Source organism: Pelophylax lessonae (assembly GCF_965119305.1).
Source record: "Pelophylax lessonae genome assembly, chromosome: 12".
Taxonomy (NCBI): Eukaryota; Metazoa; Chordata; class Amphibia; order Anura; family Ranidae; genus Pelophylax; species Pelophylax lessonae.
Window position 1 is genome coordinate 211,438,072 of NC_138779.1, and position 72,089 is coordinate 211,510,160.

At 43.1% G+C, this 72,089-nt stretch overlaps 3 protein-coding genes across 3 annotated transcripts in view; 2 read left to right on the forward strand and 1 right to left on the reverse strand.

The window, feature by feature from the left end:
* Window positions 1-1,653: 1,653 nt before the first annotated feature.
* Window positions 1,654-21,365, forward strand: CTU1 (cytosolic thiouridylase subunit 1). Its single transcript, XM_082274095.1, has 3 exons — window positions 1,654-1,714; window positions 15,669-16,175; window positions 20,634-21,365. The coding sequence occupies exons 1-3, from the start codon at window positions 1,669-1,671 to the stop codon at window positions 21,161-21,163; spliced, it is 1,083 nt and encodes a 360-aa protein (XP_082130221.1). The 5' UTR covers window positions 1,654-1,668; the 3' UTR covers window positions 21,164-21,365.
* An 18,361-nt stretch (window positions 21,366-39,726) lies between these two features.
* Window positions 39,727-59,925, forward strand: LOC309568347 (alpha-tectorin-like; the record flags this gene model as incomplete). The annotated part of the gene is made up of 7 exons (XM_082274010.1): window positions 39,727-39,763; window positions 44,064-44,102; window positions 46,854-46,984; window positions 49,056-49,343; window positions 50,277-50,417; window positions 53,971-54,124; window positions 59,308-59,925. The coding sequence occupies 7 exons, from the start codon at window positions 39,727-39,729 to the stop codon at window positions 59,478-59,480; spliced, it is 963 nt and encodes a 320-aa protein (XP_082130136.1). The 3' UTR covers window positions 59,481-59,925.
* A 9,601-nt stretch (window positions 59,926-69,526) lies between these two features.
* The window catches only part of LOC309568348 (alpha-tectorin-like), a gene marked incomplete at its 5' end in the record, with an annotated part of 24,690 nt that continues 22,127 nt past the window's right edge, over window positions 69,527-72,089 (reverse strand). The window contains 2 exons of the mRNA XM_082274011.1: window positions 69,527-70,157; window positions 71,528-71,687. Of these exons, the coding sequence (XP_082130137.1) occupies window positions 69,949-70,157; window positions 71,528-71,687 (369 nt within the window). The 3' untranslated portion in view covers window positions 69,527-69,948. The remainder of the gene's footprint in view (window positions 70,158-71,527; window positions 71,688-72,089) is intronic.

Here is a 72,089-nt window from a genome sequence, read left to right on the forward strand (position 1 = left end):
AGGAGCATCAAAACAAGGCCTCATTGAGTTCTGTAGGTGCAGGCACTTTGGAGCAGTTCATCCTCAAAGTTCACTGCACAAGCATTTAAGTCTTTCCCAGCAGCTCTGCTCACCCATCTGCCCCTCCCATTAGTGAATGTGCTCAGCTACCCCTTTTCCACTTGTTCTAGCATTAAAGGAGCTTCAAAACAAGCCCTCAATGACTTCTCTAGCTGCAGGCACTTTGGTGCAATTCATCCTCAAAGCTCACAGCACAAGCACTTACGTCATTCTCAGCAACTATGCTCGCCCAACTGTCTCCTCCCAGTAGTGATTGCGCTTAGCTATCCCCCCCCACCTTCTAGCATTAAAAGAGCTTTAAAACAAGTCCTCATTGACCCCTGTAGTTGCTGGTGCTGTAGAATAATTCATCCTCAAAATTCACAGCACAAGCATCAAAGTCGTTCCCAGCAGCTCTGCTCACCCATCTGCTCCCTCCCAGTAGTGGCTTAGCTCAACTACCCTTTTTTCCCCTCTTCTAGCAGTGTCTTAGCTATTTGGTGGACCCTCTGTCCTCTTGTATAGCTTCTGTTTCTGCTCTATAGTGGGAGGTGAGCTGCTGAATCACTGCTAAGAGGGGGAGCTTAGCTTCTCTCCCCCCCCCTTTTCAGCAGTGACCTAACAATTTAGTTGACCCGTTCTTGCTGTATCTTTACACAAAGTTTAAAAGGCCTTAAAAGCTGCTGGGGGAGGCTAAGCTGCTGAATTACGACTCGGAGATGGGGGCAGGGTGAGCTGAACTAACAAGTCACTTCTAGGAATGGGGAATAGGGTGCACTGAGCTGCTGAATTGAGGTAGGGAGGAAGGAGCAGGGAGAGCTGAGCTGCTAAATCACTGCTGGGAGGGGAAAGCAAGGTGAGCAGAGCTAATGAATCACTCATGGAATGGGGTTTAGCATGAGCCGAGCAGGGAGGAAGGAGCAGGGAGAGGGAGAGCTGCTATATCACTGCTGGGAATGGGGAACAGGGTGAGCTGAGCTGCTGAATCATGTTTGGCAGGACAGCAAATTATAGCAGGGAAGGGGAAATGGAAATAAGAGCTACTGAATCACAGCTGGGAGCAGGGAGCGGAGTTGCTGAATCATGCTGGTGGGAAGTGAGGTGTAGAGTCCTAATAGGGAATGGATGACTGAGCTGCTGAATCACAGCTGGGAGGGGGGACCAGGGTGAACTGAGCTAATGAGTCACTCCTGGAATGGAGAGGAGGGTGAGCTGAGCTGCTGAATCACAGCTGGGATGAGGGAGCAAATGGAGCTGAGTGGCTAAATGGCTGCTGGAAATGGAGTGCAAGGTCAGCTGGGCTGCTGAATCACAGTGTGAGGGAAGGGGGGGGGGAAGCGAGAGTGAGGTACTGAGTCATAGTAGGGAAAGGGAAACTGGGGGCTGAGCTGCTGAATTACAGCCTGGAGGGAGGAGCAGGGTGAGCTGAGCTAATGAGTCACTCCCGGCAATGGATAGTAGAGTGAGCTGAGCTGCTAAATCATGGCTGGGAGGATGGCGCTGAGCTTCTAATTAGCTGCTGATAATGGGGAACAAAGTGAGCTGAGCGGCTGAATCATGACCGGGAAGGGGAATGAGGGTGAGCTGAGCTGCTGAGACAATTACTTGTATACCTTTAGGGCTTCTGCTATGATGTTTGAGGATGAATTGTTGTACAGTATCTTTAGCTACAGAGGTCAGTAATGAAGGTGAGCTGAGCTGCTGAGACAATTGCTTTATAACATTAGGGCTTCTGCTATAATTTTTGAGGATGAGTTGCTCTACATTGCCTTCAACTACAGAGGTCAGGAATGAGGGTGAGCTGAGCCACTGAGACAATTACCTATATAACTTTAGGGCTGCTGATTTCTCTTTCATTCATTGACGGACACAGCTCCTGATCTTCTTGACCATTGGTTATACTGCCCCCCTACAGGAGTAGGACACTAGGTCGGCCGCGACATAGCCCCACCGAAAGGAGGCTGGCCTGCGAGTTAAATGCCTCACGAAATCGCATTCGTGGCTTCGCTCTCCAGCTCTTCACCAGGGCAAATCTTTTCTCCCCCTGTATTGGACAGTGGTCACCATGGATGCCAGTCTGTCCGGGTGGGGAGGTTTCCTGGGTTGGCACTGCGCTCAGGGAGTTTGGACACTGGAAGTGTCCAGACTCCCGATCAAGGTCCTGGAACTCCGAGCGATCAAGCCGTGCCTGAATCACTGGACGGATTGCCTTCAGGGGTGTCCAGGGCGAATCCAATCGGACAATGCCACGGCTGTGGCTTATGTCTTACCAGGGTGGAACAAAAAGTGTATTGGCAGCTCTGGAGGTAACCAGCATTCTTCGGGGGGCAGAAGGTTTTGTTCCGGCCCCCTCCTTCGTACACATTCCGGGGGTGGAAAATTGGCAGGCGGGATTATCTCAGTTGGCAGGCGTTGGACCAAGGGGAGTGTTCTCTTCATCCGGAGGTGTTTTCATCAGCTGTTTCTCCGGTGGGGCACCCCCTGAGGTGGATCTTTTGCCATCTCGGCTCATCATGAAGGTGCACAGGTCACGGGATCCGCTAGCAGATGCCACAGATGCGCTGGTGGTCCCCTGGGGCCAGTATCGTCTGCTTTACTCTTTCCCTCCTCTCAAGCTTCTGCCGAGACTTTTGCACAGGATTGAGGATGAAGGAATTCAGTGGCCCTGGATTGGCCTCGCCGGTCTTGGTACGGCGACCTGGTGTGGCTGTTAGCCGACGCCTCTTGGAGACTTCTTAGGGAGGATCTGCTGTCCCAAGGGCCAATTTTCCATCTTGCTTTAGAGTCTCTGGCTTTGATGGCTTGGCTGTTGAAAGCCAGGTGCTAAAGAATAGAGGTTTGTCTGGGTCGGTGATTGCCACATTACTGAAGGCTAGGAAGTCTACTTCTAGGAAGATCTACCATCGTATGTGGAAAGTGTATATTTCGTGGTGTGAGTCGCTTGCTGTTCACCCTTGCTCTTTTTCGGTGGCTCGAGTCTTGACCTTTCTTCAATGGGGGGTTGAGCAGAAATTGGCTTTGAGTACCATTAGGGGTCAGGTGTCGGCCTTGGCAGTCTTCTTTCAGTGACCCTTGGGCACGCACTCCCTGGTGCATACTTTTATTCATGGGGTTGGACATTTGACTCCACCAGTGCAGCCTTGGGAATTCAACTTGGTGCTTTCAGCTCTACAGAAGCTTTCCCTTTGAAAATATTTGGGAGATTCAGAAGGTGGCCTTTTTGGTGGATATCACCTCTGTGCGCAGGGTGTCGGAATTGGCGACGTTGTCTTGTCGTCCCCCTTATTTTGTGGTCAACAAAGATAAGGTGGTTCTTCGCCCCTGTCCGTCGTTCCTTCCAAAGGTGATCTCTGATTTCCACCTGAATGAGGACATTGTGTTGCCTTCCCTGTGTCCCAGGCCTAAACATCCTTAGAAAATTGCATTGCATTCCCTGGATGTGGTTTGGGCTATTCTGGTGTACCTGGCAGCTACGGAGTCTTTTAGGAAGTCAGACTCACTATTTTTGCTTTCGAATGGGCCTCGAAAAGGACTATCTGCTTCTTCTGCGACCATTTCTAGATGGATCAGACAGACGATGACTCGGGACTATTAGATTAAGGGTCAGGTTCCTCCTTTCCCTGTGAAGGCCCACTCTACGCGGGCGCTCAGTTCTTCTTGGGCCTTTCGTCCTCAGGCGTCAGTAAAGCAGGTGTGCAAGACGGCTACTTGGTCGTCGGTGCACACTTTCACAAAATCTTATCAAGTGGATGTGTTGGCATCTGCGAATGCCTCTTTTGGCCACAAGGCTTTTCAGGCTGCTGGTTAGGGGGCTTGTTCCCTCTTTGGGGGTGTAATGTTTTTCAGGGTGGCTCCAGTTGTTTTGGTTGAGCTCCTGTTACCTGGTTGGCTACGATTTAGCCTTTGGGAATTTTTCTTGCTGTTCCCACCCCTTATGTTTTACACTGCTTTGGGACATCCCAATGGTCAAGAAGATCAGCAGCTGTGTCCTTCAATGAGCGAAAGAGAAAACTGGATTTTTGACTTACCGTAAACCTATATAGTACCTATAGCAGAGAGGGGTGGAGTATACCTCCTGGGACTACCCATAGGTATAATAAAGTTATTTTTCTGCCTAGTGTCCTACTCCTGTAGGGGGCAGTATAACCAATGGTCAAGAAGTTCAGAAGCCGCGTCTGTCAATGAACATCAGATAAATGGAGAAATGGATTTTACGGTAAGTCAAAAACCCCAATTTTTTGAGGATGAATTGCTCTGCAGAGGTCAGGAATGGCTTGCTTTAAAGATATTTGAAGCTCCTTTTATTGGTTAATAGGAATATGTAAAATACTTGAATGTCCATAGCCTGGCCCACAGGTTTACTTTTTACCTAGTCAAAAATGGCAACTCCCTGTGTGCTCTTCTCAAGGGTTCCTTTTAGTGATGTTATTGTATATATTGTTATTGTTATATCCATATAAAGACTTTATATTGGTCCTTTTCTGTGGAAAAGACTGACCGTTTCCTCTCCAAAGTTATCGGTTCTGTAAAAAGTTTGTAATTCCAATGGATCCTTCTAGGAATCTTGAAAGTATGACATGTTCAGTTTTTTTTTTTTATGACCAGGTTAATTTAAATCAAATTACAGAAGGGACTAACCCAAAGAGAAGGGCATACTGGGCTCAAAAGGCTATGAGCCCCTAGAGCCAAAAAAGAGGAGCAGGGACATGGAAAGGCTCCATAGAGCCTTCTGGCTCTATGGGGCCTTTCCGTGTCCCTGCTCTTCTATATGGCTCTAGGGCAGGGGTATTGAATTAAAATTTACAAAGGTCCAGTCAGTAAAATATTCTTCCAGCAGAGGTCCGAATTGCATGTTTGTGCAATGACCGCCCTGTATCCTCGCAACCAATCACCTGCTTGTTAACTTGGATAGCCCCCACCCTCTCTCTATAGCTTTCCTGCCTCCAGCTGTTGGCTCTGTGAGACTGGCAGTGGTGATGCCTGTGGGCAGAATGACTCTAAAGGGTGGGACCGCAGGGGTCCGGATGAGACATTAACTGGGTCCGGATCCAGACCGCGGTCCGCCATTTAGTGATGCCTGCTCTAGGGGCTCATAGCCTTTTGAGCCCAGTATGCCCTTCTATTTGGGTTAGTCCTTTCTGTAATTTGATGACAATTAGGGATGTCGGTACCTTGATCTAATCTGTACCACAAACACCATTGACTCTTTATCTGAGGTTAATTTAAAGCTTTAAAGAGCAGCAAACCTTCTTGGTGGCATGGGAGATAAGTGCCGGGTTTATACTGCTGTATGTAACAGACTGATACCTCCGACCGTGTGCGAGATAGACCAACATGGCTTTTAGGACGAGCTACAGTTGTCAGTGACTCCTCACATGTGCCTAATATACCTGATGAAGTCTTGTATGGCGAAACGCACCAGCTAGTTCTTGGGGACATTCATTACTCAGGTTCACGAACGTTGCTGAAGCTGCGGTTGATTGCTCTTTTATGAGAGTGATCTTTATACATAGATGGTAATACACTATATGAACTCCTTTTCTTTCTGGGTGATTATTCTGCTTGCCCAGGGATGTTCACTTAAAGGCTTTGTCATATTGCGTAACTGATGTAAGGGAATGTGTAGTTTTTTTTATTTTTTTTCTGTAAATATCTACTTTTATTATGTTCAGGGTTAAATAAAAAGTAAAAATTATATTTTCACTTGTAATTAAGGACTGTTGTATTTGAATACGTTGTATATAAAATTCCTGCCAGCAGCTGGGGCTATAGGCTTATTTCAGGTGCTTATCAGGCTTTTCTTAGCTGCTCTGCTGAAAAAGTTTGTCGTTCAATAAGGTCGTATGGAAATTTTAATGAGCCTGTGCTCTCCCTAGAAAACAGCTGTTTTTTTTTTATTTATAAAGCCACTCTCAGAAGATTAAGACTCGATTCACACTAGCGCGACTTGTCAGGCTTCATCTTTTCCCTTTAATACGGGTGTAACATGACACACAGTCCAAAGCCTGGACTAAGAGCCCATTCAGACTAGCGTGACTTGTCAGGCGACTTGTCAGCCTGACAAGTCGCGCTCCCTCGCAGTCCATTGACTGCTACAGGACCCGTTCTAATAGGAGCGACACAAGTCGCTCCGACTTAGAAAAAGGGTCCTGTACTACTTCGGGGCGACCTCGGAGCCACTTGCATAGACTGCCATTATGTGAAGTCCATGCAAGTTGCTCCGAAGTCGTGGTGCATGGGAATGCACAAGTCGCCCCCCAAAGTAGTACAGAGTCGTGCCGCCCCAGTGTGAACCGACTCTTAGATCAGTTTCTCTGTTATTAGGGGTCAATCGGATGGTTCCTGAGTCCTGTCCTCTGTGCAGAGCCACGGTCTGCTGTGTCTGCATCCACCTTGAAGCTGTGTGCAGGGCTGGAGGCAGTCCATAGAAGTGGATGCAGACCTAGCGGCTGCACGGACACAGTCACATGTCAAAGTTTTGACATGCAACTGTGTCCATGCAGCTGCTGCGTTTGCATCCACTTCTATGGGCTGCCAGCACGCAGCTTCAAGGTGGATGCAGACACAGCAGACCGTGGCTCTGCACAGAGGACAGGACTCAGGAACCATCTAAATGAGTCCATAATAACAGAGAACAGCTCTGTTGCCTGCACACAGCTCCGAGGTGGAAGCAGCAAAAAGTACATCTGGACGGAGGATGGAACTCCGCTCCCGTGTGAATTAGGGATGCACCAAATTCTGGGCCGAAACCGAAAATTCAGGATGCCCTTGGCCGAAAACCGAAAATGACTGTTTTCCCCCAAATGATTTTAAAATTGGTATAACAGGGGCATACACCAGAAACAGGCAGCGATGTACACCTGTAGCTGCCACCCTGTCGCAGTATATGTAGTGTGACGGGTTGGTAAGTGGTTAATTTAATTGCCAATGGTATTTGTATTATGCAGCATGAGGGGGTTAATGTATTGCCACTGGTCACTGATGCATTAGTGACTGACCAGTGGCAGTTAATTAACCCCTTTGTGCTGCATTAGTGTCACCAGTGTCGGTGTTAATTAACACTGGTTGCACTGACACTGATACTGGTTGCACTAATGCAGCACAAAGGGGTTAATTAACTGCCACTGGTCAGTCACTAATGCATCAGTGACCAGTGGCAATACATTAACCCCCTCATGATGCACAATACAAATACCATTGGTAATTAACCTCGCCTCAGCACCCCTCCCCCCCCGAACCCTCCTCAGCGCCCCCTCCCATGATGATGGCAATCTGCTTACTTGTGGGGGGAATAACATGCTTGGTTCTTCCCGCACGGCCACACCTCCATGTCACAGGCAGGCAAACTCTCTGATCCTCCTGTGTCCTTCCTTTCAAAAATCCCGCCTCTGGCCGTCGGCCCGCCTCTCAGTGATGTCACTACTATGACTATGTGTATGAACTAACACACCGGGCAGGCGAGCGGCCGCTAATAGCTATAACTAAGTGAGCCCTTCACTTCCCTGTCAGCAGAGATACCCGCCTGACAAGGAAGTGAAGGGTTCACTTAGTTATAGTTATTAGCGGCCGCTCGCCCCCCCGGTGTGCTAGTTCATACACATAGTTGTAGTAGTGACATCAATGAGAGGCAGGCCGCCGGCCAGAGGCAGGACTTTTGAAACCTGCGCTGCGATCCCCTTCCTCGCGGCGGCCATTCATTTCGGCACCTTTAAACCATTTTTGGCCAAAATGGGATAGGCTGGTTTTCGGCCGAAAATTTCAGGTGCCAAAATTTCGATGCACCACTAGTGTGAATGAGCCCTAACTGTTGGCAGTGAAAACTTGACTGAAGATTGAACTTCACCTCCCCCCCAAGAAGTCACTAATTGCATATTAGAGCAGCCAAGGCGAAGCTCAGCAGTGTATAACTTCACCAGAAGGAGGTAGGCTTTGCTGTCAGAGGAAATGACTAGTAGAGAAATGAAAAGGGACATGAAAAGTGAAGGTAGCACAGATCCACATGCTGAATGAAGAAGCAGCAGGGAGATCCTTGCACTGCAGGTCCTCAGGTACAGCTTCCTCTCCAGCAAGGAGAACAGTGAGCAGCACAGTAGAATCCCATTCTGTTTCTGGTAAGACTATCCCCCCAGGCAACCTTAAATGATCTCACACTACAGATGTACAGGTATGAGGATACAGATCAAGTGCCACTGCCGAGTCACAGGGAGGGCTCTGTTATTTTTCAGGAGGATATCGGGACAAAGCGTAACATTTGCACAAGGTAAAGCTTAGGCAAAACTAACACTTCTGTATTTTCCTATAAGATAGCAAATTTTCACTTTTGAAGTGATTAATGGGCATGACTGGGTTCCTGCTTGCTGTCTCCAATCTCCTTTTGAGCTAAAATTCCAAAAATGTAGGCCTTCCTGGTTTTGGCCCACCCTACCTGCCTGGTATATTTACTATTAGCCTATTACAGGTGGCATTGATAATGTAAGAGGCATGAAGCAGAAAGGGGCAAACAAGTCAGCAACCCAGAAGTTGGTTGGTTTTGCTTCTCCTGGAGGGTTCCAAAAAGGGTCCCAATACTTGTGGTAATATAGTGTACCTGTAAACGCCTCCCTTGTGTAGACATCCAAAAAGAAACCAGAGTGCTGCTGGGTACCGCCATCTTGAATATGTCAGCAGCCCCAACAGACTCAGAGTTGTTAGTCAAGTGACATTCTACAGCAGCTTTTCTCAATCATTTTATGCCAGTGGAAACCCTAAAATATTTTTTAGGTCTGGGAACTCCTGCTTAAATAAATTCATTAGCGGTCAGTGAGCAATATGCCCTTTACATTTTTTGGTCAGTGGGAAGAATGCCCCTTACTTTGGTCAGTGGGAAGAATGCCCCTTACATTGGTGGTTAGTTGGAGGAATGTCCCCTTACATTGGTGGTTAGTTGGAGGAATGTCCCCTTACATTGGTGGTTAGTTGGAGGAATGTCCCCTTACATTGGAGGTCAGTGGGAAGAATGCTCCTCACATTGGAGGTCAGTGGGAAGAATGCTCCTCACATTGGAGGTCAACGTGAAGAATGCTCCTCACATTGGAGGTCAACGGGAAGAATGCTCCTCACATTGGAGGTCAACGGGAAGAATGCTCCTCACATTGGAGGTCAACGGGAAGAATGCCCCTTGCATTGGAGGTCAACGGGAAGAATGCCCCTTGCATTGGAGGTCAACGGGGGAAGAATGCCCCTTGCATTGGAGGTCAACGGGGGAAGAATGCCCCTTACATTGGATGTCAGTGGGAAGAATGCCCCTTACATTGGAGGTCAACGGGAAGAATGCCCCTTACATTGGAGGTCAACGGGGGAAGAATGCCCCTTGCATTGGAGGTCAACGGGGGAAGAATGCCCCTTACATTGGTGGTCAGTAGGAAGAATGCCCCTTACATTGGAGGTCAGTGGGAAGAATGCCCCTTACATTGGAGGTCAACGGGAAGAATGCCCCTTACGTTGGAGGTCAACGGGAAGAATGCCCCTTACGTTGGAGGTCAACGGGAAGAATGCCCCTTACGTTGGAGGTCAACGGGAAGAATGCCCCTTACATTGGAGGTCAACGGGAAGAATGCCCCTTACATTGGAGGTCAACGGGAAGAATGCCCCTTACATTGGAGGTCAACGGGAAGAATGCCCCTTACATTGGAGGTCAACGGGAAGAATGCCCCTTACATTGGAGGTCAACGGGAAGAATGCCCCTTAAATTGGAGGTCAACGGGAAGAATGCCCCTTAAATTGGAGGTCAACGGGAAGAATGCCCCTTAAATTGGAGGTCAACGGGAAGAATGCCCCTTACATTGGTGGTCAGTGGGAAGAATGCCCCTTACATTGGAGGTCAACGGGAAGAATGCCCCTTACATTGGAGGTCAACGGGGGAAGAATGCCCCTTGCATTGGAGGTCAACGGGGGAAGAATGCCCCTTACATTGGTGGTCAGTAGGAAGAATGCCCCTTACATTGGAGGTCAGTGGGAAGAATGCCCCTTACATTGGAGGTCAACGGGAAGAATGCCCCTTACATTGGAGGTCAACGGGAAGAATGCCCCTTACATTGGAGGTCAACGGGAAGAATGCCCCTTACATTGGAGGTCAACGGGAAGAATGCCCCTTACATTGGAGGTCAACGGGAAGAATGCCCCTTACATTGGAGGTCAACGGGAAGAATGCCCCTTACATTGGAGGTCAACGGGAAGAATGCCCCTTACATTGGAGGTCAACGGGAAGAATGCCCCTTACATTGGAGGTCAACGGGAAGAATGCCCCTTACATTGGAGGTCACCGGGAAGAATGCCCCTTACAGGCAGCTAAAACGTTCATTGTATTCCTCTTGCTGGCTTTGCCAGATGGTGTTGGATTTGGAACCAAACAGGCACCATCTGATGGGCGATGCATCAGCCATAGCTCCAGGAAACCCTGTTTGAAAATGGCTACACTATAGTATGCCCCTTTGCTCTGCCACTAACTGCTCCATTATAAAGGAGGAGGAGCTGACCGTAACAGGGCGCTCTCAGAACAGGAGGGACCTTTTGATATGCAAGGGGCGGGCACTGTGCTAGGAAATGCACTCTTGATTTGTCAGTCCAATTTTTTATCAAGTTTAAATGCACATTGCAAGTGACTGAAAACAAATTTATATTAAAAGGAACAATGCTGCGAGTAAGCATTTAAATTACTTAATTTAATTTAATTTTTCCTGCCATTTATTTTTTTTTGTTTTGTTTTTTTCCTGCTATTTTTTTTATTGTTTGGTTCACAATAGGGGCTCATTACACTTGCATTTTTTTTTTTTAAAGGAAATATCCCCTTCATTTTTATGTGGTTAGTTCACATCTATGGGTGTCAGTTTAGTGTGAGTCATAAATGAGAGAACGTATAGCAGGTCTGTGCGGAAAAACAACCAGACGCTAGGAGCGCCCTCCCTACCTCCAGACACAAAATAGAGACCCAAAAGGATCTAATAATAAAATGGAGGCCAGAACCGATATCAGAAACATTCATGCAAATTGAGTAAAATGTCCCGTCATTTTTCTAATAGCTTAAAGCAGTGCCGGGACAAGGTCATCCCAGCGCCCAGGGCAAAGCTGCCAAACTGCGCCCCCCCCTCCCTTTGGGTTAGGGTCAAGGCACCCCTATCCCTGCAATAAAGCATTGAGCCCAGGGCAGCCGCCCCCTCCTGCCCATCCCTTGTCCCGGCCCTGGCTTAAAGCAGGGATCCTCAAACTACGGCCCTCCAGCTGTTGCGGAACTACACATCCCATGAGGCATTGTAAAACTCTGACATTCACAGACATGGCTAGGCATGATGGGAATTGTAGTTCCTGAACAGCTGGAGGGCCATAGTTTGAAGACCCCCTGGCTTAACCACTTGCCGACCGCCGCACGACTATATACTGCGGCAGTCAGCCTCCTACAGGCAAAGTGACGTATGGGTACATCGCTCGCCCGCGCAATTGTCAGTTAAATTCACGCAGTGCCGAATCGCAAAATAATCCTCCGGGGCTTAAGTGGTTAAAGGGTAACTCCACTTTAGTGGGGAAATAAAATCAGCAAATGAAGAAAAACAATATAGCGTATACAATTGCAACACAAATCGTATTGTAGTTGAATGTTCTTAAAAATGACCTTTCCTTTTCAATCTGCAGCTGTTGTAATTTTCTGGAAATGCAATGCAATATGGCCACCTGGAGCTGTTCTGTACACAGAATGTATACTGACCACACCCCCAGCAACATCATTTCCTGCTTGTGTGATTGGCTCACCAATTTTCCCAGAAGTCTGCCTAAGATACAAGTCATATTTTTGGCATCCCCTGCAACAAAAATATAATTTTTAGTGAGATACTCCCAATAAGAACACGTCTAAAGGGACGCAGGCCCAGCAGATTTCCTCATTAGTGCTCTGCAGCTGCCACAGCTGATAGATAATTATGAAACCACTCCCATTAGACCCACTCAGCACAGAGGAACAAACAATGATTTCTTCAGAATAACAAAAGGTAGAAATCTGCAACAAAGTTTGTTACAATCCTTGCAATGTACAGAGATCACCCAGAGGGGAATGCTTTAGGTAACGCAGTCAGCGTTCTTTTCATGCAGGTCTTCTCTAATGACAATTTAAGATTTCATATTTTTATTGCGGATAATACTCATTTTTATTTTAAGTTCTGTTTTGTTTCTTTTGTCTGCGTTGTTTTGTGTTTTGTCTTCAATAAAAATAGCATATGTTACCTGGGTTTGTGCCAACTTTATAATCCCTGAACACTCCTTCTATTATATTGGCATGTATTGTCGGTAAAACCCAGGATTATATAGTGAACCACCCTTTTAATCCAATGATGTATTTATTAAAATGCCATTAAATTTATTTTTTAATAGAACTAGTCTAAGGACCTAAAACTGTCTTTGTATCGGCCTCCTGTGACCCCCTGCACAGCAGCATTCAGTGTGTTTAAGAACTTTTTTTAATAGGGAATTCATATGGAGTTTAATAGGGAATTTTATTATAACTAGAAGTACCCAGGGGAGGACAGGGCCAGGGGGGCAATCGCCCCCTGGGCCACTCTGATGCCCTGTAAAAAGGCTGCCTAAAGGATTCCTGGTGAGGAGAAGTAAAAAGGCTCCACCACTGACCTACTGAGTGCAGGATGAAGACAAGGACACAGGGCATGCCTCCCCCCCCCCCCCCCCCAGCATGGGTGGTGTAAACTGTGTCTGAGCAGTTCCATGCCCCACTGGAGACTCTCCTCCCCCAGCCAGCCCAGATTGAGCTGTCCCAGCTCCCCCCAACCACCCTCTGCTGGCCAGGTCAGGAACCCGGATTTGGCTGGTGAGTAGAGAGTACCTTGGGTGGAGCTTCAGCCTGGAATGGGGGGCAGGAGGAGGCCGGGGAGAGGGAGAGTGGGAGTGGGGCCATTTCCCTGCACCATGGGCTTCTGGTTTGTACTTGCCCCGTGGGCCGAAGGTTGCCAGTCAGCCCCTGAAAGTGCCTAAATCGGTCTTTGTATTGTCCTCCTTTTGACCCCTGCACAGCAACACTCTCTGGGCGAGGGGATGTGAACCAATGGGGGATCTGTTGCTTTACACTGTTTCTGTAAACATGCTTACATTGGGATAAAGAAACCTGATGATCTCATTGGTTTGCCGATGTCAAGGTGGGGTTGGATCCTGGACCCGCTGGAATGGTTTACTGCAGTCAGTGGTGTATTTTGGTTTTGTGCTGCCCTAGGCAAGACTAAAATTGGGCGCCCCCTCTCCTATGTAAATTTGCCCCACTCCTTCCTTTTTAACAGATGTGACTCCCTCCAAAGTTTAAGGACTACAAGTCCCAGCATGAACCCCTGAGATCTCACAAGAGGGGGGGTGGGTGAGGGAGGGAGGGAGGTGTGTGAGAGAGAGGGGGGATGAGAGAGAGAGAGAGGGGGGATGAGAGAGAGAGAGAGGGGGGATGAGAGAGAGAGGGGGGATGAGAGAGAGAGAGGGAGAGAGAGGGGGGATGAGAGAGAGAGGGAGAGAGAGGGGGGATGAGAGAGAGAGAGAGAGAGGGGGGATGAGAGAGAGAGAGAGGGGGGATGAGAGAGAGAGAGAGAGAGAGGGGGGGATGAGAGAGAGAGGGGGGGATGAGAGAGAGAGGGGGGGATGAGAGAGAGAGGGGAGGATGAGAGAGAGGGGAGGATGAGAGAGAGGGGAGGATGAGAGAGAGGGGAGGATGAGAGAGAGGGGAGGATGAGAGAGAGGGGAGGATGAGAGAGAGGGGGGGGATGAGAGTGAGAGAGGGGGGGTGAGAGTGAGAGAGGGGGGGATGAGAGCGAGGGGGAATGAGAGAGAGGGGGAATGAGAGAGAGGGAGGAGGGGGGTGCGAGAGGCAACTCTAGCAACCACTGGCCAAAAAGATTCTTAGGTGGGGGGGACTTTTTCGCTGCCCCCCCGCAAAGTGCTGCCCTAGGCCTGGGCCTTGTTGGCCTAGGCCAAAATACAGTACTGAATGCAGTGCAAGTTGCAGGTTCAGGACCTCATTTTTAATTAAGAATTGTTGCATTGGAATATATTGTAGATACCATTCCCTGCCAGCAGGTGGGGCTGTGTAGGCTTATTTCAGGTGCTTACCAGGCTGTTTTTAACTGCTCTGCTGTCCTTTACACAGCCAGTGAACATGCTTACATTGGGATAGAGAAAATAAATGATCTCATTGGTTTGTAGGTGGGGATAATTACGGCTGGGGGGGCAGATCCTGGACCTGCTAGAATTGCTTACTGCAGTGTAAGCTGCAGAGCGGTCCAGGACCTCATTTATAATTAAGAATTGTTGCATTTAAGATAATCTCTATATATATTATTTTCCTGCCAGCAGGTGGGGCTGTAGGTTTTTGTCAGGTGCTTACCCAGGCTATTCTTAGCTGGTCTGCTGAAAATGTTTGTTGTTAGATGGGGGTCTTATGGAAATTCAATTAAAGTCTGCATTCTGTTTTCCCGCTTTAGAAATCCACGGTGTTTTTTTTTTTTTTTTTTTAAAGCTGTGAACGTGCTTACAGGGTAGAGAGAAGTGATGATCTAATTGGGTTGCTGCTGTCTAATCGCAGGTTAGAGGCAGATCTTGGACCTGGCTGTATTGGATTACCGTAGTGTAGGTTGCAGAGAGGTCCAGGACCGAATTTGTAACCAAGAATTTGTGCATTTGAATATATTGTAGATACCATTCCCTGCCAGCAGGTGGGGCTGTAGGTTTTTGTCAGATGCTTACCAGGCTATTCTTAGCTGCTCAGCTGAAAATGTTTGTTGTTGGATGGAAATTCAATGAAAGTATAATGCTAAGTTCTCCCTTTTAGAAATCCACTTTGTGTTCTTTTTGTTTTTTTTTTTTAAGTGGTGGACGTTAGAGGCAGATCCTGGACCTGCCTGTATTGATTTACCGTAGTGTAGGTTGCAGAGAGGTCCAGGACCGAATTTGTAACTAAGAGCTTTTGAATATATTGTAGATACCATTTCCCGCCAGCAGGTGGGGTTGTGGGCTTATTTCAGGTGCTTACCAGGCTGTTTTTAGCTGCTCTGCTGTGCTTTACAAAGCCAGTGAACCTACTTTATTGGGGTAAAGAAAACCTTATATTCTCATTGGTTTGCAGATGGGGCGAATTGTGGGCTGGGGGCGGATCCTGGACCTGGATATATTGGTTTACTGCAGTGTAGTTTGCAGAGAGGCCTATGACCTCATTTGTAATTCAGAATGTTGCATTTCAATATTATATATACCATTTCCTGGCAGCAGGTGGAGCTGTAGGCTTATTTAAGGTGCTTACCAGGCTGTTTTTAACTGCTCTGCTGTGCTTTACACAACCAGTAAACGTGTTTACAGGGTAGAGAAGTGATGATCTAATTGGTTTGCCACTGTTTAACCATGGGCTTGGGGCGAATCCTGGACCTGACTGTATTGGTTTAGGTAGCAGGGAAGTCCAGGACCTGGCCGGGGTGCTTGGAACACAAGTCTGTCTGAACAGTACTGAAAATCGTTCAGCAAGTAAATTCACCTTTTTGTAGTAAGTGGTTTGCGTAGGGTTCAACTTTAAACATTTGTTGGGCACAACAGTCTTTTTTAACATGCTTCCCTTTCTATTACAGACCAGCCAACCATGCCCGTGAATTGCAGCAGCTGTGAAACTCAACGCGCAGTCCTGCGCAGACCGAAGACCGGCCACTCCATCTGCAAAGGATGTTTCTTCCAAGCCTTCGAGGAGGAGATCCACCACACCATTGTGTCTGCCAAGCTCTTCCAGCCTGGGGAGAAAGTGGGCATCGGTGCCTCTGGCGGAAAGGACTCTACGGTGCTTGCCCATGTCCTAAAGGTTCTGAACGAACGCTATAACTACGGTCTGGAGCTCATCCTGGTGTCCGTGGACGAAGGCATCTCAGGATACAGAGACGACTCGCTAGAGACGGTGAAAAGAAACCAGCAGCAATATGAGCTACCTCTGAAGATCGTGTCCTACCAGGAGCTGTACGGGTGGACCATGGACCAGATCGTCAAGCAAGTGGGGCTGAAGAACAATTGTACGTTTTGTGGGGTGTTCAGAAGACAGGCGTTGGATCGGGGGGCCATGATGCTGGGCGTTGATAAGATCTGCACAGGTAAACTTTTGGTTCTGATGTTAATATGCGGCTTGGCTTAACCACTTGCCGAACCGCCGCAAGTACATATACTGCGGTGGTCAGCCCCTCACCGGCAAAGTGACGTATGGGTACGTCACTAGCCTGTGAGGCTCTGGGGAGCGCGCGCCCGCTCAGTCACGGACCCCCCCCCTGCGCGTGTGCCCGGTGGACCTGATGTCTGCCGGGCACTCGCGATCATCCGTGACAGCGGGAGAAAGGCAGGCGGCTGATGTAAACAAAGCCGCCTGTCATTCTCCCCTGTGTAAGAATAGTGATCATACGGTTCTACTATGTAGGACCGTTGATCACTGTTCCTACACCTCAAGCCACAGCCAATCACAGTTAGAATCACGACCCTAGGGACACACATAACCCCTCCCTCTCAAAAAAAAGTTAACCCCTTCACTACCAGTGTCATTTTACAGTAACAGTGCATATATATAGCACTGATTACTGTAGTAATGTCACTGGTAACCCCAAAAGTGTCAAAAATGTCAGTCAAGGGTCCGATCTGTCCTCCCCAATGTCGCAGTCCCGCAAAAAAAATCGCAGAACGCCGCCATTACGCGTTAAAAAAAAAACAACAAAAATGACAAAAATCTTTCCCGTTGTTAGTAAACGCGATAACTTTTGCGCAAACCAATCAAAATACGCTTTTTGCAATATTTTTTTTTTTTTTTTTACCAAAAATATGTAGCATAAAACAAATTGGCCTAAAATGTTAAAAAATTTTGATTTTTAAATTTTTTTTTGGGAATTTCATATAAAAAAATGTGAAAAATATTGTTATTTTTGCAAAATTGACGCTCTTTTTTTGTTTATAGCGCATGATCAAAAAATCGCACAGGTGATCAAATACCACCAAAAGAAATCTCTGTTTGTGGGAAAAAAAGGACGTCAAATTAGTTTAGGTACAGAGTCGCACGACCGCGCAATTGTCCGTTAAAATCATGCAGTGCCGAATTGCAAAATAGGCCCTGGTCAGGAAGGGGGTAAAATCTTCCGGGGCTTAAGTGGTTAAAGGGTTATTACACCCATAAAATAGGAATTTTCTCTTTTTTGTTAGTATTCCTTACTAGCTTTCAAAAATGTTGACTGCTTTTCTTCTCAAGGCCATGTATTCAGAAGAACTACTCAAATCTCTTGCAAACTACTCTTCCTTTACAGCAGCCGTTCTCAACCAAGGTTCTGAGGAACCAAGGTTCTCAATGGTCGGGAGTGCCGTTTTTTAGGTTAAAATTACCATTTTTGGTTTCCAAGGGCCGGGAGAACCGTTGGTCTCCAACGGTTGGGAGTGCAAGGGTTCCTCCAAAGCAGGGATCCTCAAACTGCGGCCCTCCAGCTATTGCGGAACTACACATCCCATGGAGGCATTGTAAAACTCTGACATTCACAGACATGACGGAAATTGTAGTTCCTGAACAACTAGAGGGTCATAGTTTGAAGACCCCTGCTCCAGAGGTTCCTAGGAGTTCCTTGAGCAGTGGCCATTGTCCTCCCATTTGAGAGTGCCTTCATAGGTCCACGTTCATCGCCACTTGGCAGAGCCAGTAGCAGGACACCAATGATCTATAAGGGTTGCCTTCTAACCACCTATGTACATAGTTACATATGGAATAAAGACAATAGTCCATCCAGTTCAATCTGTGTAGGTGTGTGTGGCCATAATCATCTGTCATACCCCTAAATGTTCTGATCCTTGAGATGTACGTCTAAGAGTCTTTTGAAAGCCACCATACTTCCCGCAGAAACCACCTCTTGTGGTAGAGAATTCCACAATCTTGTAGCCCTGACAGTAAAGAACCCCCTGCGTTGCCTGAGGTTAAAATTCTTCTCCTCTAATCGCATTGTATGCCCTCGAGTCCTCATGCAATCCTTTCGACTGAATAGTTTTTTTCCTATGCTGAGATCACCATTTAGGTATTTATAAATTGCTATCATGTCCCCTCTCAGGCGTCTCTTCTCCAGGGAGGGGGCATGTTTCCCACTAACCATCAATATAAGGGGTATTTTCCTAATTACCCCCCAATGTACTCTTAGCAGGGGTTCTCTGAGACCTGATATTTAATTCAAGGGATTTTCTGGTCTGAAAAGGTTAAAAATGTCTGCTTAACGTCTTCAGGACAGCCCACCGCACTTATATTATGGTCCATCTGAGCTGGATCACATGCATGTATGTGATCTTTTATTTCCGGGTAGGGGGCGCGTGTCCGCCTCCCCGGCTGTGCTGCTATTCGCTACAGCACAGGCCAATCAGCAAGTGCAAGTCCCAGCCATTGATTTATGACCAGAATCCGCCGATCGGTTGAGCGAATGACAGTGGAGCCCTGTGTAGGTAAACAACACAGAGCTCTCTACTGACAGCAGCAATGTACCGTTATTTTCCTCCCTGCAAAGGGAGGGACTAAAAACCAGCACATTGCTTAGTAAAATCAGCACACTGTAAACATTGTTGGGCACGCAGGTAACCCCTTGATCGCTATAGATGTTAACCCCTTCCCAGCCAGTGTCCTTAGTACAGTGATATTAGTGCCACTGGTGATATCCGTGGCAGTTAGCCCTCCCCCCAGCATCAGTGCCCAATTGCCTGCCACAATCCTATTATAAGTCGCCGATCACCAGCACACACACACACGATCCTAATCCAGCATTTCTACAATTCAGGCTCAGTATTTCATCTGTCAGCGGGATTCCTCCACTGACAGCTGAAATGAAGGAAAAAAAAAAGCCTGCCACTGCTTGCTTAGCAACTGATGACTCATTCAGCTGTCAGGAGTTCCCCTGCTCACAGCTGTCAAAAAAACAAAAACAGCCAGCAAGGTTTATCAACAACATTGCTCAATGCTGAAAGAGGATAAAAAGAAACATTGTATCTTTTTTTCTGTCCTTCTGCTCCTTACAGATCAAAGGGATGAACTCTGGTCTGCAAATTTAAGTCGGTTTTAAAACAACCTTGTAGAGGGGGAGAAAAAAAATATATAAATTATATTATTATAATATATTGTGTGTGTATGTATATGTGTGTGTGTGTATATGTATGTGTATATATATATATATATATATATATATATATATATATATATATATATATATATATATATATATATATATATATATATATATATATAAATATAATGTGTGTATATGTATGTATATGTGTGTGTGTATGTGTGTATATGTGTGTGTGTATGTGTGTATGTATATATATATATATATATATATATAATTTTTTTTGGGGGGGGGGGGGTTTATTCACTTCTCATTCTCCTCCACTTAATTATTTTCTTGCTGATTATTTATCTTTATTTACTTCTATTTTTATAAGCTATTTGATAATTAAAACTTTTTTTTTGATTGCTTTGTTTAGTAATATTTTTACACCTTTAACATATATTTGCACGTTTCACATTGAACAAAAAGCTCAAAATTAAAATAATTTATTTATTTTGTAAAATAACTTTTCAATGCTTTGTACCATTGGTGACAGCTGAAGTGTAAACCACAAAGTTGCGGTAGGTATCAGTAATTTTGGTATCGGCGAGTACTAAAAAAAAGACTCTAATATAACCCAATAGTAATTTTTTTTTTTTTTTTTTACACATTACATTCTTTTTCATTACATTTCTTTTTAAACTTTATTGAAGCAAAGAGTATTATGTGTTATTTTTTTTGCCATCTTGTTTGATAACCTAAGTTCTTCAGAATCGTGATCTTTATTCTAAGCAAAAAAATTGTGATTCTCATTTTATCCAGAATCGTGCAGCTCTACCTTGTGATTTTTTTTTTTTTTTTAATAGTCTTTTCCTAAACATTGCACTTAGTTTGCGCCCTCTGCTGTTTTCCTTTCTAAATTGGGAGCAGCAACTGTGTGCAACCGCTGCATCCTAAGGCCCCTTTCACAGTAGCAGACCGTTCAGATCCGCCTGTTAGTTTTTCAGGCGGATCTGAACGGATGCCCCTGCATCTCTATGGGGCATCGGATGTCAGCGGAGACATGTCCGCTGACATCCGGTCCGTCAAATCTGGACAGATGGAAACCCTATTTTCCATCCGTCCAGTGGATGGGATCGGATGAGAACGGACAGGCGGTCTGTTCTCATCCGATTCCCCCATAGAGAAGAGCGGGGACCTGACAGCTCCTTCTCCGCACACAGCGCGGAGACACAGCTGCCATCCGCCTGATCAGCGGGAGATCGGCGGATCGATCCCCCGCTGAGAAAAACTGAGTCCACCGATGGACTCCCCTGTGTGAAAGGGGCCTAACTGAATGCCAGGTCAGGGAACACTTGTGCATCCCTATGTGGACAAACGTGTCCCTCGAAGGGGCGTATGCTATAGTAATGCCCGTATGAATGAGGCCTAATATAAAGTGGATCGAATAATGTTTCTCTTTTTGCCTGTGTAACACAATGATTTCCCCTTTGCTTCCAACTGCAGGTCATAATGCCGATGACATCGCCGAAACGGTGCTCATGAACTTCCTCCGGGGTGACATTGCCAGATTACGACGGTGCACCGCCATCACAACGGGCAGCGAGGGCGCCATCCCGCGCTGCAAGCCCCTGAAGTACGCCTACGAGAAGGAGATTGTGCTTTATGCCTACTTTAAAAAGCTCGACTACTTCTCCACCGAGTGCATCTATTCCCCTAACGCTTACCGCGGCCATGCCCGGGCTTTCCTGAAGGACTTGGAGGCCCTGAGGCCCAGCGCCATCATGGACATCATCCACTCGGGGGAAAATCTATCGGTGAAAGAAGACGTCAAGATGCCCGTCCAGGGGACCTGCAAACGCTGCGGGTACATCTCCAGCCAGGGACTTTGTAAGGCCTGCGTGCTGCTGGAAGGCTTGAATCGAGGCCTACCCAAGCTGGGCATCGGCAAACACCACAAGCTTCACCATAAGCTCTTGGCGCAGGAACCGCTGAGTGAGGCGGAGACCAGAAAGCTAAAGGCTGTAGACTTCTAATAATAATGGAGTGGATGGGTCCCGTACTAGGCCTCAGAGGGATATTATTTTAGCTTAGGATAGCAGAAAGGGTTGGAGCCCCTGTCACATATTTATCACTGTGCTCCCATTTCAAAGATTTGCGCTTGCTTATCTTCTAAATGGCCTCCAGGAAGGAAGGAGAATCTTCATACAAAGTAATAAAGACCTGATAGGGGTTCTAACCCTTTCTTTTTCCAATTGGTGGGTTTTCCTTTCACTTCCTATCCTGGAAGTCTTGCTGTTCTGTTCATTTTCCGATTGGAGAGGCCTTGTCGTCCCGGTGTCACCTTCCTGTCCCGGTGTCACCTTCCTGTCCCGGTGTCACCTTCCTGTCCCGGTGTCACCTTCCTGTCCCGGTGACACCCTATCATGCCCTGACACACAAGGGTTTATTTACTAAAACTGAAGAGTGAAAAAATCGGGTGCAGCTGTGCATGGTAGCCAATCAGCTTCTAACTTGTTTCACCGGTTACCGACCGCCCGCCGTGAATATACGTCAGTCCTTTGACGCTAAATACCGGGGTTATGGCAGCAGATACCTGCCATAACCCCGGTATTTTTTTAAACGGCAGGCGGTCCTCTTTCAGATTCGCCACTGGAGCACCCTTACGGTGCGGCGGAAGACGTGCCCCCCCTCCTGCCGCGTCCCGGTCGTTTCCCCCCGGCAGCAGGGAAAACGATCCGGTCCTCTCTCCTCACACACAGGAAGTCGAGTGAGGGCAAGATGGCCGCTTTGACCCTGTGAACCGTCCAGCCCTCCTGACGGTAGTGCAGGAACTACTTTTGGGAATCGGTGCGGCGCCCGCAAAGTCGGCATCGCACCGATTAGGCTCGGATTTTGCATGGGATTTGACATGTCAAATCGGCCCAGTGTGAACGGGGGCTCAAACCTGGAAGCGGATTGGTTTCTATGCCCAGCTTCACCAGATTTTGCACACTCTGCTGTACGTAAATCAACCCCATGGTGTCATGGGACAGTTTGAGGACTTTTCATTAGTGGGAACTTGGGAGGGCAATAAAAATCAAAGTGGTTTTAAAGTGATTGTAAAGTCTCTTTTCTTTTTTTCGAATAAAATAACAAACATGTTACACTTCCCTCCTCTGTGTAGTTGGTTTTGCACAGAGCAGCCTGGATCCTCCTCTTCTTGGGTCCCTTGTTCCTGCTCTTGGCCCCTCCCTCCTATTGCGTGCCCCCACAGCAAGCCGCTTGCTATGGGGGCACCCGAGCCGAGCTGCAGCTCCGTTCTCTGATTCAGACCCGGAGCTGTCATTCGGCCCCGCCCCCTCTCTCTCATGTCACATATCGCTCATCCTCCGGAAGAGGAGGGAGGTATGTTACTTTTCTGTGCCTGATCAGCAGTCTATGCACTCTAATCTCCCCGACAATTTGTTTGTTTTTTACATTTTATTTTTTTTAGTGAATCACTCTTTAGAAAGCTGCATTTACATTAAATTCATTTTAATTATAACACTATAACATCTTTATTATCTTTATATTAAATCGTGTCTCCTGTAGAGGAGGGAGGTATATGACTTTTCTGTGCCTGATCAGCAGTCTATGCACTCAAATTCTCCCCGCCAATTTATTTTATTTTTTTTTTATTTTTTTTTTAGTGAATCACTCTTTAGAAAACTGCATTTACATGAAGATATACAATTCCTTTCACTTATAACACTATAACATCTTTATTATTTTTAATTTATATTAAACTGTGTCTCCAGAAGAGGGGGGGAGGTATGTGACTTTTCTGTGCCTGATCAGCAGTCTATGCACTCAAATTCTCCCCGCCAATTTATTTTATTTATTTATTTATTTTTTAATCCCTCTTTAGAAAACTGCATTTACATGAAGATATACAATTCCTTTCAATTATAACACTATAAATCTTTAATTTATATTAAATTGTGTCTCCAGAAGAGGATGGAGGTATGTGACTTTTCTGTGCCTGATCAGCAGTCTATGCACTCTAACCTCCCCGCCAATTTATTTTATTTTTATTTTTTTTGTGAAATACTTTTTAGAAAGCTGCATTTACATAAAGATATACAATTCCTTTAAATTATAACACTATAACATCTTTATTATCTTTAATTTATATTAAATCGTGCCTCCAGAAGAGGAGGGAGGCATGTGACTTTTCTGTGCCTGATTAGCAGTCTGTGCACTCTAATCTCCCCGCCAATCTATTTATTATTATTATTCTCTTTTTTAGTGAATCACTCTTTAGAAAGCTGCATTTATTGAAGATCTAAAATTCCTTTAATTATAACTGGGAACATGTAAAAAGCACTAAATAAAAGGTCAGATGTAGCAAATAAACGAGTTGAAATTGTTAACGCAGTGATGGGAGAGATGTACTGTCTGGCAGGGCGACCGCTTTCTCCGCGCTTCACAAAAAGCGTGTTAATGACATTAGCTATGCCCTGTGCATGGCAAAGCATGGTAAATAACAATGGTCGGGGCAGCCAGAGGGCTGCAATGTCCTCCTCCGCCCAGGATCTTGGCTGCATAATATTAACTTTTTGATGATATTCTAAATTTTATGAGACACCTGTATATTTTATATGAAAAAAGAACATTGTGTGTATATATATATATATATATATATATATATATATATATATATATATATATATATACACACACACACACACATACATATACATATACATATACATACATACCCCATTAAAAAAAAAAAAATACATATAGATATATACAGTACAGTAAAACCTTGGTTTGAGAGTAACTTGGTTTAAGAGCGCTTTGCAAGACAAGCAAAATTTTCAAATAAATTTTGACTTGGTTTACAAGCGATGTCTTGATATACAAGTAGCCTCAAGTCACAGCTGAGTATAAAAGAGAAGAGAGGCGCCTCTAAGTGTAGCAATATGGTTACATTTAATGAAGGTACAACATTTAGCAACTCACATAGTTGATGATTGGAACAGGCACATCTAAGGATGCAGGCATCAGGGGTAAAGCTGTCCACATAGGACCATCCTCCGCATCGCCATCTACGTCATCCCTTCCATGCTGCCCCTCGCTTTCAGATCGCTTTACTGCAGGGTGGTCTTCAGGATTACAGACTGGCAGCCGGCGGTGCAGAAGATAGTCTATGTGGACAGCTTTACCCAGGATGCCTGCATCCTTAGATGTGCCTGTTTTATTCATCAACCTTGTGAGTTGCTAAATATTGCACCTTCATTAAATGGAACCATATTGCTACACTTAGAGGTGCCACTCTTCTCTTTGATACTCTGTAGCTCCTGCTGGATTTTGCTTCTAATCCCGTTGTGGAAGCGGCTATTTGTGGATGGACATTTTATGGTTATATAACCTATCGCAATGCTATAATCTTTTTATATGGACTATAAATTGCAGGATTTATGAATAAATGGTTGTGGAACGAATCATCTGAGTTTCCATTATTTCTTATGGGGAAATTCGCTTTGATATAAGAGTGCTTTGGATTACAAGCATGCTTCCGGAACGAATTATGCTCGCAATCCAAGGTTTAACTGTATATATATAATTATATATTGTTTTTTTTTTTCTGGGGGCGGTCATGTAATCCTATACATTAGTGGTTTGCAGCGTTCAGCAAAATGAGTCACAACCCCAAAATGATATTATTTCAGTAATTCAATTCAAAAAGTGAAACTCCTATTTTTAAATAGATGTGTTACACACACACACACAGTGATATATTTCAAGCATTTCTTCCTTTTAATTTTGATGATTATGGCTTACAGCGAGTGACACCCTAAAATTCAGTATCTCAGAAAATTAGAATATTACATAAGACCAATAAAAAAAAGGATTTTTAATACAGAAATGTTGGCTTAGTGAAAAGTCTGTCCATGTACAGTATAGGATGCACTCAATACTTCCTTTTGCATGAATTCTTGCATCAATGCGGCGTGGCATGGAGGCGATCAGCCTGTGGCACTGCTGAGGGGTTATAGAAGCCCAGGTTGCTTTGATAGCGCCCTTCAGCTCCTCTGCATTGTTGGGTCTGGTGTCTCTCATCTTCCTCTTGACAATCCCCCACAGATTCTCTATGAGGTTTAGGTCAGGCGAGTTTGCTGGCCGATCAAGCACAGTGATCCCATCATGTGACCAGGTATTGGTAGATTTGGCAGTGTGGGCGGTGCCAAGTCCTGCTCGAAAATGAAATCAGCATCTCCATAAAGCTGGTCAGCAGAGGGAAGCATGAAGAGCTCTAGAATTTCTTGCTAGAGGGCTGCGCTGACTTTTAACTTAATAAAACAGAGTGGACCAACACCAGCAGATGACACGGCTCCGCAAATCTTCCCTGACTGTGGAAAATGTGGCATTTCATTTGGAAATCAAGGTCCCAGAGTCTGGAGGAGGAGTGGAGAGGCACAGAATCCAAGTTGCATGAGGTCCAGTGTGAAGTTTCCACAGTCAGTGATGATTTGGGGATCCCTCGTCATGAACGCATACATAGGTCACGTCCACTTACTGTATGTAAAGGGTGTTTGCACACGTGAGGTATTTACATCAATTATGTAGGTAAATGAGAAAAATATAATTTGCATAATAATTTGGGGGGGGGGGGGGGGGGGGGAGGGGGGTGGACCAGGGAAGACAAAATACGAGTGTATAAAACTTCAGCTTTAATACTGATGTTTCTAATTGGAGTATTAGTCCTCTTGTGACTTGTTCTCTTTAACCACTTAAAGACCAGCCGCCGTGTATTTACCGCGGCAAATTGGCGCTATTGCGCGAAACAATGTACCTGTACGTCGTTTAGTTCAATAGCCACTACATGGCGGCATCGCACCGCTGGATGCCAAACAATGGGTCCGGCGGACCCGATGTCCGCTGGCCACCCGCGATCATCCCCGAGAGAGGCAGAACGGCGATCTGTCTATATAAACAAGGCAGATCGCTGTTCTGCAAGGTGACAAGATGGAGATCTGTCTTCCCCCAAACAGTGCAACCCCCCCACAGTTAGTAAGCACCCCCTAGGGACCCACCTAACCCTTTGATCACCCCTGATGTTAACCCCTTCCCTGCCACTGTCATTAGTGCAGTGACAGTGCATTTTTAAAAAAAAAAATTCTAAGCACTGATCACGCTATTCATGTCACTGGTCCCAAAAAAGTGTCAAAAGCGTTGTGTCCGATTTGTCCACTGCAATGTTGCAGTCCTGCTAAAATCACTGATCATCGCCATTACTATTAGAAAAAAATGGGGGGGGGGGGGCGGCGCCCCAGATGGACGGGCCAGTACTGGTTGATTTATAACCGGCCGGTAAGATCGCTTCTCCTTTTGGCCAATTGGGAAATGGGTCCAACGACCCTCCTTTCTGATTGGTTGGGAGGAGAGTCAGTGTGACAATAGCAAATATTTATTCGCTATTGCCATACAACTGGGCCTCTGGCTCTAATCACTTGCTGCAAAAAAAAAAAAACAAAAATCCCTAATTGGAATCCATGTGTCCGGCGCCCTGCATGTAGATTAGAGGGCCGGATGCATTGACTGTGCTTTGTCAAACAAGTTTTGACAAAGCACAGTTTTTGACAATTCCTTCCAAACGTTGCGTTTTTGAAGCGGCTTTATTAAAGTCTATTACACACAAAACACAATCGGAAAAAAAAAGTCCCTGGCCCTTTCCAAAAAACGCAGCTTTGCAAAACGCACCAAAAAAAAAAAAAAACCTCATAGGTGTGAACGTAATTTAAATCTTCATTCTCCAACAAGTAAAAGTTGGTGGCTAATACATTGCTCAAATCTCAGAGAAAAGGAATTGGAACAGTGATCATTTTTTAATTTCTACCTAATTCTGAGCATGTAATAAAGGATTAAAAAGAAAAGAAAAGGATTTAACCACTTGCCGACCGCTCACGTTGAGGGTACTGCGGCAAAGTGGTTCGTTATTGTCTAGGTCTACGTCGCTGGACTCCTCCCCCCTTGTGGGCAGCGCGCTCCTGCTGTATTCAGTCACAGCGGGAGTCGGGCCAGGGGAGGAGCGGCGGTGATCACCGCCGCTCTTCCCCGATCGTCGGGGATCGAGTGAGGAAATCCGCCCGCTTGTGTAAACAAAGCGGGCGGATCTCCTAAATGACAGGCAGGGTCAGATTACAGGATTCAGCATAGCTGAACCTGCGATCTGTGTCTGTGTCACACAATCCCCTCCCCCCACACATGTCAGTAAGCACCAGGCATACATTAACCCCTTGATCATCAATAAAAGTTTACCCCTTCCCTGCCAGTGTCATTATTACAGTAACAGTGCATATTTATAGCCCTGATTACTGCAGTAATGTCACTGGTAACCCCAAAAATGTCAGTCAAGGGTCCGATCTGTCCGCCGCAATGTCGCAGTCCCGCAAAAAAAAAAAACGCAGATCGCCGCCATTACTAGTTAAAAAAAAAAAATATAAAAATGACAAAAATTTCCCGTAGTTAGTAGCTGCGATAACTTTTGCACAAACCAATCAAAATACACTTATTGCGATTTTTTTTTTTTTTTTTATACAAAAAATATGTAGCAGAAAACAAATTGGCCTAAAATGTTAAAAAATTTTGATTTTTACTTTTTTTTTTTGGGGGGGGGGGGAATTCATATAAAAAAAATGTGAAATGTGAAAAATATTGTTATTTTTTCAAAATTGTCGCTGTTTTTTTGTTTATAGCGCAAAAAGTAAAAATCGCAGAGGTGATCAAATACCACCAAAAGAAAGCTCTATTTGTGGGGAAAAAAAGGACACAAATTTAACTTGGGGACAGCATTGAACGACCGCGCAATTGTCCGTTAAAGTAACGCAGTGCCGAATCACAAAATATGGCCTGGTCAGCAATGGGGTAAAATCTTCCGGTCTTAAAGCGGTTAAAAATACGCTCATTGAGAATTTTTTTGTCAAAGACATGTAGCTAAATACATGTTGGCCTAAATATATGACAAAAATTAAATATATTGGATATTTTTTAACTGTCAAAGTAGAAAAATATTGTTATTTTTACAAAATTGTCGATTTTTTTTTATTAATATCGCAAAAAAATGAAAAGCGCACAGGTGATCAAATACCACCAAAAGAAAGCTATGTTTGTGGGGAAAAAAAGGACGTAAATTTCGTTGGGTTTGCATGACCGCGCAATTCTCAGCTAACCACTTGCCGACCGCCGCACGACTATCTACGTCGGCGGTCAGCCCCTCACAGACAAACTGACGTAGGTCTACGTCGCTTGCTTGTGAGGGTCTAGGGAGCGAGCGCACGCCCCCGCGTGGTCACGGACCCCCCCGCGCGTGTGACCGGCGGACCCGATGTCCGCCGGTCAATCTGCGATCGGCGGGGGAGAGGGAGAAAGTCAGGCGGCTTGTGTAAACAAGCTGCCTGTCATTCTCCCCTGTGTATGATTGATGATCATACGGTTCTACTATGTAGAACCGTTGATCACCGTTCATACAGCTGAAGCCACAGCCAATCACAGTAGAAAGCACGCTCCTAGGGACACACATAGCCCCTCCCTCCCAAATAAAGTTAACCCCTTCACAACCAGTGTAATTTTACAGTAACAGTGCATATGTATAGCACTGATTACTGTAGTAATGTCACTGGTAACCCCAAAAGTGTCAAAAATGTCAGTCAAGGGTCCGATCTGTCCGCCGCAATGTCGCAGTACCGCAAAAAAAATCGCAGATCGCCGCCATTACGCGTTAAAAAAAAAACACCAAAAATGACAAAAATCTTTCCCTTTGTTAGTAAACGCGATAACTTTTGCGCAAACCAATCAAAATATGCTTTTTGCGATTTTTTTTTTTTTTTTTTTACCAAACATGTAGCATAAAACAAATTGGCTGAAAATGTTAAAAAATTTTGATTTTTACATTTTTTTTGGGGGGAATTTCATATAAAAAAATGTGAAAAATATGGCTATTTTTGCAAAATTTACGCTCTTTTTTTGTTTATAGCGCGTGATCAAAAAATCGCACAGGTGATCAAATACCACCAAAAGAAAGCTCTGTTTGTGGGAAAAAAAGGACGCCAAATTCGTTTAGGTACAGCGTCGCACGACTGCGCAATTGTCCGTTAAAGTCACGCAGTGCCGAATCGCAAAATACCCTCTGGTCGTTTAGCAGCCAAATCCTCCGGGGCTTAAGTGGTTAAAGTCGCACAGTGCCGAATCGCAAAAAGTGGCCTGGACGTAAAGCAGGAATATCCTCCGGTCCTAAAGTGGTTAAAAAAAAAAAAAAGGATTAAAAAAAATAAATAAATAAAATAAACTTGGTAAAAGCCAAGAACATGAAAAGGACAAACCATCACTCATCCGGGAAACAGTTCACTGAAGGCTTCTAATCCTACCTGTGTGTATACAAGGGATTTACCAAAAGGTCAAACACCAATTAGCAGTGTGCAGGGAATTACATCCATTACCGCCCCTGGGCTGCCATTGGCCCTCTGCAACCTCCAGCGCTTCATGGTGGTGCCATCGAGATATGACCGGGTTATAGATAAATTTGCTCAGTCATAAATCACACAGCAAAAAAAAAAAAAAAGATTAAAATGTATTTAAGTTGCAGTTCAGGGAGGCCTGGCGTGAAATGTAAGACAATATTTATTTATATTCACTTCATCTATTAGGATGAAAAATAGATGCAAGTCATTTAAAGCAGAGTTCCGGCCTATTTTGCAACTTTAGTGATTCCTGGAGCGCTCGCTATGCTGATCAACAATTGGGCATTTTCAGGCGGTCCCTTACCTTATTGTTAGGGCATTTTTGATTGTACTTCCTCCTTCTCCCCCCTCCGTGGCCGCTGCCACCGACATCACTTCCGCCTTTGCATTGCATCCTGGGAGCTGTTTGTCATCACTCCCAGGAGGCTGCAATCAGGAAGAAGGACACAGCAGATTACACTGCGGCTTCAGATGCCCACATCCAAGATGGCCGCGCCCAGACACCGTTTTTAAAAGTAAGATTTTGACTAAAATCCAATACTGTACACCTTGTAAGTATGAGAATAGCGGTTCTGTGAAGGGCGATGGATTAGTATTATAGGGGTATTTTTAGTTAAAAAAGGTATTTGAGGCCGGAACTCCGCTTTAACCACTTCTTAGTAGTAGGCTCATACTTAACCCTTTGATCGCCCCTGGTTTTAACCCCTTCCCTGCCAGTGCCATTAGTACAGTAACAGTGTATATTTTTAGCACTGATTACTGTAGTAATGTCACTGGTCCCCCCAAAAGTGTCAAAAATGTCAGTTAGGGGTCCGATCTGTCCGCCGCAATGTCGCAGTTCCGCTAAAAATCACAGATTGCCGCCATTACTAGTAAAAAAATAAAAATAACATAAATATTTCCCCTAGTTTGTAGACGTGATAACTTTTGCGCAAACCAATCAATATACGCTTATTGGGATATTTTTTCCAAAAATATGTAGCAGAATACAAATTGGCCTACAAGGATGAAAAAATTAGATTTAAATTTTTTTTTTTATATTGGGAATGTTTTATAGCAGAATGTGAAAAATATTGTTTTTTTTTTCAGAATTGTCGCTCTTTTTTTGTTTATAGCGCAATAAATAAAGATCGCACAGGTGATCAAATACCACCAAAAGAAAGCTCTATTTGTGGGGAAAAAAAAGACATCAATTTTATTTAGGTATAGCATCGCACGACTGCACAATTGTTTGTTAAAATAACGTGGTGCTGAATCGCAAAAAATGGCCTGGTCATTAATGGGGCAAATTCTTTCCGGTCCAGAAGTGGTTAAAGAAGTATGGAGGTTTCCATTGCTGACCTTTCCTTCTGAAATGATGATGGCAGTTTCCAACGTTGAGCAAACTGCCATTTTTTTTTTTCTATAGTTCAGCTATGACCAGAATCTCACCTGAGCATTGTGTTTGCATTGATAGCATGAAAGTCACCTGAGCCCTGGGATTTGGGCTGCGCCTCTCCACAGTGTACATTGCACTAACATATAAAAATGTAAGCGTGGTGACAGCTGAGGAACTCCCCCCAGCTAAACAGTTATAAGTAGTGTGACCTGTGCTGGCACTGCCCTTCGGATCACTGACACCCAGCAGAAGCACCGGAGGTAGGAGCACTGCACACTCATCCCATTCATCACAACAAAATATTGTATTCTAATAACTGTATAGGATTCATATTTGTAGTAATCAGGATATGGATTTATTTTTATTTAACGTGTATTTATTGATATTTCCCTCCATATTTATGTGTCCAGCAAAATTGACAGTTGAAGAATTTGGGACAAACTATAAAAGACTGTGAGGGTTCTTACAACTGTCAGCCTTTTTTTTTTTTTTTTTTTTTTTAAAGTATACCTACAAGGAAAAAACATAAACAAAATCAGTTGCGTTAATGCTATTGGTAAGGAATTAAAAAAAAAAAAAAATCAATTGCATTAATGTTATTGGGAAGGGACTTTAAAAAAAATAAACAAAATCAGTTGCGTTAATGCTATTGGGAAACTGAATCATACATGATACAAGTCCCTTCCCAATAGCATTAACGCAACTGATTTTGTTTATTTTTTTTAAAGTCCCTTCCCAATAACATTAATGCAATTGATTTTTTTTTTTTTTTTAATTCCTTACCAATAGCATTAACGCAACTGATTTATTTATTTTTTTTAAGTCCCTTCATAATAGCATTAACGCAACTTATTTTTTTTTCATTTAAGTCCCTTCCCAATAGCATTAACGCAACTGATTTTTTTTTTTCATTTAATTCCCTTCCCAATGGCATTAACGCAACTGATTTATTTTTATTTTTTTTAAGTCCTTACCAATAGCATTAACGCAACTGATTTTTTTTTTTAAGTCCCTTCCCAATAGCATTAACGCAACTTATTTTTTTTTTTCATTTAAGTCCCTTCCCAATAGCATTAACGCAATTGATTTTTTTTTTCTAATTCCTTACCAATAGCATTAACGCAACTTATTTTTTTTTTCATTTAAGTCCCTTCCCAATAGCATTAACGCAACTGATTTTGTTTTTTTTTTTTTTAAGTCCCTTCCCAATAGCATTAACGCAACTGATTTTTTTTTTAAGTCCCTTCCCAATAGCATTAACGCAATTGATTTTTTTTTCTTTTAAATCCCTTCCCAATAGCATTAACGCAACTGATTTTTTTTTTTTTTTAAGCCCATTCCCAATAGCATTAACGCAACTAATTTTGTTTTTTTTTGTTTTTTTAAGTCCCTTCCAAATAGCATTAAAGCAATTGATTTTTTTTTTTTAAATCCCTTCCCAATAGCATTAGCGCAACTGATTTTTTCTTCTAATTCCTTACCAATAGCATTAACGCAACTTATTTTTTTTTTCATTTAAGTCCCTTCCCAATAGCATTAACGCAACTAATTTTTTTTTAAGTCCCTTCCCAATAGCATTAACGCAATTGATTTTTTTTTCTAATTCCTTACCAATAGCATTAACGCAACTTATTATTTTTTTTCATTTAAGTCCATTCCCAATAGCATTAACGCAACTAATTTTGTTTTTTTTTGTTTTTTTAAGTCCCTTCCAAATAGCATTAAAGCAATTGATTTTTTTTTTTAAAATCCCTTCCCAATAGCATTAGCGCAACTGATTTTTATTTTTTTTTTAAATCCCTTCCCAATAGCATTAACGCAACTGATTTTGTTTTTTTAGGTCCCTTCCCAATAGCATTAACGCAACTGATTTTTTATTTTTTTTTTAAGTCCCTTCTCAATAACATTGACATGCGCTTCTGGAAGAATGGTCAAACATTCCCATAGACACACTCCTAAACCTTGTGGACAACCTTCCCAGAAGAGTTGAAGCTGTTATAGCTGCAAAGGATGGGCCAACTCAATATTGATCCCTACGGACTAAGACTTTGATGCCATTAAAGTTCATGTGTGTGTAAAGGCAAGCGTCCCAATACTTTTGATACTATCGTGTATGTGCGACTTAAATTTGTGGCAACTTTAAAGTAGTATCTGAACTACTTTGGTCCGACTTTCATGCAACTTTTAAGGGTTACCATTGAAGTCTATGGCCCTCAAGCTGCATGAAAGTCGGACCAAAGTAGTGCAGATACTACTTTAAAGTTGCCACAAATTTAAGTCGCACATACATGATAGTATCAAAAGTATTGGGACGCCTGCCTTTACACACACATGAACTTTAATGGCATCCCAGTCTTAGTCCGTAGGGTTCAATATTGAGTTGGCCCACCCTTTGCAGCTATACCAGCTTCAACTCTGAACCTGAATGTTATAAAATGCAACAGTCGTGCGTTATCACTGGTCAAAACCAAAATCATATCCAATTTGCCCCCATCCAAAGTTGCGTAAAAGTTGCACCAAAGTGGCGCTCCAAAGTTGGCGCAACGTTGGTGTCTTCCAAGTGCGAATGGAGTCTAGATATGAAGAACGTTCCCTGCCCAGAAAATGATGCATTTGTCACATTTGTAACATTGATGCACATGCGATGGAAAATTTTGGATGTGTTGCTTTGAGCTACAGGAAACATTTTTGCACATCATGTGTGACTAACCAATTATTGTAAGATTGCAAATTGCAGAAATATTGATTATGCAATAGAAAGTAATTGTAATTATACATTTTGTCCGGCGACATCAGTCACAAAGATTACATAACTATCACGTCAGGGACGATCCAATCAGGAAAGTAGAACAGGAGCAAAATTATGATTGTCCTGAAAATGTCTGATTTGCAGAAAATTGGTACATCCTTGAATGCAAGCAAATGTGTTTCACAGAATTAATTATTTTCTGTAGACAGGATGAATTCATATGGATGTAAAATGTACAACAAAGTTTCAGAATATAATAAAAAAAAAATATATATATTTTTTTCCCCCCAAAATATTTTATTGAATAATTTTATTGAAAAATGAAAAGTCATACAGCAGGCATGAGAAATATATCAACCAGTAAGTGTAAAATCTTAACAAGTACAAGGAAAAGTATAACGCTTCCATAACAGAGTTAAATTGTTATATCAAACAAGATGTAGTATTCCCGAAGGGGGGAACCAAACAAGTTTAAAGCAATCAAAGCTATTTTTTAACCTTTTTTTTTTTATTTTATTTTATTTTATTTTTTATTTTAATTTTATTATATTTTTATTTTTTTTTTAATTTATTTTTGTTTTTTTAACCACTTCTGGACCGGAAGGATTTGCCCCCTTAATGACCGGGCCATTTTTTTGTGATTCGGCACTGCGTTACTTTAACAGAGAATTGCGTGGTCGTGCGACGCTGTACCCAAATAAAATTTATTTTCTTTTTTTCCCACAAATAGGGCTTTCTTTTGGTGGTATTTGATCACCTGTGCGGTTTCTATTTTTTGCGCTATAAACAAAAAAAAAGGAGCGTAAATTTTGAAAAAATAACAATATTTTTTACATTTTTTTTGTATGAAATTCCCCCCCAAAAAAATGTAAAAATCAAAATTTTTTTAAATTTTTGGCCAATTTGTTTTCTGCGACAATTCTGAAAAAAAAAAGCAATATTTTTCACTTCCCAAAAAAAAAAAAAATATATATATATATATATATATATATATATATATATATATATATATATATATATATATATATATATATATATATATATATATTTTTTTTTTTTTTTCAAATATTTTATTGAAGTAGAAAGGCAGTAACAGCAGATGATAAGTGAAACATCCATTGTACAAAGTGAGCGACAAAAAGCAAAATATTTTTATTTGTTTTATATTTATTTTTTTAATAAACAAAAAATAAACAAAGAAGAAATGTCAATATCTTCCATCAATGAAAAAAATAAAAATTTTAAAAACTATTTTTTTTTTCATCCATTTAGGCCAATTTGTATTCTGCTACGTATTTTTGTTAAAAAAAAATCACAATAAGCGCATTTTGATTGGTTTGCGTAAAAGTTATCGCGTCTACAAACTAGGGGAAAGATTTAGGTCATTTTTATTTACTAGTAATGGCGGCGATCTGCGATTTTTAGCGGGACTGCGACATTGCGGCAGACAGATCGGACCCCTAACTGACATTTTGGACACTTTTGGGGGGACCAGTGACATTACTACAGTAATCAGTGCTACAAATATTCACTGTTACTGTAATAATGACACTGGCATGGAAGGGGTTAACCTAGGGGTAATCAAAGGGTTAAGTGTGAGCCTAGGGGGTGTTTTATAACTGTGGGGGGGGGGGGACTTGTGAAATGACCATAGAGACCTGTGATCCTATATAGAAGACACTTTTGGGGGGACCAAGGACATTACTTCAGTAATCAGTGCTAAAAATATGCACTGTTACTGTAATAATGACACTGGCAGGGAAGGGGTTAACAGTATAGGTGATCAAGGGGTTAAATGTGACCCTAGGGGAGTGATTCTAACTGTGGGGGGGATGGGCTTCTGAAATGACCATAGAGACCTGTGATCCTATATAGAAGGATCACAGGCGCTCTGTGATCATTCCAGAGAGAACAACGCTCTGCTGTGTCTACAACAGCCGACCGTCCTCTCTCAGCGGGGTCCTGTGGATCAGCATCCCCGCTACCTAGTGGGAGTGGGAGCGCGCTGCCGGCGGTGCCTGCCTTCCCCCCAGGACCGCGAACCGACGTCCCCAATATGTTGATTCGCGCAGTCGAGCCAGCCTGCCGCAATATCTCTAAGCGGTTAATGTTTAAAAAGCTTTTGAAAAAAATGCAAACGCTAATGGATATTTATGAACAAAAAGTTAAAAAAAATTAGGTTAATTAAGTTAAAAAATTGGACCAAATTCCAAGCTGTTGCCTGTAGTAACTAATCAGAACCCTTGCTTCTTTTTTCCACATAGAATAGACAAATATACAGTGCCTTGAAAAAGTATTCATACCCATTCTTGGAAATTTTCCACATTTTGTCACGTTGCAACCAAAAACGTTAATGTATTTTATTAGGATTTTATAGACCGACACAAAGTGACACATAATTGTGAAGTGGAAGGAAAATGATAAATGGTTTTAACATTTTTTTAACAAATAAATATGTGAAAAGTGTGGCGTGATGCATTTGTATTCACCCCCCTTTACTCTGATACCCCCTAACTACAATCTAGTGCAGTGGTTCTCAATTCCGGTCCTCGGGACCCACTAACAGGCCAGATTTTAAGTATTACCTTGGGGGATGCAGACTAGAATACTGCAATCACTGAGCAGCAAATGAGATCACCTGTGATGTAATTTAGTTATCTTGCAAACCTGGCCTGTTGGTGGGTCCCGAGGACCGGAATTGAGAACCACTGATCTAGTGGAACCAATTGCCTTCAGAAGTCACCTAATTAGTAAATAGAGTCCACCTGTGTGGAATTTAATCTCAGTATAAATGCAGCTGTTCTGTGAAGCCCTCAGAGGTTTGTTAGAGAACCTTAGTGGACAAACAGCATCATGAAGGCCAAGGAACACATCAGACAGGTCAGGGATACAGTTGTGGTGAAGTTTAAAGCACGGTTAGGTTTTGAAACAAATATTGCAAGCATTGAACATCTCACGGAGCGCTGTTCAATCCATCATTCGAAAATGGAAAGAGTATGGCACAACTGCAAACACTACCAAGACATGGCCGTCCACCTAAACTGACCGGCCGGGCAAGGAGAGCATTCATCAGAGAAGCAGCCAAGAGGACCATGGGAACTCTGGAGGAGCTGCAGAGATCCACAGCTCAGGTGGAAGAATCTGTCCACAGGACAACTATTAGTCGTGCGCTCCACAAATCTGCCCTTTATAGAAGAGTGAGAAGAAGAAAGCCATTGGTGAAAGAAAACCATAAGAAGTCCCGCTTGCAGTTTGTGAGAAGCCATCGGGGGACACAGCAAACATGTGAAAGAAGGTGCTCTGCTCAGATGAGACCAAAATTGAACTTTATGGCCTAAAAGCAAAACGCTATATGTGGCGGAAAACTAACATTGCACATCACCCTGAACACACCATCCCCACTGTGAAACATGGTGGTGGCAGCTTCATGTTGTGGGGCTGCTTTTCTTAAGCAGGGACAGGGAAGCTGGTCAGAGTTGATGGGAAGATGGATGGAGCCAAATAATGGGCAATCTTAGAACAAAACATTTGCAACACTCTTATTTTTATTATCAGTAAGGTGATATATAAAGTTTTGTACATATACATATGTGTACAGGGCTGTTTGTATACATGTGTATATTCATTAGAGCATTGTTGTGGGCTATGTTGGATGATCCCTCCTTCATGTCCCTTTTTCTCTTAGACATTGTGATTTAATACTTTAAAACAATACTCTCCAGAAGAAGCGCGGCAGGGCGAAACGTGTAGAGAACGTTATCGCTTACAGTAAATCCACTGCCACCGTTGGAAATCCATTATCAGCTATATATACTACAAAGTTCTAGCAATAGAACACATGGTTTCTGTTTCCGTTTATCACTTATGTCTTGTGTGGTATGGTGGGGTCCACATGTTGTTACAATAATTTTGAGCCACGTTGTTGCATACATTTTAATGGCAATGCTTTATGGATGTGTTATCCAATATTTTAATATATTTTGAATAAATATTATATTTTTTTACGACATTGTGTCATCGTGGTGTGCCAATAAAGTCCATCCATAGATCGCTATCTTTTTCCAAGGATATGGATTACTGGAACCATGTCCAGTGGTCTGATGAGACCAAGATAAACTTATTTGGTTCAGATGGTGTCAAGCGCGTGTGGCGGCAACCAGGTGAGGAGTACAAAGACAAGTGTGTCTTGCCTACGGTCAAGCATGGTGGTGGGAGTGTCATGGTCGGGGGCTGCCGGCACTGGGGAGCTACAGTTCATTGAGGGAACCATGAAAGCCAACATGTACTGTGACATACTGAAGCAGAGCATGATCTCCTCCCTTCGTAGACTGGGCCGCAGGGCAGTATTACAACATGATAACGACCCCAAACACAACTTCAAGACGACCACTGCCTTGCTAAAGAAGCTGAGGGTAAAGGTGATGGACTGGCCAAGCATGTCTCCAGACCTAAACCCTATTGAGCATCTGTGGGGCATCCTCAAACGGAAGCTGGAGGAGCGCAAGGTCTCTAACATCCCCCCAGCTCCGTGATGTCATCATGGAGGAGTGTAAGAGGACTCCAGTGGCAACCTGTGAAGCTCTGGTGAACTCCATGCCCACGAGGGTTAAGGCAGTGCTGGAAAATAATGGTGGCCACACAAAATATTGACACTTTGTTCCCAATTTTGACATTTCCACTTAGGGGTGTACTCACTTTTGTTGCCAGCAGTTTAGACATTAATGGCTGCGTGTTGAGTTATTTTGAGAGGACAGTAAATTTACACTGTTATACAAGCTGTACACTCACTACTTTACATTGTAGCAAAGCGTAATTTCTTCAGTGTTGTCACATGAAAAGATAGAATAAAATATTTACAAAAATGTGAGGAGTGTACTCACTTTTGTGAGATACTGTAGGTTAGTGCATTGTATTGCCATTAGATTTTATTTGCACCCTAACGTACCAAGGTAATGCATCCCCAATGTAGGTGCTTGTAGCCACCCACCCACTACCTTGCATTGTGATGCGCTATGTTGGAAACAAAATGGCTGATTTTTTGGCTGTTCCGGTTTTAATGAGTTGCCTAAACTCAATGCATGCTAAGCAAAACTGATGCAATGTACCGGGTCCGGTGGGCACCTTCCTGTAAGTAAATATGTAGAAGAATGTCGTTGTTGTGGCTGACACTCCTGTAATAAGCACCAATGGGATTTTTAGGTTTTATCGCATTTCATTTGCTATATTAAAGCGTAACTCCACTTTTATTGAGAAAAAAACATTCCCCTCTGGGTGATCTCTGTACATTAGAAGGAGTTTAACAAACTTTGTTGCAGATTCCTACCTTTTGGTCTTCTGAAGAAATCATTGTTTATTCCTCTGTGCTGAGTGGGTCTAATGGGAGTGGTTTCATAATTATCTATCAGCTGTGGCAGCTGCAGGGCTCTAATGAGGAAATCTGCTGGGCCTGCATCCCTTTAGACATGTTCCTATTGGGAGGATCTCACCAAAAATGACATTTTTGTTGCAGGGGATGCCAGAAATCTGACTTGTATCTTAGGGCAGACTTCTGGGAAAATTGGTGAGCCAATCACACAAGCAGGAAATTATGTTTCTGGGGGTGTGGTCAGTATACATTCTGTGTACAGAACAGCACCAGGCGGCCATATTGCTTTGCATTTCCAGAAAATTACAACAGCTGCAGATTGAAAAGGAAAGGTCATTTTGAATAACATTCAATTACAATATGATTTGTGTCGCGATTGTATACGCTATATTGTTTTTTCATTATTTGCTATTTTATTCCCCACGAAAGTGGAGTTACCCTTTAATGATTGGTTGTGTCTTATGAATGTAAAAGGTGAATGCTATGTATTATCTTTGCCGGTATACAGGGATGGGTCACAGAATGTTTGTCCCTTTCGGTGTCCCTTTTTAGTATTGGAAAACACTTGAATGTAATGCACTAATAATACTATCATGTTTCAGGGAGGAAAGAGAACAATCATGAAGACGTGGATTGGTTTAACAGTCCTGCTCCTGGGTAGGTACCTGAGGCCAACATCTACCTTCTAGGGTACCATCTGTGCTGATGCTTGAACGTTACTGCTGATATCAGTTCAAACCACCATAAAGATATCCTAATGGAGGGGTATTTAATTAAAACTCAGGGAGGTCCAGTCACTAAAATGTTCTTCTAGTCAAGGCCAGAATCTCCAGTCTGTGCTATCACTCAGAAAGATTGTACGCGTCCACTTTCCTTTTTGTGGTGCAAGCCACACTCTCTGGCACTTTGTTACTGTTTCCTCCACACACTGGTAATGTAAATGCCCCCATTAGCGTTCCCCCTTACATCAGGTGCTCCTACCGGAGTAATTAATTACATTGGGTGCACCCATTAGACTACCCCCATAGATCAATTACCTACTGTCTGAGTACCCCTTTATTTCAGGTGTCCCCATAAGAGTGCCCCCCTTAAGTGTTTTCCCAACAGAGTGCCACCTTACACCAGATAGTCCCATTAGAGTGCCACCTTACATCAGATATTCCCATCAGAGGGCCACCTTACATCAGATATTCCCATCAGAGTGCCACCTTACATCAGATATTCCCATCAGAGTGCCACCTTACATCAGATATTCCCATCAGAGTGCCACCTTACATCAGATATTCCCATCAGAGTGCCACCTTACATCAGATATTCACATCAGAGTGCCACCTTACATCAGATATTCACATCAGAGTGCCACCTTACATCAGATATTCCCATCAGAGGGCCACCTTACATCAGATATTCCCATCAGAGGGACACCTTACATCAGATATTCCCATCAGAGTGCCACCTTACATCAGATATTCACATCAGAGTGCCACCTTACATCAGATATTCCCATCAGAGTGCCACCTTACATCAGATATTCCCATCAGAGTGCCACCTTACATCAGATATTCACATCAGAGTGTTGAAGGGGCGGGGCGCACACATGATGTCACACCATACCTTGCGGGATGGCAGGAATGGAGATCACCGATGGCTGCTGAGGGGCAGGGATCTGGCATGTTAGACTGTCAAGCTGACAGTCTGGACAGGAACGTCGCTAGGTCCATGTTCGGACCGCGGTCCTCCATTTAATGACGGCTGTCCTAAAGCATTGAGCTGCATTAGGAAAAATGGTTGCAAGCTGTATTGTCCTAACAGATAAGAATGAAAAGAAAGTATCATGTATCTACCTATGTTCCTGGGTAGGTACACAAGACCATAACCTGCCTTAGAGGGTACTCTATAGCTGATGCTTGCATGCTACCACTCATATAAATTTAGAAAACCATAAAGATATCAAAACGAATACACCACTTGGAAAAAAGATTGAAAGCTATATTGTTCTAACAGATAAGAAAGATAAGAAGGTCTTGTGTACTTACCCCTGCTCCTAGGTAGGTACACGAGATCAACTGCTACCTTATAGGGTACAATATATGCTGATGCTTGCACATTACCATTGATATCAATTGAAAACACCATGAAGACATCCAAAGGCTGCACTAGGAAAAAATATTGCAAGCTTTATCGCTTTGGCAAATAAGAATGAAAAGAAAGTATCAGGTATCTACCCTTGCTTCTGTGTAGGTATTCTGTAGCTGATAATAATTTAAACCGTCATAAAGACATCCAATGCATTGACGCGCATTGGGAAAAAATATTGCAAGCTGTATTGTCCTAACAGGTAGGAAAGATAAGAAGGTCTTCTAAACTTGCCCCAGATCTTCTATACTCCTGCTCCTAGACAGGTACACAAGACCAACTCGATATAGACTTAAATGCAGCGCTGGTTAAAAATATAATAAAATAAGTCTCTAAAAGTAAAATATGTCTCTAAGTAGAAACTGGATCTTCCACCCGGGCAAGCCCGGACTGGCCATAGGGCAGACCGGGCATATTCCCGGTGGGCCGTGCCCGCGGCTCTCACTCATCAAAGTTCTCTCACTGCGGCCGGACCAGCATCTGCAGTCTGCACTCATTCACCTCCCAGGGGCTCACTACTCCGGCGCCTGACACTTCACAGCATAGGATTTAAATTCCCCCTGAGCAGCCGACACCAACGATGCCCCGTCCGAGCACACAGTGAGTGTCTGAAAGGGGGGGGGATCTCCAGCCTCTGCCCTCTCCATAGAGGTCACAGGATCGTCAGTGAGGGATCGGGCATCGGGCCCGGGTGTTCATGCCACAAGTTCATAAATGTGATCCTCCACCGTCACCAAAACACACTGATTCTTGCAACAATGGGTGGACTATTCCTCTCACAACAGTCAGACTACGCAGTGGGTGATTTAGAAGGATCACTCAGCCTTAGACTCCAGGTAATTTTTAATATCCAGGTCCCTCAGAGACATCCAAGATAAAATATCATGTAAAGAGTCAAAAAGAAAGACTCATAGCGTAGTAAATCTCTGACTAACAACCAGCTCTTCCCAAAGCACCTTGTCTCCTTGTTGATGGGGAAAAGGGCCTCTTCCCCACAACTCTGGCCTGGTGATTGTGGGGGTGCCTGGGGTGACAGCGCAGGGGGTCACCAAACATTCACAACAGAGGGCCAGTTTACTGCCCTTCAAACTTTAGGGGGGCCAGACTGTGGCCAGTTGGAGTAGAATAACCCCAATCTCAGTGGGAGCAGACAATGTCATAGGCTTGGAGGTCAGTGGGAGTAAAAAAATTAAATCATTGATGTCAGGGGGAGGAATAGTGCCTCATAATTGGTGTTAGCTTGAGAATTAGTTCCCCATCTCTGGTGTCAGTGGGAGGAATAGTGTCTCATATTAGTGGAAATTATAGTGCCCCAAGGGCCAGATAAAGGCAAGCAATAGGGCCATACCCAGCCTACAGGCCGCAGTTTGGAAACCCCTGATTTATTGGATTCTCAGAATAACCAAAAATTAATCTGAATTTACATTCAGACCGAAACAAATTGCACATGTCTAGTTCCCACTCTCTGGTGTCAGTGGAAGGAATAGTGCCCCATTTTTTGTATCAGTGGAAGGAATAGTGCCCCATTTTTTGTATCAGTGGGAGGAATAGTGCCCCATTTTTTGTATCAGTGGGAGGAATAGTGCCCCATTTTTGTATCAGTGGAAGGAATAGTGCCCCATTTTTTGTATCAGTGGTAGGAATAGTGCCCCATTTTTTGTATCGGTGGGAGGAATAGTGCCCCATTTTTTGTATCAGTGGAAGGAATAGTGCCCCATTTTTTGTATCGGTGGTAGGAATAGTGCCCCATTTTTTGTATCGGTGGTAGGAATAGTGCCCCATTTTTTGTATCAGGGGAAGGAATAGTGCCCCATTTTTTGTATCAGGGGAAGGAATAGTGCCCCATTTTTTGTATCAGTGGGAGGAATAGTGCCATATTTTTTGTATCAGTGGGAGGAATAGTGCCCCATTTTTTGTATCAGTGGGAGGAATAGTGCCCCATTTTTGTATCAGTTGAAGGAATAGTGCCACGTTTTTTGTATCGGTGGGAGGAATAGTGCCCCATTTTTTGTATCGGTAGTAGGAATAGTGCCCCATTTTTTGTATCAGGGGAAGGAATAGTGCCCCATTTTTTGTATCAGTGGAAGGAATAGTGCCCCATTTTTTGTATCAGTGGGAGGAATAGTGCTCCATTTTTTGTATCAGTGGGAGGAATAGTGCCCCATTTTTTGTATCAGTGGGAGGAATAGTGCCCCATTTTTTGTATCAGTGGGAGGAATAGTGCCCCATTTTTTGTATCAGTGGGAGGAATAGTGCCCCATTTTTTGTATCAGTGGGAGGAATAGTGCCCCATTTTTGTATCAGTGGAAGGAATAGTGCCCCGTTTTTTGTATCAGTGGGAGGAATAGTGCCCCATTTTTTGTATCAGTGGGAGGAATAGTGCCCCATTTTTTGTATCAGTGGGAGGAATAGAGGTCCTTCTTTGGTGTCAGTGGAAGGAATAGTTTCCCAAGGGGCGGATAAAGGCAAGCAAAGGGCCACATCTGGTCCACGGGCCACAGTTTGGAGACCCCTGCTCTAGAGAATAAAGAGAGGGACAGATAGAGAAAAAGAAGACAAGAGAAGAAGAGGGGGGTGGAAGTCATAGAACTGTCCATGAAGTTATCCTCTTTTCTGAATATTGAGGTAAGTACTGAGGCAGATGTTCACCTCCTGTGCCCAGGGTTCCCAAATACACCTAAACTGCTTAACCTAATCTTGAAGGACGTAGTGTTTATTTTATGTTCAAATAAGTAACAGGGTCTCTGAAACCAAACCTGATGTCTTCATATAAGTTTAAAAAATTTAATTATTTTCCTGTTTTTTCTTTTTTATATTTCAGCTTTGCCATCCGTTTTCTCCTCTGTTTGTAAGAAAGAAGGTATGGTTGATTTCCTAAACCACCATAAACTGCAATGGAGTATGCATATTGTCCACTGAATACTTAAACCATGGTTAGAAAACGAACATAGCCACCACATCTAAGGGCTACAATATATTACTTTTAATGGTTGATTTCCTAAACCACCATAAACTGCAATGGCGTACACATATTTTCCACTGAATACTTAACCACTTAAGCCCCGGAGGATTTGGCTGCTCAAAGACCAGGGCCTATTTTGCGATTCGGCACTGCTTGACTTTAACGGACAATTGCGCGATCGTGCAACGCTTTACCCAAATGAAATTGACGTCCTTTTTTTCCCACAAACAGAGCTTTCTTTTGGTGGTATTTGATCACCTGTGCGATTTTTTACTTTTTGCGCTATAAACAAAAAAAGAGCGACAATTTTGAAAAAATAACAATATTTTTCACATTTTTTATATGAAATTCCCCACCCCCCAAAAAAATGTAAAAATCTAAATTTTTTAACATTTTAGGCCAATTTGTTTTCTGCTACATATGTTTGGTAAAAAAAAATCGCAATAAGCATATTTTGATTGGTTTGCGCAAAAGTTATTGCGTTTTACTAACTACGGGAAAGATTTATGTAATTTATATTATTTTTTTTAACGAGTAATGGCGGTGATCTGCAATTTTGTTTTGCGGGACTGCGACATTGCGGCGGACAGATCGGACCCTTGACTGACATTTTTGACACTTTTGGGGGTACCAGTGACATTACTACAGTAATCAGTGCTATACATATGCACTGTTACTGTAAAAATGACACTGGCAGGGAAGGGGTTAACTTTATTAGAGAGCAAGGGGTTAAGTGTGTCCCTAGGGCCGTGCTTCTAACTGTAAAGGGGCGTGGCTTTTGATGTAACCACAGAGACATACGATCCTACATAGCAGGATCGTATGATCTCTGCTGTTACATCAAGGAAGAATGACAGGCGGCTTTGTTCACATTAGCCTCCTGCCTTTCTCCCTCTCTAGCGGGAGATCGCGAGTGACCGGCGGACATCGGACCCGCCGGGCACTCGCGCGGGGATGCAGGGGGCTGACCGCCGCAGTATATGTACTTGCGGCGGTCGGCAAGTGGTTAAACAATTGTTAGAAAACTAACATAGCCACCACATCTAAGGGCTACAATATATTACTTTTTTTTAATTTTGGGTTTATATACCCTTTATTTTCAGTTGTGACTTCACGTAGAGGCAGTGAGGTATACAAAAGAGCAGAGGGATGACCTAAGTGAAAATTACTGGCTCTGAACTCATGGCTGATAAAAGGGAAGCAGTATTGTTTTTCTTTCAGTAGCTCTAAAAAAAAATAATAGCCGGTTGCAGACTGAAATGTAAAAATCATTTTTATTAACTTAGAATTACGATGCGTATCACAGTTTTATATGTTGGGTCATTTAAAAAAAAAAAAATTGGACTTGTTATGCTGTTTTGCTATCTAGTAAGGTTACTTTGCGGTAAAGGCAAGGAAGCTCAGACCTCGGTAGTGGATAAATGTGCTTTTATTATACAAATATTAGGAATATAATACAAGACTGACAGATATAACAAGCAAGATGCCTAGCAAATAAGCTGAAACTATGGTCTGTAAACAGTAGAAATACACGTAAAAGTTACTTAACTAAGGTTACTGTGTGTTCTTGATCTCTGTAGCCAATGAGGACTCAGGCCTAATCTATTAGCAGTTGCTGGAGATCAGGCCAAAACGTCTTTAGGTATAGCTTCTTCCGGCTGGCACAGACCTTCCTTTGTGTTAAAGGAGTTGCAAAGGTAGAAGGTTTTTTATCTTAATGCATTCTATGCATTAAGATAAAAAGCCTTCTGTGTGAAGCAGCCCCCCTAATATTTACCTGAGCCCCCTCTCTATCCAGCAATGTCCACGAGTCCCTCGGCCATCCATCAGCTCTCCCTCCTGATTGGCTGAGACACAGCCGGGGCGCAATTGGTACCCGCCGCTGTCATTTAAAGTCAGTTAGCCAATCAGGAGAGAGGGAGTGGGGCCGATTTGCAGCTCCGTGTCTGAATGGACACATGGGGCTGCAGCGCATATCGGGTGCCCCCTTAGCAAGCTGCTTGCTGTGGGGGCACTCAACAGGAGGGAGGGGATAGGAGCAGTGAAAAGGGACCCAAGAAGAGGAGGATCCGAGCTGCTCTGTGCAAAACCAACTGCACAGAGGCGGTAAGTATAACATGTTTGTTATCTTTAAAAAAAAAAAAAAAAACTTTACAATAACTTTAGGGCATTATGAAGTCCTGTTGTTAACTTATACCTGACAACCTTTTACTTGGAAAAAATGTACCATCCCCACATGGGTGTGGCCCCTTTGAAAAAACTGAGCTTAGTGGGAGACGTATTCTCCAATTCGCCCTCTAGATGGCACTTTTGTATCATAACATAGGTTATATATATGTCAGAAAAGCCAAGCGATTTGTACAGGTCACAGAATTGTTTACAGTAGTTACAGAAACAATAAAAACTTCTAATTGTCAACTGAAATGGGAAAAATATTTAATTGTTCCCATTGTGATCAACAGCATTTGTTTGAGGAGTCCACTCAAAAGTAACCTGATTTCTGTTTCCAAGACCAACTACTAAACAGATTCTTCCATGTACAGTAAAGTCTGAGAATAAAATCATAAAACAGGCATATATTTATATTAAACGCAACACATATTCCTTACTGATGCGTTTGCTATTTTGATCTTTTTTTTTTTTCTGCAGGCACTAATCTTTTCAATTATGGGCCAGCTTTTAATGACCTAACAACTCCAGAAGAAGATGACGGTGCAACGGATGAAATTGCCTTTCTCCATTCTTTCACTCTCTTTGGGGAGACACACCGATCTGGTTACGTAGGTTTTATCTTACTGAATCCACCATGACTATGAGAAATACTTAAAGTGGTAGTAAACTGCCATTTTTTTAAACCTGCAGGGCAAAGTTATAATGTGCTAGTATTAGGGATCGACCGATTATCGGCACCACCGATATATGGGGCGCCGATATGAACTTTCCCTGATATATCGGAATCGGCCCCTGAAGTTACCGATATTGCCAATATTTAGTGAAAGTGCTGTACTGGAGTGATGCCTGCAGCTAGAGGCATCACTCACCACTCCCACTGTCTTCTGCGGTTCGCACGGGTCTCCCATTCCACCGGGAGACCCAGGCATCCTACCTGCACGGCCGCCGAAGAGAAAACCCGATCAAAGCAGCATTCGGCTCTGATCGGGTCTCCATGTGAAAAACCCGGAAGTGACATCACTTCCGGGTACTCGGCGGCAAATTCAAAAAGCTGACAGCATTCAAAACATGTTCAAATGACGTTCCTTGGGGGCGAATGCGCCGGTGACGTCACTGGTGGCTTCACTAGTAAATATCTCCTAAATGATGCACGTTTAGGAGATATTTACTGTACCTATAGGTAAGCCTTACTATATCGTCAATGGGAGTTTACGCCCACTCCCAGAACTTCAGACAATTTAGGTAGGGTGGGGAAGGGTCACATTCCGTTTCAGGATTTAACGGTCTGAGGTGTATACTGTATGGGATTGAAAAGTCAACTGTGATTTTAGGGTATTTCAGCTCAGTGGTGGAAACATCTGTAGTGAGTTCATGCCAGTCCAAACTGTGGGTTTAAGACTGCTTGTTATTAAAAAAAAAACTAAAGCAATTCCTTACATCAGAGTTTTCAAGGCAGGGGTCTTTAGCACAGTCAAAATAATACTGAGCCCCCTGCTTTCTCTACAGCAGCGCCACCGCTTAAGCCACAACCCTGGCCTTTGGCTTTTGATTGGTCCCTCAGACCATCTTGCCCAGCTCTCCTAGCTCCCTGAGTTCTCCTGCCTCTGTAGTTGCAGCACCCTGCTGCACAGGCCCACTCCCTGGCCTCTCAACCAGGTTCGTTCGGCCCCCTAATCTACATGCAGGGCTGCCGGACGCATGGATACCAATAGGGGATTTTTTTTTTTGGGCAGAGCACTGCGCCCTGAGCCCGCCCAGTTGTATGACAATAGCGAATGAATATTCATATTATCACACTGCTTTTCCTCCCAGCCAATCAGGAAGCGGGGTGTGAGACCCCTTTACCGATTGGCTGAAAAGCGAAGCAATTTTACTGGCCACTGGCCAGGAAGAGGGAGGGGTTGTATGGCCGGAGGAGACTCACAGCCGCTCGGGGAAGGAGCAGGTAAGGATGCTGGCTGTCTGGCTGGGCAACCAGCCATCTGTCCTGGGAGGGGGGAGGAGGGAGGGGTTGGTAGATTTGATTGCTGGCTGGCCATCCCGTCGGGGAGGGGTGGGTTTTGACACCCCCCCCAAACTTTCATTCACCAGCAGCCACTGCTTGTACACTACAACTGCTAAACTTGAGTTTAGGAGCTTTTAGAGCTTTTTTTGCCAAAGCTCCTAAACTCAACTCCATAAAAGCCTGTATGTCAATGTATGTACATATGGGCTTGATTTACAAAAGGAAAATGGAGCGTGCACTCTCTAGAGCTTAGTAAATGAGCAGAAGCTCTGCTGACTTCAATCATCCAATCACATGCAATCAAAAATGCTATTTTTTTTCTTTTCCCTGCATGTGATTGGGTATTCTTTGCAAAGTGAAACTTTTCCTAATTTACTAAGCTCTGGAGCAACTGCACAGTCTATTTGTCTTTAGTAAATCAACCCCATAGGCTTTTACCAGAGTCTAGGAGCTGCTGTGGTTAGAGGAGCTTCAACCCCCCTTTCCTGAACGCGGAAGAATCGCGTTTAGAAAAGGGAACATTTTGACCACCGGCCGGCAGAAAATGCAAAACCGCGGCACGATTTTGCTGCACTTTTGTCGTGTTTCGCATTTTCCAGCTGTCCGCGCTCAAAGTAGGCCATGTGTGCATGAAGCCTAAAAAAGTTTTTTTTTTTTTCTTTTTTATCCTGTAGGTAAACAACAATGGCGCAATTTCCTTTAAAGGTCCAGTCGCTGATTACACCCCTGATGCCTTCCCCCTGGAAAAATTCAGTATGATCTGCCCTTTTTGGGGGGACGTAGATAATGAAGATGAGACAGATGCCTTCATTTACTACAGGCAGGTCGTTGACGAAGATTTCCTAGCGTGCGCAGGTCTTGAGATCAGAAATCATTTTGAAGATATGGGGGAATACGAACCTGAGTGGATGTTTATTGTAACCTGGCACAACGTACCTTATCATGGAAGCGAATCAAACAAGGTAAGAGATGGTAAATGGGAAATTAATACGTCCACACACACCAACACAGGTTGAACTGGATGGACTGTTGTCTTTTTTCAACCTCAACTAGTATGTAACTATGGTGTCAATTGATGCCACGTGCCTGAGGTGTATCTAACGTCACTTCCAAAGAGTTGGAGGCCTGATCTCTTCTTGCAGATGCCAAACATGTATTTGGTAGTGGATCATCCTGGGCAGGGCTTTTTTTTCTCAGAGAATAGGTGCTGGAACTCCCCCTTCTAAGTTACTTAGTGCCTCCACCCCTACCCACCTTCGAGCATTAACCCTTGGTTCCACCCCTACCCACCTCCGAGCATTAACCCTTGGTTCCACCCATGCCCACCTCCGAGCACCGACCCTTGGTTCCACCCCCTACCCAGCTTCTAGTACAGCCCCTTTTAGAAAATATAGAGCCAAGTATAATTTTGTAGTGGAATGTATGGAATTTGGTTATGACAACAAGAAAAGCAATAAAATAGAACCCCCACAGCCAGCAGCAATAGATCCCCCCTCCCCCTAGCAGTAGCAAACGATCTCCCAGCAGCCAGCATCAATAGACTCTCTAGCAGCCAGAAACTGCAGACTCCTCACTAAACAGTCGATTCCTTCCAGCAACAATTGACCCCCAGTATCAAAAGATCCTCCACCAGCAACAATAGATTGCCATGCAAAAATATATCCCCTCCAGCAACAATAGATCCCCCAGCAGCCAGCATCAGTAGACCCTTCAGCACCCCTTGCCATGGCATACATTTAGTGCTGGAGGTGCCGGAACTGCGTTCCTCCGCGTTCCTGCTGAAAAAAAGCCCTGATCCTGGGGGATGCAATGAACAAACCATTGCCGAACCATTGAAAATGTTAATACGTGGATGTTGAGAAGTTAATAATGCCTGCTTTTGTTTTATGTTTCAGACAAACACCTTCCAGTGTCTGCTGGTCTCTGACAAGTACCAGAGGTCTGTTGTCCTTTTCCTGTATGAACAAATTACATGGACAACAGGCACGGCCAGTGGTGGAGATCCGAAGACTGGTCTTGGGGGCATCCCTGCTCAGGTATGGAAACCAAATGCGGCAGAGATAGGATTATGAACTGAAGCATAGCTAAGCCCAAGAACAATTATTTGTTCTTCAGCATGTCAATGTCAGCTTACCCGTATGTATTTGTGTGGCATTCGTTTTCTTTTTCAGGTTAACATAGAAACATAGAAACATAGAATGTGTCGGCAGATAAGAACCATTTGGCCCATCTAGTCTGCCCAATATATCTGAATCCTATGAATAGTCCCTGGCCCTATCTTATATGAAGGATAGTATATTTTCAGGCTAAGTACATTTTCTACAAGTTCAAAATATACACTCACCAGCCACTTTATTCGGTACACCTTGCTAGTACCGGGGTTGGACCTCCTTTTGCCTTCAGAACTGCCTTCATTCTTCGTGGCATAGATCCAACGAGGTGTTGGAAACGTTCCTCAGAGATTTTGGTCCATAGGGACATGATAGCATCACGCAGTTGCTGCAAAATTTGTCAGCTACGCATCCATGATTCTATTGGATGAGATCTGGTGAGTGTGGAGGCCATTGGAGGACAGTGACCTCATTGTCATGTTGAAGAAACCAGTGGTGAGATGATTGGAGCTTTGTGACATCCTGCTGGAAGGAGCCATCAGCAGATGGGTACACTAGGGATGAACATGGTCAGCAACAATACCCAGGTAGGCCGTGGCGTTTAAACCATGCTCAATTGGTACTAAGGGGCCCAAAGTGTGCCAAGGCCCCCACACCATTACACCACCACCACCAGCCTGAAACATTGATACAAGGCAGGATGAATCCATGCTTTCGTAGTATTTACGCCAAATTCTGACCCTACCATCTGAATGTTGCAGCTGAAATAAAGGCTCATCAGACCAGGCAACGTTTTTCCAATCTTCTATGGTCCAATTTTGGTGAGCCTGTGAGAATTTTAGCCTCAGTTTCCCGTTCTTAGCTGACAGCAGTGGCACCTGGTGTGGTCTGCTGCTGCTGTAGCTCATCTGCTTTGATGTGTGTTGCGTTCAGAGATTGTATTCTGCATACCTTGGGTGTAACGAGTAGTTATTTGAGTTACTGTTGCCTTCCTATCATCTGGAAACCAGTCTGCCCATTCTCCTCTGACATCAACAAGGCATTTTCCTCTGCACAACTGCCGCTCACTGGATATTTTCTCTTTTCCCCACCATTCTCTGTAAACCCGAGAGATAGTTGTGTGTGAAAATCAGCAGAAGATCAGCAGTTTTTGAAATGCTCAGACCAGTCTGTCTGGCACCAACAACCATGGCACGTTCAAAGTCACTTAAATCCCCTGTCTTCCCCATTCTGATGCTCAGTTTGAACTTCAGCAAGTTGTCTTCACCACATCTAGATGCCTAAATGCCTTGAGTTGCTGCCATGTGATTGGCTGATTAGCAATTTGTGTTACCAAGCAATTTAACAGGTGTACCTAATAAAGTGGCCGGTGAGTGTACATGTTCATGTTCCCAAAAGTCCTTGTAACTTCCTGTGTAGGAGTGTGCTAGGAGGGGACATTTTTTTTGGGGGGGGGGGGGATTTGTCTAGTAGGGATGAATAGGGTGTATTTGTGCTAGGAGGGGAAATTTGTGGAAGAGGGGGTTTGTGCTAGGAGGGGGATGGGGGATTTGTGCTGGAAGTGGGGATTTGGAGGGAGGGGGAAGAGGTTGTGTACTCAGAGAGGAAATTTGAGGGACTTGAAGGGCAGAGGATTTGTGCTTTTTTTATTTGGAGGGGGGTACAAAATTTGTGCTGGGGGGGGGGGGGGTTTCAGCAGGGGAAGCGGATTTGTACAGGGAGGATTGGGAATTTATGCTTTCAGTGCACAATTTGGCATGTTTGCTCTGGGCTCTAGGTGACCTTGTCCCGGCACTGGGGGCACCTGACCCAAGCCGCTGCTCTGTGTGTCCACTCACACACGGAGCCACAACTTGGCTCTGCCCCCTCCTACTCCTGATTGGCTCACTGGCTGTCATTGGCTCCCATTGCTGTCAATGGCCAATCAATAGTGCGAGTCCCTGGAGAGGCAAAGCTCTTGTGAACATCGCTGGATTGAGAGGGGGCTTAGCTAAGTATTAGGGGGACCCGCGGGGGAGGGGGCTACTGCACACAGAATGTTTTTTGACCTTCATGCATAGAATGCATGAAGGTAAAAAAACCTTGTGCCTTTACAACCACTTTAAGGTAAAAGCCTTTCCCTTCTGCCCCCCCCCCCCCTATCTCAATCCAGCGATGTACAGGAGAGCAGTGGCTCTCTCAGCTCTCTCTCTCTCCTCAATGAACATGGAGGCAGAAGCAGGTGCCATTGGCTCCTGCTGCTGTCAATCATAGCCAGTGAGAAGAGAGTAGGGGGCGGGGCCAAGCTACGCTGTGTGTGTCAATGGACACACAGAGCCGGTTTAGGAGCAACCATGAACAAATGCCCCCATTGCCAGCGGCTTTCTATGGGAGTACTCAGCGGGGGAAAGGAGCCAGGAGCGCCGTCGGGGGACCCAATCCAGTGGAAGAGGATGATCTGGGCTGCTCTGTGCAAAACCTTTAGAATCACTTAAGAAAAAACAGCAATGAGCATTTTCTAGGCTAGTAGGCAAGTGATTTTTTAACAAATGGCATGGGGAACTGGGCAGTGCCCTGGGGGGGACATGTACTGAAGAAAGAAAAGTTTTCTTGTAATCCCATTTGGCAAGGAGCAGCAATTTTTAATCAACGTTTAAAGGGCTAAATGCTTCCCTCTGTGCAGCCAGGGATATCCTTCATTAGACCATTATCCTAGATGAGGGTCTGGTATAGATGTTAGTAGGGGATCCTACACAAAAATAAGAAATTGAAATGTGGCTCTCCCTAATGGGGTAAACAAAGGGACAGGAGAGTGGATAACATCATTAAATAATTATGGCCATGGCCAAATTTGGGTAATGTCAGTGCCAAAAAAAATGGTCATGTGACCATATTCTGTCATTGTCAGCCGCTATCCCTGCCCCTTTGTGTACAAATAGAAAAATAGTTTGTTCACTCTGCAAGGGAAATTCCACTTTTCAAGGGAATTTGCTCCAGAGCTTAGTGAACGTGCCAAAAACAAGAAAATGATGCATGGTTCTTCCTAGTGGCAAGTCAGTGGGGAGGCAAATGTTAAGGTGGTTCTAAAGGCTTACATTTTTTTTTACCCTAATGCACTACCTGAGATGCAAAACAGGATAAACATAGGTGATATCAATTCTAGTTAAAATTCTGTGCACAAAACAAGCCAACTATTTTCCAGTTTGGATTAAGTCTATTTTATTCAGGCTGCTATATTAAAAATCATCCACTAGATGGCAACACAGAGCCAGAGCACTCAAAGTGCACTCCCTGGTGGGGTAAACAAAGAGATTTGGGGAGAGTGGATGACATCATTGACTAAATATGGCCATGTGGCCCCAGAATAAAACATTATCATGCTTTCTCATTAAAATGGACATTGTTAATCTTATTTTTGTATTTAATGCTCAATAAAAGCCTTTTATTGGGAAAAAAAATAGAATGGACACCTTCTTTAAAAAAAATCTTTCACATACAGGCTGGCTTCAATACAGAAAAGTCCTACTTTAATATGCCATCATCTAGAACAGAGCATATAGTAAACATCATAACCACCAGCAACATTGGATTACCAGGAGTGTGGATCTTTCGTGTTGATGATTTCAGGGTACCAGGTGGCTGCATATACAAAGGTATGATTATTGTGCCAGTGAGGATCCCAAGTAGGGTCCCACAATCAATTTAAGAACTCTCCAAAATACTCTAGGATTGGTCATTGGTTGCAAAAATGCACCACTGTTTAGGTTACATAGTTAGTCTGGCTAAAAAAAGACATAAGTCCAACTAGTTAAGCCAATAGAAAGAAAAAAAAAAAATATATATATATATATACTGTTGATCCAGAAGAAGGCACCCCCCCCCCCCCCCAATAAAGCATAATCCACTTTTCTCCAGCAGGGGAAAAAAATCCCTTCCTTATCCCCAAGAGGCAATCAAGTATTCCCTGGATCAACTTTATCTATAAGTGTTACTGTAGTATCCAGTTATATTATGTACATTTAGGATCATATGTGGTGATCACATGGTGATCATATCCCCCCTTAATCTCCTCTTCTCAAGAGAGAATAAATTCAGTTCCTCTAATCTTTCCTTGTAGCTGAGCTCCTCCATGCCTCTTATCAATTTGGTTGCCCTTCTCTGCACTTTCTCCAGTTCCCCGATATCCTTTTTGAGAACTGGTGCCCAAAACTGAACTGCATATTCCAGATGAGGTCTTACTAATGATTTGACAGGGGCAAAATTATATCTCTCTCTCTGGAGTCCATGCCTCTGTTAATTCAAGAGAGGATTTTGCTTGTTTTGGAAACAGCAGCTTGGCATTGCATGCTATTATTAGGCTTATTATCTACCAGAACACCCAGATCCTTCTCCGCTATGGATTCCCCCAAATCCTTCTCCACTATGGATTCCTCAAGATCCTTCTCCACTATGGATTCCCCCAGATCCTTCTCCGCTATGGATTCCTCCAGATCCTTCTCTGCTATGGATTCCCCCAGATCCTTCTCCGCTATGGATTCCCCCAGATCCTTCTCCGATATGGATTCCCCCAAATCCTTCTCCGTTAATGATTCCCCCAGATCCTTCTCCGCTATGGATTCCCCCAGATTCTTCTCCGCTATGGATTCCCCCAAATCCTTCTCCGCTATGGATTCCCCCAGATCCTTCTCGGCTATGGACTCCCCCAGATCCTTCTCCACTGTGGATTCCCCCAGATCCTTCTCCACTATGGATTTCCCCAGATCCTTCTCCGCTATGGATTCCCCCAGATCCTTCTCCGCTATGGATTCCCCCAAATCCTTCTCCACTATGGATTCCCCCAAATCCTTCTCCACTATGGATTCCCCCAGATCCTTCTCCACTATGGATTCCCCCAGATCCTTCTGCGCTATGGATCCCCCCAGTTCTACTCCCCCTAGTATGTATGATGCATGCATATTCTTAGCCCCCAAGTGCATAACTTTACATTTGTCAACATTTAACCTCATTTGCCACATAGTTGCCCAATGAAACAGAGCATTGAGGTCGGCTTGTAAGTTGGAGACATCCTGTAAGGAAGTTATTCCACTGCACAGAGTGCATCCAGAAAGTATTCACAGCGCTTCACTTTTTCCACATTTTGTTATGTTACAGCCCTATTCCAAAATGGACTAAATTCATTATTTCATTATTAAAAATAAAAAAATCCCATGTTCATAAGTATTCACAGCCTTTGCCATGACACTCAACATTTAGTTCAGGTGCATCCTGTTTCCACTGATCATCCTTGAGATGTTTCTACAACTTGACTGAAGTCCACCTGTGGTCAATTCAGTTGATTGGACATGATTAGGAAAGGCACACACCTGTCTATATAAGGGCCCACAGTTATCAGTGCATGTAAGAGCACAAACCAAGCCATGAAGTCTAAGGAATTGTCTGTAGACCTCCGAGACAGGATTGTATGGAGGCACAGATCTGGGGAAGGGTACAGAAAAAATTCTGCAGGGTTGAAGGTCCCAATGAGCACAGTGGCCTCCATCATCTGTAAATGGAAGAAGTTTGGAACCACCAGGACTCTTCCTCGAGCGGGCCACCCAGCCAAACTGAGCAATCGGGGGAGAAGGACCTTAGTCAGGGAGGTGACCAAGAACCCGATGGTCACTCTGACAGAGCTCCAGTGTTTCTCTGTGGAGGGATGAGAACCTTCCAGAAGAACAACCATCTCTGCAGCACTCCACCAATGAGGCCTGTATGGTAGAGTGGCCAGACGGAAGCCACTCCTCGGTAAAAAGGCACATGACAGCCTGCCTGGAGTTTTCCAAAAGGCACCTGAAGGACTCTCAGACCATGAGAAACAAAATTCTCTGGTCTGATGAAACAAAGATTGAACTCTTTGGCCTGAATGGCAAGTGCCATGTCTAGAAGAAACCAGGCACCGCTCATCCCCTGGTCAATACCATCCCTACAATGAAGCATGGTTCTGGCAGCATCATGCTGTGGGGATTTCAGAGTCAGGAACTGGGAGACTAGTCAGGATCGAGGGAAAGTTGAATTCAGCAATGTACAGAGACATCCTTGATGAAAACCTGCTCCAGATCATTCTGGACCTCAGACTGGCCATTAAGTCCAAGGAATTGTCTGTAGACCTGCAAGACAGGATTGTATTGAGGCGCAGATCTGGGAAAGGGTACAGAAACATTTCTGCAGCATTGAAGGTCCCAATGAACCCAGTGGCCTCCATCATCTGTAAATGGAAGAAGTTCAGAACCAGCAGGACTCTTCCTAGAGCGGGACACCCGGCAAAACTGAGCGATCAGGGGAGAATGGCCTTAGTCAGAGAGGTGACAAAGAACCCGATGGCCGCTCTGACAGAGCTCCAGCATTTCTCTGTGGGGAGAGGAGAACCTTCCAGAAGAACAACCATCTCTGCAGCACTCCACCAATCAGGCCTGTATGGTAGAGTGGCCAGATGGAAGTCACATGACAGCCCACCTGGAGTTTGCCAAATGGCACCTGAAGGACTCTCAGACCGTGAGAAACAAAATTCTCTGCTCTGATGAAACAAAGATTGAACTCTTTGGCCTGAATGGCAAGCGCCATGTCTAGAGGAAACCAGGCACCACTCATCACCTGGCCAATACCATCCCTACAATGAAGCATGGTGGTGGCAGCATCATGCTGTGGGGATTTCAGAGTCAGGAACTGGGAGACTAGTCAGGATGGAGGGAAAGTTGAATTCAGCAATGTACAGAGACATCCTTGATGAAAACCTGCTCCAGAGCGCTCTGGATCACAGACTGGGGTGAAGGTTCATCTTCCAACAGGACAACGGCCGTAAGCACACAGCCAAGATAACAAAGGAGTGGCTATGGGACAACTCTGTGAATGTCCTTGAGTGATCTGAAAATGGCTGTGCACCGACGCATCCCATCCAACGTGAAGGAGCTTGAGAAATTCTGCAAAGAAGACTGGGAGAAACTACCCAAAAATAGTTGTGCCAACCTTGTAGCATTATATTAAAAAAGGCTTGAGGCTGTAATTGGTGCCAAAGGAGCTTCAACAAAATATTGAGCAAAGGCTGTGATACTTATGTACATTTTTTTTTTTAGTTTTTTATTTTGCAAAGATTTCAAGCAAACTTCTTTCACGTGGTCATTATGGGGGATTGTTTGTAGAAGTTTGAGGAAAATAATGAGTTGAATCCATTTTGGAATAAGGCTGTAACATAACAACATGTGGAAAAAGTGAAGCGCTGTGAGTACTTTCCGGATGCACTGTAGCTTGGTGTCATCTGCACCTTTGATACAGTATGTATTGCCATCTGTGTCCCAGTTGAAGATGTTTCTCCTCGTCACTTCCGCAAGACCGGGAATGAATGTAAATCTCTCCGATGGGGACGCATAATAGAGTAGGGGTGGATTAGAACTTTTGACAATGTTTTTGCCTTCATGGTGACAATCAGCCACCCATTTCAAGGATAGGAATTTAACCACTTAAGCCCCGGAGGATTTGGCTTCTCAAAGACCAGGCCCTATTTTGCGATTCGGCATTGCGTGACTTTGAGGGACAATTGCGCGGTCGTGCAACACTGTACCCAAATTAAATTGACGTTCTTTTTTTCCCCACAAACAGAGCTTTCTTTTGGTGGTATTTGATCACATGTTTGATTTTGATTTTTTGCGCTATAAACAAAAAAAAGAGCGACAATTTTGAAAAGATAATATTTTTCACATATTTTTATATGAAATTTTTGAAAAAAAAAAAAAGGAAAAAATCTAAATCTTTTAACATTTTAGGCCAATTTGTTTTCTGCTACATATTTTTGGTAAAAAAAAAAATCGCAATAAGCGTATTTTGATTGGTTTGCGCAAAAGTTATTGCGTTTACTAACTACGGGAAAGATTTTATGTCATTTTTATTGTTTTTTTCTTTTTAACTAGTAATGGCGGCGTTCTGCGATTTTTTTTTTTTTTAGCGGGACTGCAACATTGCGGTGGACAGATCGGACCCCTGACTGACATTTTTTGACACTTTTGGGGGTACAGGTGACATTACTACAGTAATCAGTGCTAAAAAAAATGCACTGTTACTGTAATAATGACACTGGCAGGGAAGGGGTTAACCCAGGGGTGATCAAAGGGTTAAGTGTGAGCCTAAGGGGTGTTTTCTAACTGTATGGGGGGGACTTGTGGAATCAACACAGAGACCTGTGATTGTGTAATTTGACATTAGTAATTGACATTACTACAGTAATCAGTGCTATAAATATGCACTGTTACTGAAAAATTACACTGGCAGGGAAGGGGTTAACTTTATTGGTGATCAAGGGGTTAAGTGTGTCCCTAGGGGCGTGATTCTAACTGTCAGGGGGCGTGGCTTGTTAGATCATCACAGAGACATACGATCCTACATAGCAGGATCACATAGCCTCTGTCATGATCTAAGGGAGAATGACAGACGGCTGTGTTTACATCAGCCGTCTGTCTTTCTCCCTCTCCTGATCGTGAGTGGCCGGCGGACATCGGAGCCGCCGGTCACATGCGCTGGCTAGGCAGGGAATGAGCGGGGGCGGCAGCGTGCCATCGGCGGCGCGCGCTCGCCCCCTACAGGCCCGTGGACGAGCGAGTATCCCTACGTCACTTTGCCTGTAGAGGGCTGACTGCCGCAGTATATAGTTGTGCGGCAGTCGGCAAGTGGTTAACTTTTCCCTACTCTATCCGGAACTTTTTTTTAAAAAAAAATAGTTTGATCAGTAAACTGTGGACTGTATGAACAGGATAGTGATTGCGATTCTTGTATTTTCGTCTAATTTTCATTGCGGTTGTTCTGTTTTCAGACAGTTTCTTGAATCGGGGACAGACCGTGTGGATGGACAACGTGTGCTCAAACAAATGCTCTTGCAGGCATAATGGAAAAGTTGAGTGCGAAGAAAAAGGATGCGATGAGGATCTCGTCTGTCTGCCCGCCGGACGCAACTTCTTATGCCAGATCAATGAAGTAGATTGTTAGGTCTCCCAGGCGTCTAGAGGCAGGGAGCCTCCCCAAGGCCAAAGACCTTCGTTTTTACTTTCTTCTCTTCTTCAACTAATCATCTTTCTTAGACAGCATTGTAAACTTAGAAGAGAGACTCAATCATGTCACTGCACGCTACTCCGCTATCTCAGAAAAAAAAGTCTTTAGATGAAAATAGGATTTCCACTGCACATGACTTTATTCTTTTGGCTTGTGCTTTCCTTCCTGCGATTTTCCTAAATTTTCCAACTTTCTTTGGTAGCTTCCTTCCTGTTTTTTTTTTTTTTTTTAATTCTTTAAGGTGGCTAACTTCTCTTAGCCTGGGATATGGTTTGGCTCTCCTGTTTCTGAATAGAATTGTAGGGCAGATTTACATTATATTTCAGTGCAACTGAAAACACTTTCCTTGTCAGTAGAAAGAAAATGACTGAAGAACACAAAAGGGCGCTAGAAAGGAAATGCAATGCATAGGACTAATGTTACAGCATAGACAGGTGGTAAATTTACATAATCTGTGGAGTCACTTTAACCACTTTACCACCGGAGGATTTTGCTGTCTTACGTCTGGGCCACTTTTTGCGATTTGGGACTGTGCGAATTTAACTGACAATTGCGCGGTCATGCAACGCCGTACCCAAACGAAATTTACGTCCTTTTTTTCCCACAAACAGAGCTTTCTTTTGGTGGTATTTGATCACCTGTGCAATTTTTACTTTTTGCGCTATAAACAAAAAAAGAGCGACAATTGTGAAAAAATAACAATATTTTTCACATTTTTTTTATATGAAATCCCCCCCCCCCCCAAAAAAAAATGTAAACATCAAAATTTTTAACATTTTTGGCCAATTTGTTTTCTGCTACATATTTTTGGTAAAAAAAATTGCAATAAGCGTATTTTGATTGGTTTGCGCAAAAGTTATTGCGTTTACTAACCAAGGGAAGGATTTCTGTAATTTTTGTTGTTTTTTTTTTAACGAGTAATGGCGGCGATCTGCGATTTTTTTGCAGGATTGCGACATTGCGGTGGACAGATCAGACCCTTGACTGACATTTTTGACACTTTTGGGGGTACCAGTGACATTACTGCAGTAATCAGTGCTATAAATATGCACTGTTACTGTAAAAATGACACTGGCAGGGAAGGGGTTAATTTTTATTGGTGATCAAGGGGTTTAATGTATGCCTGGTGCTTACTAACGTGTGTGGGGGGAGGGGACTGAGTGACACAGGGACAGATCACAGGTTCAGCTATGCTGAACCCTGAAATCTGACCCTGCCTGTCACTTAGGAGATCCGCCCGCTTTGTTTACACAAGCGGGCGGATCTCCACACTCGATTCCCTGACGATCGGGGAAGAGCGGCGGTGATCACCACTGCTCTTCCCCTGGCCCGACTCCCGCTGTGACTGAATACAGCGGGAGCGAGCCTGCGGCGGCGCGCGCGCGCCGCCTAGAGAGGGGAATGTCTGGCGACGTAGGTCTACGTCGCCAGACGTTATCGAGCCACTTTGCCGCAGTAGAGCTCTAGTGAGCAGCGGTAAAGTGGTTAAACTGAGGTTCTAAGATCAGAGCATGTCTCTAAGCAAATGGTCAGGTATTAAAGGGCAGTGCTGAGACAAGGAGACTGTGACTGGCTCTTAATGCAGCCGGTTCACACAGCTCCGGGGTCCACACTGGAAAAGGGTCCTGTGCATCTTTTGCTCCGTTTCAGCTCCGAATTGAGGCAAAAATTCTGACCTGATTCACACCTAAAACAGAGAACTGGAATGCACCGGACCCCCGGCTGTGAGCCGCGGCTGCAGCAAGTGTGAACCCGGCCTCAGGCTTTAGAACCCCTTTACCTCCAACTGTTACATACAAGCATTTTTTTTTTAAATGTAGCTCTGTCATTAATAAGAAAATAGTAAAATTAGGCAAACTGAGACAACCAATGGACATTCATTATCTCTTAGTGATGTCACCATTTCTTGTAATTTGATTGGATGGAATTTACTGTTCTGATCACCCTGAGCCCAGAAGTGCTTTCTTTTTTGGAACCCCTTTCTATTCCTTGATCATTTTCTTTCTTTCTTTCTTTCTTTCTTTCTTTCTTTCTTTCTTTCTTTCTTTCTTTCTTTCTTTCTTTCTTTCTTTCTTTCTTTCTATTCTGCAGTGACATTTTTGAAGGATCTCTAAAAGTTCTTGTTAGAGGTACTCATAGAACCCACAAATCTATATGTAGCAGTTTGAAGATCTTGGTCAACTCAATAAAAATTAAAGCATGCTAGTTACTGGTGAAGGAACCATTTTTTCCTCTGTGTGAAACTGGGATCCCGCTTGACGATACTTCAAAATGTAGAAGTTTAAACTTAGACTTATGCAACATATTACTGGTAAGAATTCTTGCTCCCTTATAATGCAGTCTGATTCCACCCTTCATTGCTGTTGCTTGATTTAGGATATTAAAAATATTGTTACAACTGACACTCATTGAGAGATTGTTGTGTATTAAACCGCTGTCAACAATCATTTTATAACGCACCTATATAGGCACTCACATGGTGCCACTGGCAAGAAAAACAAACATTTTTGGTTGCAAAAATAACTGTTGAACCATCCTAGCTGCTGTCACTTTGCAGTGAAAACGCAAGGTCTGCTAAAAATATTACTGCCCCTCCCTTAATATTAAAAGCAGCTTTAAAAAAAAAAAAAAAACCTGTAGGGAAATCGGTTGGTTAATTTGCCTATCCCACCCAACTTCTGCCTGTTGCACCTTCTAGGTCAGTGGTTCTCAACTCGGGTCCTCAGGACCCACTATTTTTCAGGATTTTAAGTATCACCTTAGGGAGATGCAGACTAGAATACTGCAATCACTGAGCAGCAAAATATATCACCTGTGATGTCTGCAATCGCTTGATTTATTCTCCCTGGAGAAGAGACGACTGAGGGGGGACATGATAGCAATTTTTAAATATCTCAATGGGGATCTCAGCTTAGAAAAAAAGCTGTTCAGCCGAAGGGATTGCATGAGGACTCAAGGGCATACAATGCGATTAGAGGAGAAGCATTTTAACCTCAGGCAACGTGGGGGGTTCTTTACTGTTAGGGCTACAAGATTGTGGAATTCTCTACCACAAGAGGTGGTTTCTGCGGGAAGTTTGGTGGCTTTCAAAAGACTCTTAGACGTACATCTCAAGGATCAGAACATTCAGGGGTATGAGAGATGATTACGGCCATACACACCTACACAGGTTGAACTGGATGGACTATTGTCTTTATTCAACCTCACCTACTATGTAACTATGTAACTATGTATTTCAGTTATCTTGCAAACCTGGCCTGTTAGTGGGTCCCGAGGCCCGGAGTTGAGAACCACTGTTCTAGGTGAAGGTGATCCTTCTGGCAAAATCTCAGGGTATGTTGAGTATTCAAAACCTCCCCTGCACTGTGCTGGAGCACCTTCTCATGAGATTTGGGATACTCTGCATTCCCTTGGATGTTGGCAGAGGGATTATGGCACCAGACTCTGCACCATGGAAGCTGGGGGGCAGATAAGTAAATTTGCTAACATTTTATCTGTGGGAGGGGCAAAGACAATAACAACTGCAGAGAAACCTTTGCGTTACCATCTCTGGCATCAGCTCACTAAATTCATGTGTTCATTTCACCAACCGTGCTTTATCTGTTAAAATTTTCCATCCAAAGTGCAATTTTTATTTTATTTACAAAAGTTCTCTCTAAGAGGTTAAGTCTATTAGATCCTTTATGGTTTTATCTGCCTTTACTTTTTCTTGTTGTTCAACAATTTTTTTGTGGTATGTAAAAGTCATTTCACAACAGCGATAGTACCAACTTTTAAGATGTAATAAAAAAAATTGCCATTTGAAGTGGAAATGAATGATAGTTTGTAAAAGGAGGAAAGAGATATTACCAAAATTGGAATCTTCCTTTACACGCACATCAACTTATAAAATCCTTTTTTTCATCTTCTGCTTTAACTTTTAAAATTTGTATCTCATCTTCTATTTAACTTTTTAAACTTTAAACTCTTCTTTTACTTTAACTTTTATCTTCTACTTTTACAACTTGTATTTCTTCTACCTTGTAAAATTGACACTATATTACCAAAAGTATTGGTAAGCCTGCCTTTTCACGCACATGAACTTTAATGGCATATATATATATATATATATATATATATATATATATATATATATATATATATATATATATAATTTAATGGCATATATATATATCATACATATTTACAATACATATACCATATTTTCCGGCGTATAAGACGACTGGGCGTATAAGACGACTCCACTATTACATGATCTACTGGTAATACTTATACTTAGGTTACCTTGGAGATATTATACTCGGCGTATAAGACGACCTCCCATTTTTGGGGGATTTTTTTGAGGTTCAAAAGTAGTCTTATACGCCAGAAAATACAGTATATATATCATACATATTTACAATACATATATATATATTTATACTATATATATAAATATATACAGTATATATATATATATATATATATATATATATATATATATATACACAGTATATATATATATATATATATATATACATATACATACACATACACACACACACACACACACACACACACATACTATAATACCAAAAGTATTGGGACGCCTGCCTTTACACGCACATGAACTTTAATGGCATCCCACAGTCTAAGTCCGTAGGGTTCAATATTGAGTTGGCCCACCCTTTGCAGCTATAACAGCTTCAACTCTTCTAGGAAGGCTGTCCACAAGGTTTAGGAGTGTCTATGGAAATGTTTAACCATTCTTACAGAAGCACATTTGTGAGGTCAGGCACTGATGTTGGACAACAAGGCCTGGCTCGCAAGCTCCGCTCTAATTCATCCCAAAGGTGTTCTATTGGGTTGAGGTTAAGACTTCCTCCACCCCAATCTCGCTCATCCATGTCTTTATGGACCTTGCTTTGTGCACTGGTGTGCAGTCATGATGGAACAGAAAGGGCCATCCCCAAACTGTTCCCACAAAGTTGGGAGCATTAAATTGTCCAAAATGTCTTGGTATGCTGAAGCCTTAAGAGTTCCCTTCACTGGAACAAAGGGGCCCAGCCAAACCCCTGAAAAACAACCCCACACCATAATCCCCCCTCGACAAAAAGATTTGGACCAGTGCACAAGGCAAGGTCCATAAAGCCATGGGGGAGAGAGCTTGGGGGTGGAGGAACTTGACTGGCCTGCACAGAGTCCTGGCCTCAACCCGATAAAACACCTTTGGGATGAATTAGAGCGGAGACTGTGAGCCAGGCCTTCTTGTCCAATATTAGTGCCTGACCTCACAAATGGGCTTCTGGAAGAATGGTGAAACATTCCCATAGACACACTCCTAAACCTTGTGGACAGCCTTCCCAGAAGAGTTGAAGCTGTTATAGCTGCAAAGGGTGGGCCAACTCAATATTGAACCCTACGGACTAAGACTGGGATGCCATTAAAGTTCATGTGCGTGGAAAGGTAGGAGTCCCAATACTTTTTTGGAAATATAGTGTATATTTTACAAGGTAGAAGAGATACAAGTTGTTAAAGTGAAAGTTGTTAGAAGATATAGGTATGTTGGTACATATCTTTAAAAGCCCACTCAGGCTCTTCGATAGTTTGTATCAGCAAGCAATAATTATGCTCTGGAGCCATGAGAGGGAAGGTCAATCCTTGGCCTACAGTGATGGGGAACCTTGGCACCCCAGATGTTTTTGAACTAAATTTCCCATGATGCTCAACTACACCACAGAGTGCATTAGCATCATGGGAAATGTAGTTTCAAAACATCTGGGGTGCCAAGGTTTGCCATCACTTGCCTAATAGAATAAGATCAATATTTGCATATCAAAGCTCCCTGGTTCTGAGGTTGCTCCAGGGATGCTTGAAGATATATCAGGCAGTGGAAGGTGGCCACTTTAAATGTATGTTCCTGTTTTAGCATATTAGTTCAGTTGAAAGGTTTGCCTACATCTGGCCAGAGGTGGATCGAAATTCAGCTGGTTCAGCAGGGGCTGGCCAAATTTCAATCCATCTATGGCCACTGGTTAATAAAAAAAGGAATGACCCATCTATGGGCAGCCTTACATTATGGTTGAAGTTTATGTAAACCCTCACCTTGTAAAACAACCCATTCAATTTACAATAGAAATGAAAGGCAAAACATTTTTGTATAAATATAAAAATACATTATAAATACCCTTTTTTCAACCTTTTTTTTTTAATAGATGATCACATTCCCTCACTCCACAGAGTTGAGAACCACAGTTGTAGGAGATGTGTTTTGGTGGCAGGTCCCCCTTTCTCAAGCCTGATGGCACAGTGAGATTGCGCTTCATTATATTTGGACCCCTGAGAATCGGCCACAATTAATTAACTCTTATGATGCTGCGATATTAAACCAGGATTATAAAAAGAGAAACTGTAAAAAATTAACTTTTTGTGAAAAGCTGCTAGCGAGCTCCTAACAATTATCATACTCTAATTACAATAACGTCTAGTTACATACATTTGTAAAAAGCTGAGTAATAAATTACAATGACGTGGCAATAAAATGAAAGTTTTTCCTAGTAGGATTACTGTATACGAGACCTAAAGTAAGTGGAGGGGAGGTTATTGGAAGATTGGACATTTGAAAAATCTTTCATAAAAGATATTTAAAAAATTATAAAAATAAAAAAATTATAAAATAAATAATATGAATACAATTAAAATAGTTATTTTGCTATGCAACAATTTTCACAATTTAAGCAAAAGAATTTTGTGTTATTTGGCATGGAGTTTACAGATAAGCAATAGTTCCCAAGATTATGCCAAAAAAGGAACATATAAAATAGCATGACCCCCAAAAGGCCAGAATGAAAATTGAAAATCTATTTTTATAATATCTAGGGTAGTAAATTGTAATAATTGGAAGTATTCTGATATGAAGTATCCTCTCGTTCATTCTTGGTTGTCCTGAGCAGAGAATATAATCTTTACTGGCAATCTGCTGCCATCTTTTGTTCTTTCATGCACTGTTTTTTTGTTTAAATGGTGAATAATTTAAAATTTAAGAACTAATTTTTAACTGCCCAATCTTCCAATAACCTCATCTCCTCTTATTTTTGGTCTCCTATCCAGTTACCCTACCAAGAAAAATAAGTTTATTTTATTATAATTTTGCTGTAATTTACTACTTATTTTTTTGCAAAAAATTGTGTTTTAAATGGTGAATAATGTTGCATACCCTAGTTACTTTATTTTTTGTATTTCTTTATTTTATTATTGTTTTTAAAAACATTTTTTTAATATTATATAGCTATTTGATTATTTTATATTTTTTTCTTGTTATAGCTCACGTAAAATTTATGAACGATTTTTCAACTGTCCAATCTTCCAATAACCTCCTCTCTTCATATTAATGGTCTCCTATCCAGTTACCCTACCAAGAAAAATATGTTTATTTTATTATAATTTTGCTGTAATTTACCACTCAGTTTTATAATTTTTTTTTTTTTTTTATTTAGAGTTAGTGTTAATCTCTAAGGGCTTCTAACAGCTTTTCACAAAGTAAATTTTTATTTATCAGTTTCTCTTTTTATAGTCCTGATGAATTATCACATCGTATTAGAAGTTAATTAACTGTGGCTGATTTTCAGCGGCCCCAATATTAGGAAGTCCAATCTCAGTGTGCTGTCAGGCTTGAGAAAAGGGGACTCGTCCCTGAAATGCGTTGCCTTTCCATGTTTCGGAGTGGGTAGTTGAGGTTTGAGTTGTCATCTTCACTGCACCACTGGCCACGGTGTCAGTACTTACCCTTAGTATATGACTATGTACAGAGTGAAATTTAATTTTATCTTTTGTTGCTTTTATCTTTAATACATTTTTTTATTATTTATTTTTGGTTTCTCAAGCTGCATGAGTCAACTTGTTCATTTTCTAAATAGCTGTAACCAGATCTGAACATTCAAGGACTCTCAGGTTCCACTGAAAGACTACTCATGGTGCAGAAGTAATAATTTTTTTTTTTTTTTACTATGATCAAATAAAATCATCTTTGATCCCGATTGCCACATTTTTGCTGTTCCATACTCATCATTAACTCCTGGTATTGCTTCAAAGGAGGAATAAATGCATTAATAACACTCGTATTTCAAATGAGATTGTAGAGGAATAATAAATACACTTAAAGCGGAAGTAAACCCATCAATTTAATAGTTTAAAAAAACAATGCCGTAAATGCTATCTATCACATTGGCTGTGCTCTCAACCAAACTGTCAAACCATCCACTGGCTGTTGTCATAACTGATCACATGATTGTGCATCATCATGGCAGTTGAAGATCAAACAGAGGCCAAGATGGCAGCTTCCTTGGATGAAAACGATAGGAGGGTTTGCTTTTCCACTTTTTTATTTTTTATTTTTTAAAAAAGTCTTTGATTTTTATCCACCCTGTTGCTAGGTTGGTATCAGTAAAAAAAAAAAAAAAACTAGTCAACTAGTCTACCCACTTTTATCACTCTTGTTATCCCTGTAGTCCTGTACTGTGTTGGGTTGGTATATTTCAGGAAGTGAATACAATTTTTTTTCCCATAAAAACACTAAAGAAATACATTCAATTAAAGCAGTCTAGGATTTTTGTTTAGCCGCTTTGGCCCTCTTACCCCCATTCCCTATTGGACTAGAACAATTTTTACATTTCCACTATGGGCATGTTTATTTAGTGATAAATTTAGCTAATCTTAGGATAATAAAATAATGCATACATTATTTTTTTGATGGGACAAACTAGGCTTTCTTTAGGCTATATTATTTAAAAAGATGTAAAAAAAAAATGCTATCTTTTCCACTTTGACTAGTGTTAATTTTTTTAAAAACAAGAGCAGTTTTACTGTAAATCAAAAGTATACAGATTATACAACAAATCATCCTAAATTACACTAAGGGGTCTCTTTATAAAACATTTGTTGGACCAATGTCACACACATTCATGCAGGCTGGATTAATTCCCCCTGTATTCTCTCTAATAGATTAATTCTTATGATCTCAGCTCCATCTAGTGGCCAAACTCAAATATATTTTTTCTGAGATATTTCACACCCCATTTTGGCCATTAGATGGAACAGACAATCCTAAACCCTGATAGCCTTTTTAGGGAGGGAGTGCTGTTGACCCCCTTAATTACCTTTTATAGTTCTCAGTACTTCTAAAATCTGAATGTCCAACATTATGAAACATACTGATAGGAGGAGAGAGCTAAGTGACAGAGAGAAGGGCCTATCAGTCTGCTGCTTCTCCTTTTACTGTCCAGTCCAAGGCTGGGGAAGGGACAAGACCTGAACTGCAGTGGACTAAATGAAGGGCTCCTGCCCTGCCAGATAGGGCTGTGCTGTGTGAATGAGCTGTGTAAATCTCAGGACTGGATGAACAGTAATACAAATTCTTTAGCAGGTAAAACATTTGGGGGGTCTAAAAGGGGGTCACAAATAATCCCCGTAATTTGTCTAATATAGGGTTTCTCAACCAGGGTTCCTCCTGAGGTTGCTAGGGGTTCCTTGAGCAATGGGCAATTTCTGCCTCTCAGATAAGTTCTCAATGACACCATTGTTCCTTTTAGCTATCTGTAAGGGGGTAATTCTTCCCAATGATGACAAGAGTAAGGAGCATTCTTCCCTCTGACTGTCACACTAATGAGTCATGAGTTGTAGATTTTTAGCAGGGGTTCCCCGAGACCAGAAATTTATTTCAAGGGTTCCTCTGTGTTGAAAAGATTGAGGAAGGCTGGTCTAATATGTATATTAGCTGTTATCGTCATCTCCATCTAGTGGCCATAATGTGGCATTTTCCTAAACCCACCGCATTATGGCCACTAGATGGAGCTGACGATCATAGAAAATACATGTTTTAAGCTTGAAGTGATTAAAAACATGTTATTCAATGTATTTAATGAAATTCAGTAAGACTCATGTCTTTATTTCCAATGATCCATTCCCTTGCTGTGAGCCTGGCCATAAGAAGAACGAATGACATCTCATGATCTTAATGATTTTTATTTAATGAAAGCAAAGCAAACAATCATCAGAATAGCTAACATAAACCAATCAGATTTCAGCTTTATTCTGATTAAATTAGTCAGAACAATGAAAGTTTCTTGAAAGAATCAATCAGACAGGAGAAGCCTCAGGTGGAAGCTACCTTTCCATAAATGATTTCTGGTGGTGTTGGTCAACCTATTCAGCTCCACCACAGGTCACAGGGATTAGTAAATGGATTGGGATTCTGCAGCTTGCATCAGAGGCTTCTCCTAAAAGCATTGCACTTTGTGACTGATTGCCTTCAGATTGGACGTTCCCTTTTCCAAAGCTCAGTTTACGACCTTCTACATTGCACAAGTTAGATTTGATCAAGTTGAAAGTTTAGGTGAATTTGGCCAAGATCCAACTGAGATGGCTGTTCTCAGACGCAGGTCTTTTCTGGTTTTTGTTCTGGTTCTGGTTCTGGCACCTGTGCTTGGAGTTTGCAGGTGTAGAAGGATCCCATCAACTCGCAGGTGCTGTGTGGGGGGCAGACCTGGGCCACACAGTTCACCTTGTTATCCTGGCAAAGACACTTGCTGCTGCAGACAGAGTCTTTCCAGAATGGAACTCCTTCGCTGGCAAACTTTGCTGCAAAATAAATAAAGAATGTGGTCAGCGACCAACAGGGGCTGACTGGCAACTTTCGGCCTAGGGGGCAAGTACAAACCAAAGGCCCATGGTGCAGTAACTCAGCCCCCCTCCCACTTTCCCTCTTCCCATTCTCTTCCTGACCCCCATTCCAAGCTGAAGCTCTGCTCCAGATACTCTCTACTTACCGGCTGAATCCGGGTTCCCGACCTGGTCAGCAGGGGGCGGTTGGGCGGAGCTGGGGCAGCTTGGTCGGGGCTGGACGGGGGAGAACAGTCTCCAGTGGGGCATGGAACTGGCTTCTGCTCAGACACAGTTTATGCCTTCCATGCTGGGGGGGGGGGGGGCTGCTCTTTGCCTCGCCTTCAACCCGCACTCAGTAGGTCAGCGGTGGGGACTTTTTACTTCTCTTCACCAGGAATCCTTTAGGCATGTCTGTGGCAGATGCAGTGCAGCCTTTTTACGGGGCATCAGAGTGGCCCAGGGGGCAATTGCCCCCTGCCCCTTGGCCCAGTCCTCCCCTGGCGAACAATAACTTAAAGTGGAATTAAAGGCCGGAATATGTTACAAGCAAACCTTTTAGGGTCCATTCACACTAGCGCGACTTGTCAGGCGACTTGGTCGCCTGACAAGTCGCGGTCGGTCGCTCGCCATTGAATAGTACAGGACCCGTTCTAATAGGAGCGACACAAGTCGCTCCGACTTAGAAAAAGGGTCCTGTACTACTTTGGGGCGACCTGGAGGCGACTTGCATTGACTTCAATTATATGAAGTCCCTGCAAGTCGCGCCGACTTGTCACGCTGTGCACCGCGACTTCACAGGTCGCCCCAGCAAGTCGTGTCGCGCCAGTCTGAATGGGCGCTTAAGCACACCCGCATATCAATCTCCTGTTTTTGTCAATATTGGTAATAAACATCTATTATAAAAATTAATCACAACAATTAATTGGTGCTCGAAACATTTTATCTTAAAGTAGCATTCCACGTGTAGCCAGGTGCTGGGCTACAGCCACATAGAGAAGGAGACATTGCCTTTAATTCTTTACTCCCTTTACTGAGATACTGATGTTACACTGCAAGGATCCCAGGGTATTAGTCTTACACTCACAACTTGTTAACTACAAATGGTATTTTTTTTTAAATATCCACATGTGATTTATCTAAGGATAAAAAAATAATCTAACTGAAATTAAAAAAAAAAAAAAATTGGAAACAAAACAAAAATTGTTAGCCCCAAACATGTAATATTTTCTAAAAAATAAAATAAATAAATATATGAATTAAAAAAAAAAAATTAAATCAATCAATAAATTATGCTCAAAAATACCACATGATCAGCTATTCTCTCTTTTACTACATTTCCCAAGTACCTTGAAAGATGCAGCCTCCTGGAGCCTTAAATTGATCTACTTGGAATATCCAGCGTCCGGGGTGGTTCACATTGGATGTGGATACGATTTTCAGCACCTCGTTGGTTTTGGATCCAGGAATGTTGAAGTAGTTTGTTTCATCGCCGCTGTTAAATCCAGCCTGGGAAACGGCACGCAAATGACTTATCAATAATAATTACAATAATTACAAATTTGGAAACAATTTATTTAAATGTCTTCATATTTTTTTTCAATGGTATTTTTTTTTCTAAATGGATAACATTTGAAACAAAACCTTTTGCTACCCCCCCCCAAAAAAAAAATAAATAAATAAAATAAACTGCATCCAGCCTGTAAAAGACAAAGAAATAAACTTAAAACACCAGTGGCCAGTGAATTAACTCTTGGTTATTTTGCTGATCTTTGGCTACCACCCAAAAACATTGGTTGCCTGCGGCAGCCATAACTCAAGACTGGATTTGGTGCCCACCAGACAGGTAGACATTCTTCTTTTATCGGATGGTTCTAATTTAATGTTTTTTTGTTGTTGAAATAGAGTCAC

Excerpts from the sequence above, each read along its gene's own strand:
- CTU1 (XM_082274095.1), top strand. The coding sequence starts at position 1,669 with ATGATGTTTGAGGATGAATTGTTGTACAGTATCTTTAGCTACAGAG. Across the intron at positions 1,715-15,668 it reads CAGTATCTTTAGCTACAGAG|ACCAGCCAACCATGCCCGTG; the intron begins GTCAGTAATGAA and ends TTTCTATTACAG. Across the intron at positions 16,176-20,633 it reads CGTTGATAAGATCTGCACAG|GTCATAATGCCGATGACATC; the intron begins GTAAACTTTTGG and ends TTCCAACTGCAG.